At 42.5% G+C, this 72089-nt stretch overlaps 1 protein-coding gene and 1 long non-coding RNA gene across 3 annotated transcripts; one reads left to right on the top strand and one right to left on the bottom strand.

The window, feature by feature from the left end:
* Positions 1 to 30159: 30159 nt before the first annotated feature.
* LOC121402125 lies at positions 30160 to 33301 on the top strand. Its single transcript, XR_005966573.1, has 3 exons — positions 30160 to 30888; positions 32420 to 32572; positions 32902 to 33301. It is a non-coding gene; the product is annotated as an uncharacterized LOC121402125 (long non-coding RNA).
* A 3560-nt stretch (positions 33302 to 36861) lies between these two features.
* polb.S (polymerase (DNA directed), beta S homeolog) lies at positions 36862 to 55851 on the bottom strand. 2 transcript variants are annotated; one of them, NM_001088174.1, is made up of 14 exons: positions 55547 to 55851; positions 53371 to 53428; positions 52623 to 52689; positions 49332 to 49406; positions 47174 to 47232; positions 46933 to 46982; positions 45988 to 46039; positions 45497 to 45551; positions 42970 to 43042; positions 41871 to 41941; positions 40519 to 40605; positions 39881 to 39942; positions 39574 to 39713; positions 38603 to 38827 (listed from the first exon to the last, which is right to left on the bottom strand). In NM_001088174.1, the coding sequence occupies exons 1-14, from the start codon at positions 55605 to 55607 to the stop codon at positions 38733 to 38735; spliced, it is 1005 nt and encodes a 334-aa protein (NP_001081643.1). In that variant the 5' UTR covers positions 55608 to 55851; the 3' UTR covers positions 38603 to 38732. The 2 variants fall into 2 exon arrangements, with proteins under 2 accessions (XP_018109615.1, NP_001081643.1); XM_018254126.2 differs by lacking the exons at positions 53371 to 53428; positions 55547 to 55851 and adding an exon at positions 52769 to 53363 and having other exon boundaries at positions 36862 to 38827.
* Between the last annotated feature and the right edge of the window lie 16238 nt (positions 55852 to 72089).

Below are 72089 nucleotides of genomic sequence, written 5' to 3'. Positions count from 1 at the left end.
ATCCTAGAGCAAATAAAGGGCAATGGAGCAACCTGTGCACCAAGCAAATTCTGCAGGCAAGCGGGTTCCCACTGCTGATGCCACCCCTCTCCTACCCTGTATTTGCAATTAGACTCTAAACATGCCTGTTTGCACCTATGTCTATACTGCATCAAGTTCAGATGACCAATACAAGAACATAAAGAACTATAGAAACCAAAAAAAGACAGACTCTGCATCTAAATGCATTCTTAGTAAACATAAATATACTTAGGTTTTTAATTTAAATCAGTGTGGAAGGGCTGTTGGAGAGCGGTCTCCACAGCGTGGAAGGGCTGTCGGAGAGCGGTCTCCACAGCGTGGAAGGGCTGTCGGAGAGCGGCCTCCACAGCGTGGAAGGGCTGTCGGAGTGCGGCCTCCACAGCGTGGAAGGGCTGCCATAGAGCGGTCTCCACAGCGTGTCCCTATTCAAGTCCCTAAGTCCTAAGACAGTTTTTGCGGATGACTATCTTCACCACCCAGACTAGCTGTGGGATTAGGATTGTTTTCAGGATTGGGGTTGGGATGGGGGTGTGGGATTGACCTCCTAACACTAACATAACACTGTCCCTATTCTTAGTACAGGATGGCACGGTCACACATCCAGACTAACTGGCAGTCAATTCATGGTAGCCACAAGGACTACCAAATTCAACTCCCGATAAATGGCATCACATTGGCTACAGGAGCATACCAGCACACTCTCCATACTTTTTAAAATCAATAAATGGGACAAACAAAAAGAAAACCTGATATGCAATATCTTTTTTTGCAAAAACATACCCATAAGACAGTTATATCAAGATATAAATAAATGACAATAATTCAAATATTCAATTTATTTGGTCATGTGTAATAAAAGATGTGGATGTAGACAACGCGCAACACTATTTAAAGTCAGGAGTAAAAAACAATTACCAGCGGGTCCCTTCACTTTGCTCCAGGATGATCCTAGAGCAAATAAAGGGCAATGGAGCAACCTGTGCACCAAGCAAATTCTGCAGGCACACGGGTTGCCACCTGCCGATGCCACCCTCTCCTCCTCCGTATTTGCAATTAGACTCTAAACTTGCCTATTTGCACCTATGTCTATACCTGCATCAAGTTCAGATGACCAATACTAGAACATAAAGAACTATAGAAATAAAAAAAAACACACTCTGCATCTAAACGCATTCTTAGTGAACATACATATACTTACATTTTTCATTATTTTCTAAGACAAAGAATTTTAATTATTGGGGAGTGAAAAGTGTGCATGGCGCCCTTCAATTTGATGCCATGCCCCTAACACTGTCCCTATTCTAGTCCCTAACTCTAAGACAGTCTTTGCGGACGGCTGGCTTCACCACCCAGACTGGCTGTGGGATTGGGATTGTTTTCAGGATTGGGGTTGGGATGGGGGTGTGGGATTGACCTCCCTAACAGTAACCTAACACTGTCCCTATTCTTAGCCAGTACAGGATGGCACGGTCACACACCCAGACAGACTGGCAGTCAATCCACGGTAGCACAAGGACCCCCAGATTGACCTCCCGATTCATGGCATCACATTGGCTACAGGAGCATACCAGCACACTCTCCATACTTTTTAAAATCAATAAATGGGACAAACAATAAGAAAACCTGATATGCAATAACCATTTTTGCAAAAACATACCCATAAGGCAGTCATATCATGAGCTAAATAAAAGACAATAATTCAAATATTCAATATATTTGGTCATGTGAAAAATAGATGTGGATGTAGACAAGGCCGCAATACTATTTAAAGTCAGCAGTAAAAAAATTGCCAGCGGGCCCCTTCACTTTGCTCCAGGACGATCCTAGAGCAAATAAGGGCAATTGAGCAACCTGTGCACCAAGCAAATTCTGCAGGCAAACGGGTTCCACTGCTGATGCCACCCCTCTCCTACCCTGTATTTGCAATTAGACTCTAAACATGCCTATTTGCACCTATGTCTATACCGCATCAAGTTCAGATGACCAATACAAGAACATAAGAACTATAGAAACCAAAAAAAGACAGACTCTGCGTCTAAATGCATTCTTAGTGAACATAAATATACTTAGGTTTTTAATTGAAATCAGTGTGGAAGGGCTGTCGGAGAGGCGTCTCCACATCGTGGAAGGGTTGTCGGAGGGCGGCCTCCACAGCGTGGAAGGGCTGTCGGAGAGCGGCCTCCACATCGTGGAAGGGCTGTCGGAGAGCGGCCTCCACAGCGTGGAAGGGCTGTCGGAGGGCGGCCTCCACAGCGTGGAAGGGCTGTCGGAGGGCGGCCTCCACCAGCGTGGAATGGCTGTCGGAGAGCGGCCTCCACAAGCGTGGAAGGGCTTGTCGGAGAGCGGCCTCCACAAGCGTGGAAGGGCTTGGGAGAGCGGCCTCCACAGCGTGGAAGGGCTGTCGGAGAGCGGCCTCCACAGCTTGGAAGGGCTGTCGGAGAGCGGCCTCCACAGCGTGGGAAGGGCTGTGGGAGTGCGGCCTCCACACCGTGGAAGGGTTCCAGAGTGCGGCCTCCACAGCGTGGAAGGGCTGTCGGAGAGCGCCCTCCACAGCGTTGAAGGGCTGTCGGAGAGCGGCCTCCACAAAGTGGAAGGGCTGTCGGAGAGCGGCTCCACACCGTGGAAGGGTTCCGGAGTGCGGTCTCCCCACAGCGTGGAAAGGGCTGTCGGAGAGCGGCCTCCACAGCGTGGAATGGGTGTCGAGGGGGCGGGCCTCCACAAGCGTGGAAGGGCTGTCGGAGGAGCGGCCTCCCACAGCGTGGAAGGGCTGTCGGAGAGCGGCCTCCACAGCGTGGAAGGGCTGTCGGAGAGCGCCTCCACACTGTGGAAGGCTGTCGGAGAAGCGGTCTCCACAGCGTGGAAGGGGCTGTCGAGGGCAGCCTCCACAGGTGGAAGGGCTGTCGGAGAGCGGCCTCCACAGCGTGGAAGGGCTGTCGGAGAGCGGCCTCCACAGCGTGGAAGGGCTGTCGGAGTGCGGCCTCCACAGCGTGGAAGGGCTGTCGGAGTGCGGTCTCCACAGCGTGGAAGGGCAGCCATAGAGCGGTCTCCACAGGCATGTCCCTATCAAGTCCCTAAGTCTAAAACAGTCTTTGCGGATGGCTAGCTTCACCACCCAGACTGGCTGTGGGATTAGGATTTGTTTTCAGGATTGGGGTTGGGAATGGGGGTGTGGGATTGACTTCCTTAACACTAAATAACACTGTCCCTATTCTTAGTACAGGATGGCAACGGTCACACATCCAGACCTAACTGGCAGTCAATTCATGGTAGCACAAGGACTACCAAATTCAACTCCCGATAAATGGCATCCATTGGCTACAGGAGGCATACCAGCACACTCTCCATACTTTTTAAAAATCAATAAATGGGACAAACAAAAAGAAACCTGATATGCAATATCTTTTTTTGGCAAAAACATATCCATAAGACAGTTATATCAAGAGATAAATAAAAGACAAATAATTCAAATATTCAATTTATTTGGTCATGTGTAATAAAAGATGTGGATGTAGACAGGCGCAAACACTATTTAAAGTCAGGAGTAAAAAAAATTGCCAGCGGGTCCTTCACTTTGCTCCAGGATGATCCTAGAGCAAAGAAAGGGCAATGGAGCAACCTGTGCACCAAGCAAATTCTGCAGGCACACGGGTTGCCACCGCCGATGCCACCCTCTCCTCCTCCGTATTTGCAAATTAGACTCTAAACTTGCCTATTTGCACCTATGTCTATACCGCATCAAGTTCAGATGACCAATACTAGAACATAAAGAACTATAGAAATAAAAAAAAACACACTCTGCATCTAAACGCATTCTTAGTGAACATACATATACTTACATTTTTCATTATTTCTAAGACAAAGAATTTTTAATTATTGGGGAGTGAAAAGTGTGCATGGCGCCCTTCAATTTGATGCCATGGCCCCTAACACTGTCCCTTATTCTAGTCCCTAACTCTAAGACAGTCTTTGCTGACGGCTGGCCTTCACCACCCAGACTGGCTTGTGGGATTGGGATTGTTTTCAGGATTGGGGTTGGGATGGGGGTGTGGGATTGACCTCCCTAACAGTAACTCTAACACTGTCCCTATTCTTAGCCAGTACAGGATGGCACGGTCAACACACCCAGACAGACTGGCAGTCAATCCACGGTAGCACAGGACCCCCAGATTGACCTCCCGATTCATGGCATCACATTGGCTACAGGAGCATACCAGCACGCTCTCCATACTTTTTAAAATCAATAAATGGGACAAACAATAAGAAAACCTGATATGCAATAACCATTTTTTGCAAAAACATACCCATAAGGCAGTCATATTATGAGCTAAATAAAAGACAATAATTTCAAATATTCATAGTATTGGGTCATGTGTAAAAATAGATGTGGATGTAGAAAAGGCGCAATACTATTTAAAGTCAGCAGTAAAAAAATTGTCAGCGGGCCCCTTCACTTTACTCCAGGATGATCCTAGAGCAAATAAAGGGCAATGGAGCAACCTGTGCACCAAGCAAATTCTGCAGGCAAACGGGTTCCCACTGCTGATGCCACCCCTCTCCTACCCTGTATTTGCAATTAGACTCTAAACATGCCTATTTGCACCTATGTCTATACCGCATCAAGTTCAGATGACCAATACAAGAACATAAAGAACTATAGAAACCAAAAAAAGACAGACTCTGCATCTAAATGCATTCTTAGTGAACATAAATATACTTAGGTTTTAAATTTAAATCAATGTGGAAGGGCTGTCGGAGAGTGGTCTCCACAGCGTGGAAGGGCTGACGGAGAGCGGCCTCCACAGCGTGGAAGGGCTGTCGGAGAGCGGCCTCCACAGCGTGGAAGGGCTGTTGGAGAACGGCCTCCACAGCGTGGAAGGGCTGTCGGAGGGCGGCCGCCACAGCGTGGAAGGGCTGTCGGAGGGCGGCCTCCACAGCGTGGAAGGGCTGTCGGAGAGCGGCCTCCACAGCGTGGAAGGGCTGTCGGAGAGCGGTCTCCACAGCGTGAAAGGGCTGTCGGAGGGCGGTCTCCACAGCGTGAAAGGGCTGTCGGAGGGCGGTCTCCACAGCGTGGACGGGCTGACGGAGAGCGGTCTCCACAGCGTGGACGGGCTGTCGGAGAGCGGTCTCCACAGCGTGGAAGGGCTGTCGGAGAGCGGTCTCCACAGCGTGGAAGGGCTGTCGAGGAGCGGTCTCCACAGCGTGGAAGGGCTGTCGGAGAGCGGTTCTCCACAGCGTGAAAGGGCTGTCGGAGAGCGGTCTCCACAGCGTGGAAGGGCTGTCGGAGGGCGGTCTCCACAGCGTGGAAGGGCTGTCGGAGGGCGGCCTCCACAGCGTGGAAGGGCTGGTCGGAGAGGCGGCCTCCACAGCGTGGAAGGGCTGTCGGAGTGCGGCCTCCACAGCGTGGAAGGGCTGTCGGGAGTGCGGTTCACAGCGTGGAAGGGCAGCCATAGAGCGGTCTCCACAGCGTGTCCCTATTACTAGTCCCTAACTCTAAGCCAGTCTTTGCGGATGGCTAGCTTCAACCGCACCAGACTGGCTGTGGGATTGGGATTGTTTTCAAGGATTGGGGTTGGATGGGGGTGTGGGATTGACCTCCCTAACAGTAAACCTAACACTGTCCCTATTCTTAGCCAGTACAGGATGGCACGGTCACACACCCAGACAACTGGCAGTCAATCCACGGTAGCACAAGGACCCCCAGATTGACCCTCCCGATTCATGGCATCACATTGGCTACAGGAGCATACCAGCCACACTCTCCATACTTTTTAAAAATCAATAAATGGGACAAACAATAAGAAAACCTGATATGCAATAACCATTTTTTGCAAAACATACCATAAGGCAGTCATATCATGAGCTAAATAAAAGACAATAATTCAAATATTCAATATATTTGGTCCATGTGTAAAATAGATTGTGGATGTAGAAAAGGCGCAATAACTATTTAAAGTCAGCAGTAAAAAAATTGTCCAGCGGGGCCCCTTCACTTTACTCCAGGATGATCCTAGAGCAAATAAAGGGCAATGGAGCAACCTGTGCACCAAGCAAATTCTGCAGGCAAACGGGTTCCCACTGCTGATGCCACCCCTCTCCTACCCTGTATTTGCAATTAGACTCTAAACATGCCTATTTGCACCTATGTCTATACGCCATCCAAGTTCAAGATGACCAATAAAGGAACGATAAAGAAACTATAGAAACCCAAAAAAGGACAGACTCTGCAGTTTGGGTTCCTAAATTGCATTCTAGTAAACATAAATGATATCTTAGGTTTTTAATTAAATCCAGTGTGGACAGGGCTGGTTGGAGATGCGGGGCTCCACAGCGTGGAAGGGCTGTCGGAGAGCGGCTCTCCACAGCGTGGAAGGGCTGTTCGGAGAGGCGGCCTCCACAGGTGGAAAGGGGCTGTGGAGTGGGCGGCCTCCACAGCCGTGGGAAGGGCTGCCATAGAGCGGTCTCCCACAGCGTGTCCCTATTCAAGTCACCTCAAGTCCTAAGAACAGTTTTTGCGGCATGACTATCTCACCACCCAGAACTAGCCTGTGGGATAGGATTGTTTTCAGGGAATTGGGGTTGGGATGGGGGGGTGGGGATGACCTCCCTAAAACCACTGACATAACACTGTCCCTATTCTTAGTACAGGATGGCACGGTCACACATCCAGACTAACTGGCAGTCAATTTCATGGTAGCACAAGGACTACCAAATTCAACTCCCGATAAATGGCATCACATTGGCTACAGGAGCATACCAGCACACTCTCCATACTTTTTAAAATCAATAAATGGGACAAACAAAAAGAAAACCCTGATATGCAATATCTTTTTTTGCAAAAACATACCCATAAGACAGTTATATCAAGATATAAATAAATGACAATAATTCAAATATTCAATTTATTTGGTCATGTGTAATAAAAGATGTGGATGTAGACAACGCGCAACACTATTTAAAGTCAGGAGTAAAAAACAATTACCAGCGGGTCCCTTCACTTTTGCTCCAGGATGATCCTAGAGCAAATAAAGGGCAATGGAGCAACCTGTGCACCAAGCAAATTCTGCAGGCACACGGGTTGCCACCGCCGATGCCACCCCTCTCCTCCTCCGTATTTGCAATTAGACTCTAAACTTGCCTATTTGCACCTATGTCTATACCGCATCAAGTTCAGATGACCAATACTAGAACATAAAGAACTATAGAAATAAAAAAAAACACACTCTGCATCTAAACGCATTCTTAGTGAACATACATATACTTACATTTTTCATTATTTTCTAAGACAAAGAATTTTAATTATTGGGGAGTGAAAAGTGTGCATGGCGCCCTTCAATTTGATGCCATGCCCCTAACACTGTCCCTATTCTAGTCCCTAACTCTAAGACAGTCTTTGCGGACGGCTGGCTTCACCACCCAGACTGGCTGTGGGATTGGGATTGTTTTCAGGATTGGGGTTGGGATGGGGGTGTGGGATTGACCTCCCTAACAGTAACCTAACACTGTCCCTATTCTTAGCCAGTACAGGATGGCACCGGTCACACACCCAGACAGACTGGCAGTCAATCCACGGTAGCACAAGGACCCCCAGATTGACCTCCCGATTCATGGCATCACATTGGCTACAGGAGCATACCAGCACACTCTCCATACTTTTTAAAATCAATAAATGGGACAAACAATAAGAAAACCTGATATGCAATAACCATTTTTGCAAAAACATACCCATAAGGCAGTCATATCATGAGCTAAATAAAAGACAATAATTCAAATATTCAATATATTTGGTCATGTGAAAAATAGATGTGGATGTAGACAAGGCGCAATACTATTTAAAGTCAGCAGTAAAAAAATTGCCAGCGGGCCCCTTCACTTTGCTCCAGGACGATCCTAGAGCAAATAAAGGGCAATTGAGCAACCTGTGCACCAAGCAAATTCTGCAGGCAAACGGGTTCCCACTGCTGATGCCACCCCTCTCCTACCCTGTATTTGCAATTAGACTCTAAACATGCCTATTTGCACCTATGTCTATACCGCATCAAGTTCAGATGACCAATACAAGAACATAAAGAACTATAGAAACCAAAAAAAGACAGACTCTGCGTCTAAATGCATTCTTAGTGAACATAAATATACTTAGGTTTTTAATTGAAATCAGTGTGGAAGGGCTGTCGGAGAGCGGTCTCCACATCGTGGAAGGGTTGTCGGAGGGCGGCCTCCACAGCGTGGAAGGGCTGTCGGAGAGCGGCCTCCACATCGTGGAAGGGCTGTCGGAGAGCGGCCTCCACAGCGTGGAAGGGCTGTCGGAGGGCGGCCTCCACAGCGTGGAAGGGCTGTCGGAGGGCGGCCTCCACAGCGTGGAATGGCTGTCGGAGAGCGGCCTCCACAGCGTGGAAGGGCTGTCGGAGAGCGGCCTCCACAGCGTGGAAGGGCTGTGGGAGAGCGGCCTCCACAGCGTGGAAGGGCTGTCGGAGAGCGGCCTCCACAGCTTGGAAGGGCTGTCGGAGAGCGGCCTCCACAGCGTGGAAGGGCTGTGGGAGTGCGGCCTCCACACCGTGGAAGGGTTCCAGAGTGCGGCCTCCACAGCGTGGAAGGGCTGTCGGAGAGCGCCCTCCACAGCGTTGAAGGGCTGTCGGAGAGCGGCCTCCACAAAGTGGAAGGGCTGTCGGAGAGCGGCCTCCACACCGTGGAAGGGTTCCGGAGTGCGGTCTCCACAGCGTGGAAGGGCTGTCGGAGAGCGGCCTCCACAGCGTGGAAGGGCTGTCGGAGGGCGGCCTCCACAGCGTGGAAGGGCTGTCGGAGAGCGGCCTCCACAGCGTGGAAGGGCTGTCGGAGAGCGGCCTCCACAGCGTGGAAGGGCTGTCGGAGAGCGGCCTCCACACTGTGGAAGGGCTGTCGGAGAGCGGTCTCCACAGCGTGGAAGGGCTGTCGGAGGGCAGCCTCCACAGCGTGGAAGGGCTGTCGGAGAGCGGCCTCCACAGCGTGGAAGGGCTGTCGGAGAGCGGCCTCCACAGCGTGGAAGGGCTGTCGGAGTGCGGCCTCCACAGCGTGGAAGGGCTGTCGGAGTGCGGTCTCCACAGCGTGGAAGGGCAGCCATAGAGCGGTCTCCACAGCATGTCCCTATTCAAGTCCCTAAGTCTAAAACAGTCTTTGCGGATGGCTAGCTTCACCACCCAGACTGGCTGTGGGATTAGGATTGTTTTCAGGATTGGGGTTGGGATGGGGGTGTGGGATTGACTTCCTTAACACTAACATAACACTGTCCCTATTCTTAGTACAGGATGGCACGGTCACACATCCAGACTAACTGGCAGTCAATTCATGGTAGCACAAGGACTACCAAATTCAACTCCCGATAAATGGCATCACATTGGCTACAGGAGCATACCAGCACACTCTCCATACTTTTTAAAATCAATAAATGGGACAAACAAAAAGAAAACCTGATATGCAATATCTTTTTTTGCAAAAACATATCCATAAGACAGTTATATCAAGAGATAAATAAAAGACAATAATTCAAATATTCAATTTATTTGGTCATGTGTAATAAAAGATGTGGATGTAGACAAGGCGCAACACTATTTAAAGTCAGGAGTAAAAAAAATTGCCAGCGGGTCCCTTCACTTTGCTCCAGGATGATCCTAGAGCAAAGAAAGGGCAATGGAGCAACCTGTGCCACCAAGCAAATTCTGCAGGCACACGGGTTGCCACCGCCGAATGCCACCCCTCTCCTCCTCCGTATTTGCAATTAGACTCTAAACTTGCCCTATTTGCCCTATGTCTATACCGCATCAAGTTCAGATGACCAATACTAGAACATAAAAGAACTATAGAAATAAAAAAAAACACACTCTGCATCTAAACGCATTCTTAGTGAACATACATATACTTACATTTTTTCATTATTTTCTAAGACAAAGAATTTTAATTATTGGGGAGTGAAAAGTGTGCATGGCGCCCTTCAATTTGATGCCATGCCCCTAACACTGTCCCTATTCTAGTCCCTAACTCTAAGACAGTCTTTGCTGACGGCTGGCTTCACCACCCAGACTGGCTGTGGATTGGGATTGTTTTCAGGATTGGGGGTGGGATGGGGGTGTGGGATTGACCTCCCTAACAGTAACCTAACACTGTCCCTATTCTTAGCCAGTACAGGATGGCACCGGTCACCACACCCAGACAGACTGGCAGTCAATCCACGGTAGCACAAGGACCCCCAGATTGACCTCCCGATTCATTGGCATCACATTGGCTACAGGAGCATACCAGCACGCCTCTCCATACTTTTTAAAATCAATAAATGGGACAAACAATAAGAAAACCTGATATGCAATAACCATTTTTTGCAAAAACATACCCATAAGGCAGTCATATTATGAGCTAAATAAAAGACAATAATTCAAATATTCAATATATTTGGTCATGTGTAAAAATAGATGTGGATGTAGAAAAGGCGCAATACTATTTAAAGTCAGCAGTAAAAAAATTGTCAGCGGGCCCCTTCACTTTACTCCAGGATGATCCTAGAGCAAATAAAGGGCAATGGAGCAACCTGTGCACCAAGCAAATTCTGCAGGCAAACGGGTTCCCACTGCTGATGCCACCCCTCTCCTACCCTGTATTTGCAATTAGACTGTAAACATGCCTATTTGCACCTATGTCTATACCGCATCAAGTTCAGATGACCAATACAAGAACATAAAGAACTATAGAAACAAAAAAAGACAGACTCTGCATCTAAATGCATTCTTAGTGAACATAAATATACTTAGGTTTTAAATTTAAATCAATGTGGAAGGGCTGTCGGGAGAGTGGTCTCCACAGCGTGGAAGGGCTGACGGAGAGCGGCCTCCACAGCGTGGAAGGGGCTGTCGGAGAGCGGCCTCCACAGCGTGGAAGGGCTGTTGGAGAACGGGCCTCCACAGCGTGGAAGGGCTGTCGGAGGGCGGCCGCCACAGCGTGGAAGGGCTGTCGGAGGGCGGCCTCCACAGCGTGGAAGGGCTGTCGGAGAGCGGCCTCCACAGCGTGGAAGGGCTGTCGGAGAGCGGTCTCCACAGCGTGAAAGGGCTGTCGGAGGGCGGTCTCCCACAGCGTGAAAGGGCTGTCGGAGGGCGGTCTCCACAGCGTTGGACGGGCTGACGGAGAGCGGTCTCCACAGCGTGGACGGGCTGTCGGAGAGCGGTCTCCACAGCGTGGAAGGGCTGTCGGAGAGCGGTTTCCACAGCGTGGAAGGGCTGTCGGAGAGCGGTCTCCACAGCGTGGAAGGGCTGTCGGAGAGCGGTCTCCACAGCGTGAAAGGGCTGTCGGAGAGCGGTCTCCACAGCGTGGAAGGGCTTGTCGGAGGGCGGCCTCCACAGCGTGGGAAGGGGCTGTCGGAGGGCCGGCCTCCACAGCGTGGAAGGGCTGTCGGAGAGCGGCCTCCACAGCGTGGAAGGGCTGTCGGGAGTGCGGCCTCCACAGCGTGGAAGGGCTGTCGGGAGTGCGGTCTCCACAGCGTGGAAGGGCAGCCATTAGAGCGGTCTCCACAGCGTGTCCCTATTCTAGTCCCTAACTCTAAGCCCAGTCTTTGCGGATGGGCTAGCTTCACCACCCAGACTGGCTGTGGGATTGGGATTGTTTTCAGGATTGGGGTTGGGATGGGGGTGTGGGATTGACCTCCCTAACAGTAACCTAACACTGTCCCTATTCTTAGCCAGTACAGGATGCACGGTCACACACCCAGACAGACTGGCAGTTCAATCCACGGTAGCACAAGGACCCCCAGATTTGACCTCCCGATTCATGGCATCACATTGGCTACAGGAGCATACCAGCACACTCTCCATACTTTTTTAAAATCAATAAATGGGACAAACAATAAGAAAACCTGATATGCAATAACCATTTTTGCAAAAACATACCCATAAGGCAGTTCATATCATGAGCTAAATAAAAGACAATAATTCAAATATTCAATATATTGGTCATGTGTAAAAATAGATGTGGATGTAGAAAGGCGCAATACTATTTAAAGTCAGCAGTAAAAAATGTCAGCGGGCCCCTTCACTTTACTCCAGGATGATCCTAGAGCAAATAAAGCGGCAATGGAGCAACCTGGGCACCAAGCAAATTCTGCAGGCAACGGGTTCCCACTGCTGATGCCACCCCTCTCCTACCCTGTATTTGCAATTTAGACTCTAAACATGCCTATTTGCCACCTATGTCTATACGCATCAAGTTCAGATGACCAATACAAGAACCATAAAGAACTATAGAAACCAAAAAAAAGACAGACTCTGCATCTAAATGCATTCTTAGTGAACATAAATATACTTAGGTTTTAAATTTAAATCAATGTGGAAGGGCTGTCGGAGAGTGGTCTCCACAGCGTGGAAGGGCTGTCGGGAGAGCGGGGCCTCCACAGCGTGGAAGGGCTGTCGGAGAGCGGCCTCCACATCGTGAAGGGCTGTTAGAGAACGGCCTCCACAGCGTGGAAGGGCTGTCGGAGGACGGCCGCCACAGCGTGGAAGGCTGTCGGAGGGCGGCCTTCACAGCGTGGAAGGGCTGTCGGGGAGAGCGGCCTCCACAGCGTGGAAGGGCTGTCGGAGAGCGGTCTCCACAGCGTGAAAAGGGCTGTCGGAGGCGGTCTCCACAGGTGGAAGGGCTGACGGGGAGCGTCTCCACAGCGTGGACGGGCTGTCGGAGAGCGGTCTCCACAGCGTGGAAGGGCTGTCGGAGAGCGGTCTCCACAGCGTGAAAGGGCTGTCGGAGGGCGGTCTCCACAGCGTGGAAGGGCTGACGGAGAGCGGTCTCCACAGCGTGGACGGGCTGTCGGAGAGCGGTCTCCACAGCGTGGAAGGGCTGTCGGAGAGCGGTCTCCACAGCGTGGAAGGGCTGTCGGAGAGCGGTCTCCACAGCGTGGAAGGGCTGTCGGAGAGCGTCTCCACAGCGTGAAAGGGCTGTCGGAGAGCGGTCTCCACAGCGTGGAAGGGCTGTCGGAGAGCGGTCTCCACAGCGTGAAAGGGCTGTCGGAGAGCGGCCTCCACAGCGTGGAAGGGCTGTCGGAGGGCGGCCTCCACAGCGTGGAAGGGCTGTCGGAGGGCGCCTCCACAGCGTGGAAGGGCTGTCGGAGAGCGGCCTCCACAGCGTGGAAGGGCTGTCGGAGAGCGGCCTCCACAGCGTGGAAGGGCTGTCGGAGTGCGGCCTCCACAGCGTGGAAGGAGTGCGGCCTCCACAGCGGGGGGTGGAGTGCGGTCTCCAAGCGTGGAAGGGCAGCCAGTAGAGCGCGTCTCCACAGCGTGTCCCTATTCTAGTCCCTAACTCTAAGCCAGTCTTTTGCCGGATGGCTAGCTTCACCACCCAGACTGGCTGTGGGATTGGGATTGTTTTCAGGATTGGGGTTGGGATGGGGGTGTGGGATTGACCTCCCTAACAGTAACCTAACACTGTCCCTATTCTAGCCAGTACAGGATGGCACGGTCACACACCCAGACAGACTGGCAGTCAATCCACGGTAGCACAAGGACCCCCAGATTGACCTCCCGATTCATGGCATCACATTGGCTACAGGAGCATACCAGCACACTCTCCATACTTTTTAAAATCAATAAATGGGACAAAACAATAAGAAAACCTGATATGCAATAACCATTTTTTGCAAAAACATACCCATAAGGCAGTCATATCATGAGCTAAATAAAAGACAATAATTCAAATATTCAATATATTTTGGTCATGTGTAAAAATAGATGTGGATGTAGACAAGGCGCAATACTATTTAAAGTCAGCAGTAAAAAAATTCCAGCGGGCCCCTTCACTTTACTCCAGGATGATCCTAGAGCAAATAAAGGGCAATGGAGCAACCTGTGCACCAAGCAAATTCTGCAGGCAAGCGGGTTCCCACTGCTGATGCCACCCCTCTCCTACCCTGTATTTGCAATTAGACTCTAAACATGCCTATTTGCACCTATGTCTATACTGCATCAAGTTCAGATGACCAATACAAGAACATAAAGAACTATAGAAACCAAAAAAAGACAGACTCTGCATCTAAATGCATTCTTAGTAAACATAAATATACTTAGTTTTTAATTTAAATCAGTGTGGAAGGGCTGTTGGAGAGCGGTCTCCACAGCGTGGAAGGGCTGTCGGAGAGCGGTCTCCACAGCGTGGAAGGGCTGTCGGAGAGCGGCCTCCACAGCGTGGAAGGGCTGTCGGAGTGCGGCCTCCACAGCGTGGAAGGGCTGCCATAGAGCGGTCTCCACAGCGTGTCCCTATTCAAGTCCCTAAGTCTAAGACAGTTTTTGCGGATGACTATCTTCACCACCCAGACTAGCTGTGGGATTAGGATTGTTTTCAGGATTGGGGTTGGGATGGGGGTGTGGGATTGACCTCCCTAACACTAACATAACACTGTCCCTATTCTTAGTACAGGATGGCACGGTCACACATCCAGACTAACTGGCAGTCAATTCATGGTAGCACAAGGACTACCAAATTCAACTCCCGATAAATGGCATCACATTGGCTACAGGAGCATACCAGCACACTCTCCATACTTTTTAAAATCAATAAATGGGACAAACAAAAAGAAAACCTGATATGCAATATCTTTTTTTGCAAAAACATACCCATAAGACAGTTATATCAAGATATAAATAAATGACAATAATTCAAATATTCAATTTATTTGGTCATGTGTAATAAAAGATGTGGATGTAGACAACGCGCAACACTATTTAAAGTCAGGAGTAAAAAACAATTACCAGCGGGTCCCTTCACTTTGCTCCAGGATGATCCTAGAGCAAATAAAGGGCAATGGAGCAACCTGTGCACCAAGCAAATTCTGCAGGCACACGGGTTGCCACCACCGATGCCACCCCTCTCCTACCCTGTATTTGCAATTAGACTCTAAACTTGCCTATTTGCACCTATGTCTATACCGCATCAAGTTCAGATGACCAATACTAGAACATAAAGAACTATAGAAATAAAAAAAAACACACTCTGCATCTAAACGCATTCTTAGTGAACATACATATACTTACATTTTTCATTATTTTCTAAGACAAAGAATTTTAATTATTGGGGAGTGAAAAGTGTGCATGGCGCCCTTCAATTTGATGCCATGCCCCTAACACTGTCCCTATTCTAGTCCCTAACTCTAAGACAGTCTTTGCGGACGGCTGGCTTCACCACCCAGACTGGCTGTGGGATTGGGATTGTTTTCAGGATTTGGGATGGGGTGTGGGATTGACCTCCCTAACAGTAACCTAACACTGTCCCTATTCTTAGCCAGTACAGGATGGCACGGTCACACACCCAGACAGACTGGCAGTCAATCCACGGTAGCACAAGGACCCCCAGATTGACCTCCCGATTCATGGCATCACATTGGCTACAGGAGCATACCAGCACACTCTCCATACTTTTTTAAAATCAATAAATGGGACAAACAATAAGAAAAACCTGATATGCAATAACCATTTTTGCAAAAAACATACCCATAAGGCAGTCATATCATGAGCTAAATAAAAGACAATAATTCAAATATTCAATATATTTGGTCATGTGAAAAAATAGATGTGGATGTAGACAAGGCGCAATACTATTTAAAGTCAGCAGTAAAAAAATTGCCAGCGGGCCCTTCACTTTGCTCCAGGACGATCCTAGAGCAAATAAAGGGCAATTGAGCAACCTGTGCACCAAGCAAATTCTGCAGGCAAACGGGTTCCCACTGCTGATGCCACCCCTCTCCTACCCTGTATTTGCAATTAGACTCTAAACATGCCTATTTGCACCTATGTCTATACCGCATCAAGTTCAGATGACCAATACAAGAACATAAAGAACTATAGAAACCAAAAAAAGACAGACTCTGCGTCTAAATGCATTCTTAGTGAACATAAATATACTTAGGTTTTTAATTGAAATCAGTGTGGAAGGGCTGTCGGAGAGCGGTCTCCACATCGTGGAAGGGTTGTCGGAGGGCGGCCTCCACAGCGTGGAAGGGCTGTCGGAGAGCGGCCTCCACATCGTGGAAGGGCTGTCGGAGAGCGGCCTCCACAGCGTGGAAGGGCTGTCGGAGGGCGCCTCCACAGCGTGGAAGGGCTGTCGGAGGCGGCCTCCACAGCGTGGAATGGCTGTCGAGAGCGGCCTCCACAGCGTGGAAGGGCTGTCGGAGAGCGGCCTCCACAGCGTGGAAGGGCTGTGGGAGAGCGGCCTCCACAGCGTGGAAGGGCTGTCGGAGAGCGGCCTCCACAGCTTGGAAGGGCTGTCGGAGAGCGGCCTCCACAGCGTGGAAGGGCTGTGGGAGTGCGGCCTCCACACCGTGGAAGGGTTCCAGAGTGCGGCCTCCACAGCGTGGAAGGCTGTCGGAGAGCGCCCTCCACAGCGTTGAAGGGCTGTCGGAGAGCGGCCTCCACAAAGTGGAAGGGCTGTCGGAGAGCGGCCTCCACACCGTGGAAGGGTTCCGGAGTGCGGTCTCCACAGCGTGGAAGGCTGTCGGGAGCGGCCTCCACAGCGTGGAAGGGCTGTCGAGGGCGGCCTCCACAGCGTGGAAGGGCTGTCGGAGAGCGGCCTCCACAGCGTGGAAGGGCTGTCGGAGAGCGGCCTCCACAGCGTGGAAGGGCTGTCGGAGAGCGGCCTCCACACTGTGGAAGGCTGTCGGAGAGCGTCTCCACAGCGTGGAAGGGCTGTCGGAGGGCAGCCTCCACAGCGTGGAAGGCTGTCGGAGAGCGGCCTCCACAGCGTGGAAGGGCTGTCGGAGAGCGGCCTCCACAGCGTGGAAGGGCTGTCGGAGTGCGGCCTCCACAGCGTGGAAGGGCTGTCGGAGTGCGGTCTCCACAGCGTGGAAGGGCAGCCATAGAGCGGTCTCCACAGCATGTCCCTATTCAAGTCCCTAAGTCTAAAACAGTCTTTGCGGATGGCTAGCTTCACCACCCAGACTGGCTGTGGGATTAGGATTGTTTTCAGGATTGGGGTTGGATGGGGTGTGGGATTGACTTCCTTAACACTAACATAACACTGTCCCTATTCTTAGTACAGGATGGCACGGTCACACATCCAGACTAACTGGCAGTCAATTCATGGTAGCACAAGGACTACCAAATTCAACTCCCGATAAATGGCATCACATTGGCTACAGGAGCATACCAGCACACTCTCCATACTTTTTAAAATCAATAAATGGGACAAACAAAAAGAAAACCTGATATGCAATATCTTTTTTTGCAAAAACATATCCATAAGACAGTTATATCAAGAGATAAATAAAAGACAATAATTCAAATATTCAATTTATTTGGTCAGTGTAATAAAAGATGTGGATGTAGACAAGGCGCAACACTATTTAAAGTCAGGAGTAAAAAAATTGCCAGCGGGTCCCTTCACTTTGCTCCAGGATGATCCTAGAGCAAAGAAAGGGCAATGGAGCAACCTGTGCACCAAGCAAATTCTGCAGGCACACGGGTTGCCACCGCCGATGCCACCCCTCTCCTCCTCCGTATTTGCAATTAGACTCTAAACTTGCCTATTTGCACCTATGTCTATACCGCATCAAGTTCAGATGACCAATACTAGAACATAAAGAACTATAGAAATAAAAAAAAACACACTCTGCATCTAAACGCATTCTTAGTGAACATACATCTACTTACATTTTTTCATTATTTTCTAAGACAAAGAATTTTAATTATTGGGGAGTGAAAAGTGTGCATGGCGCCCTTCAATTTGATGCCATGCCCTAACACTGTCCCTATTCTAGTCCCTAACTCTAAGACAGTCTTTGCTGACGGCTGGCTTCACCACCCAGACTGGCTGTGGGATTGGGATTGTTTTCAGGATTGGGGTTGGGATGGGGTGTGGATTGACCTCCCTAAACAGTAACCTAACACTGTCCCTATTCTTAGCCAGTACAGGATGCACGGTCACACACCAGACAGACTGCAGTCAATCCACGGTAGCACAAGGACCCCCAGATTGACCTCCCGATTCATGGCATCACATTGGCTACAGGAGCATACCAGCACGACTCTCCATAACTTTTTAAAATCAATAAATGGACAAACAATAAGAAAACCTGATATGCAATAACCATTTTTGCAAAAACATACCCATAAGGCAGTCATATTATGAGCTAAATAAAAGACAATAATTCAAATATTCAATATATTTGGTCATGTGTAAAAATAGATGTGGATGTAAAAGGCGCAATACTATTTAAAGTCAGCAGTAAAAAAATTGTCAGCGGGCCCCTTCACTTTACTCCAGGATGATCCTAGAGCAAATAAAGGGCAATGGAGCAACCTGTGCACCAAGCAAATTCTGCAGGCAAACGGGTTTTCATGCTGATGCCACCCCTCTCCTACCCTGTATTTGCAATTAGACTCTAAACATGCCTATTTGCACCTATGTCTATACCGCATCAAGTTCAGATGACCAATACAGAACATAAAGAACTATAGAAACCAAAAAAAGACAGACTCTGCATCTAAATGCATTCTTAGTGAACATAAATATACTTAGGTTTTAAATTTAAATCAATGTGGAAGGGCTGTCGGACGGCCATACTATAAAAAAAGTGCCTGATTGCACCTTTGTCCACACAGCATCAAGTTCAAATGACCACCACAAGAACATAAAGATCTATAGGAATCTCAAAAAGGCACTCTCTGCATTTTAAACACATGAAGAGTGATTACAACTCTATATCATTTTTATTTGAAAGATAAAGAATATTATTCATTAGGGAACTAAAAGTGTGCATGGCTCCTGTCAATCTGATGCCATGCCCCTAACATTGTCCTTATTCTAGTCCCTAACTCTAAGTCAGCTTCACCACCCAGACCGGCTGTGGGATCGTTTTCAGGATTGGGGTTGGGATGGGGGTGTGGGATTGACATCCCTAACACTAACCTAACTCTGTCCCTATTCTTAGTCAGTACAGGATGGCACGGTCACACACCCAGACCAACTGGCAGTCAATCCACGAGGCCCGACAGATTGACCTCCCGATACATGGCATCACATTGGCTACAGGAGCATACCAGCACACACTACATAAATATTTTAATCAATAAACGGGACAAAAAATAAGAAAACATGACATGGGTATGGTTTATGCAAAAAGCTTATTGCATAATACAGCAACATCAAGAGATAAATCCAAGACACTAATGAAAATATTAAATATTTTTGGTCATGTGTAAAAAAAGATGTGGATGTAGACAAAGAACAACACTATTTCAAGTCAGAAGTAAAAAAACTTTGCCAGCAGGTCCCTTCACTTTGCTCCAGGATGATTCTAGAGGAAACAAGAGTGACCCGTGTGCTCACTCCTCTCCTGTGTTTTCCTTAATCCGACCTTACCACAAACACATGAGAAAGGACTAGGTACTCTATTTTAAAGTGATGTGTTTTCCACAGCATGGTTTGAAACGTATTAACAGGTTTTAATGTTAAGGTAGACACGCCCAAATATGCCTTATTTTTACCTACTGTATCACTTTTACAGCTACCAGAGTGATATATTTATTTCAAAGTGTGGTTCACCTTTAAGTTAACTTTTAGTATGTTATATGATCAATTCCAATCAACTTTTCAATTGGCCTTCATTATTTATTTTGTATAGTTTCTGAATTATTTGCCTTTTTCTTGTGACTCTTTACAGCTTTCAAATGGGGGTCACTGACCTGATATAAAATAGCCAATGCTCTGTAAGGCTACAAATGTATTGTTATTGCTAATTTCTATAACTCGTGTTTTTATTTAGGCCCTCTCCTATTCATATTTCAGCCTCTTTTTCAAATCAGTGCATGGTTGCTAGGGTATTTTGGACCCTAGCAACCAGACTGCTGAAACTGCAAATTGGAGAACTGTTGAATAAAAAGCTATAACACAAAAGCCACAAACAGTAAAAAATGAAAATCAACTGTAGATTGCAACAGAATATCACTCTCTACATCTTACTAAAAGTTACGTCAAAGGTGAACAATCACTTTAAGCTCTTTCATGAATTTTAAAGAGATGAACAATCCATAGACATTTGCTATAACACAAAAATTGATACAAAAAGTTCATCACCAACTAGACCAAAGACATAAACACAAATTCTAATTCATATTGCCATTTTTTTTAGCACAGATGCAGCCCTTTCTGAAAATGTTATTGCAGTGCTGTGTCTGTTTCCATACTGTTCAGCCCCAAACAGGACTGCCATCAGAAATCGCAGGGAACCATATGACAAAATTTCCTGGGCCCCATGGGCTGCGCCCACCGCAAGCCCCACCTACAGGTCCGCCCTCCCCACCACAAAAAAATATTGGTGGCTAGGGTTCCCACATGTTGATAAAAAATAAAAAACATTTGTGGCCAGGGACCCCCATTAAAAAATATTGGTGGCTAGGACCCCACATGAGAAAAAAAATTGGTGGCCAAAATTGGTGGCCAGCCCCCCCCCACATTATAAGAAAATTGGTGGCCAGGGCCCCTTAAACGTCCATGCCTTCCCGAAGTCAGCAGCTCTCAGAAAGATGGGGGGCCCAGCTAATCAAGTAAGTGTTGCGTGGGCCTCTCTTACCCTCGGGCCCCCTACAACTCTCCCCCCTGTCCCTCCCTGATGGCTCCCCTGGCCCCAAATGGGATGATATTTTAGAATTTTAAAGAGTTGCTACATTCTGTAGAATTTCAGCATAGTCCAGTTCTTGTACTTCTACATGTTACTAAACAGTGGGACATGACCTGTATGAGGTTCACTCTCCTTCAATGCCACCCCTCCCTGTGCATGTATGCTCTCGACTAATACAAGTTATACATATTATAGGCTGCAACAGGAAAATACTACAAACTATTAAAAATACTATAAACTATTTAAACTTATATATATATAAGAAAGATATTAACACCACATATAATCTGTATTACATCAACATAAATGCAGAACTGCAAGATTAAACAAGGTACAGAAGCCGCATCTACACAGTTCAGAACTATTGCCCCCTCCAAGGGTATAAAGTGACCATAAAAAAATCTGTAAACATTGACAATTCCATTCAGTTACTACACCTCTATGCTGTAATGCTCTATATAAAGAATAAACATACCTACAGTTTATGAATAAAAAACACTAACAACAACTACATCATTAACTTAACTACTATCATAAATCTGCTACCACCACTAATGTTAGTAAATAGGAATGATTTTGCAGGACAGATATTCCTGCAGTTGAACACATCATCCCGGGGGGTATGCATGGGTGTTCTAACACACATAAACATCTTTCCTTGCCAATACCATTCCTCACTGTTCTCAATTTTCTTTATATATGCTCCTCAACAAAATAAAATATCCAATATTTGAAAATATATATACAATGCAATGATATTGCCCCCCCACATCTAAACAGAAACAAAATCACATTACAATATATTTGACACTTAAATTATCCTATATAATAAAGTCCAAGTGTCTCTGCGTCCAGTCCCTGTGTCCGTGGAAATGCGCTACTGCGCATGTGCCCCACGGGTCCAAAGTCTCGCGCCGCCATCTTTATTTTACTGACGGGGGTCACGCTACTTGTGGCTCGAGGTGAGGCGAGATGTTGTCTTTGTGCTGGATGGAGGGGAGAAGATAGTAGGGAGTAGAAAGCAGGTAACAGGGGGATGTGAAGTGTTCAGGGCTATGCTGCTAACCCCCCTGGCCACCAATGTTAACCCCCCTGGCCACCAATGTTAACCCCCCCTGGCCACCAATGTTAACCCCCCTAGCCTACCAATGTTAACCCCCCCCTGGCCACCAATGTTAACACCCCTAGCCACCAATGTTAACCCCCCTGGCCACCAATGTTAACCCCCCCCTGGCCACCAATGTTAACCCCGGCCACGAATGTTAACACCCCTTGCACCAATGTTAACCCCCCGGGCCACCAATGTTAACCCCCCTGGCCACCAATGTTAACACCCCCTGGCCACCAATGTTAACCCCCCTGGCCACCAATGTTAACCCCCCTGGCCACCAATGTTAACCCCCTTAGCCACCAATGTTAACACCCCCCTGGCCACCAATGTTAACACCCCCTGGGCACCAGCATTAACCCCCTGGCCACCAGTGCTACAAAGGTGGCCCTGCCTACTAATGTTACCCATTCTGAAATGTTGGGAGGTATGTGACGGCATATGTTCTAGCGCCCGTTAATTTAATGGGCTTAATGTCTAGTATCTCAATAAAGAGCAGTATCAACATCAGGGGCACTAGAACAATTAGAGAAACTTGCCTCAGGCTGAAACTTACCGCTCTTGGTAACTTTAAGAGCCAAATTTCCAGTTTTCAAGCCAGAAATATGGCTCTTCTAGCACATAGAGCACAAATAAGTTTTTCTGCGCTAGTATCATGGACCACTCTGGGGCCCCCCTCCAGCGCTAGAAGAGAGAGACAGCGGCAGCAGAAAGCCACCTCTGAATTGCCCTTGATAACCATTTATGATAAGCAAGGTGCCCACTCACTTAACAGAGTTGAGTATAAATCTCACAAGTGAGGTTGTACACTGATTAAGTCAGTATAAAGAACTAGCAATTTAACTTGTTATTTAATTTTTAAATATTTAATTTATTAATATTTAATTTTCTAACTTGTAAGGGGCCCCTGCCACCAATGTTTGTTTTAAAAAAAATTTTGGGGCCCCAATTTTTTTAACTTGTAAGGGGGGGCCTGGCAACAATGATTTTTTTTTAAAAACTTTTATGGGGGCCCTGGTTCTAATGGTCTTTTTTTAAAAAATATTCTTTGGGCCCCAATTTTTTTTAAACTTGTAAGGGGAGCCCAAGCAACAATGATATTTTATCAAAACTTTATGGGGGGCAATGGCACCAATGTTTTTTGTTTTTTTTAACCTGACCATCAATAGCTTTTTATAACTTGTGTGGGGGGTTACTTTTTTAGCGCTGATGTCTGTTGGTATTTTAACTGTGATGTGGATGTGGGCAGGATATGGGGTGGGGCTTGGGCACCTCAAAACGTTGTTGTACGGGGCCCCGTGATTCTAATGGCGGCCCTGTAATATATATATATATATATATATATATATATATATATATATATATATATGCTTTTGTTTTGTTCTCTGTTATATGAACACATTTCTTAAAATTTAAATTAAAAAGCTGCCACAAGTTTAAGCAAGGCGTATATATCCTGGGGTTAGCACCCCTTCAAAAATGCACCATCCCAAAGCTTTTCAGATAAGTTTGCTGCCTATTCTCAACCCTCTCCTGCTCCTGTCCTTCTGCTACCTCTTTTAAGCCCACTTTTGCCTATTCCTCCCCATAATGTAAGTAATGTACTATCATGCCTTCTATTTGGATCTTTTAACCCTTCTAAGCCTTCTAAACCACCACACTACTCTGGTAATAATGTAGCTTTCCCCTAGCTAACAGAACAAATTCTACACTTTTGCCAACCACCTATAAAGTAGGTTGTTGGCAGCCAAAGTAAAGGACTTTGTTGTACACATCTTCCTGCTATTTTAAAAAGTTTGTCCACTCTCAGTCCACATGAAAATGTTTATTTCTCTTGAATGTAAGGTACTGCTTTGGTTATACACAGACTTGCAAGCTGGCTATTTTATCTGATGGACTGACTCGCCTTCCTAAATGTACATGCCATAGCAGTAATGTATATGCCACAGAGAGAAGACACCCTTGACCCTTACTAGGCTGGGGTTTCAAAATTTATATTATAGACTGTTATGAAAGCGTCAGTAACAGAATTACTACATGGTCCCAAATAATCACAAACATAGCAAACAGAAGCACAAACCTTGCCATGCTGGGGAAGGTTACTACCCCAAGAGGTTACCTTCCCAGACGGTTAAACAAGAGATGGTGATTTCTACTTTGTCAAACCATACTTTGATATCACCAGATAGGTAGTTGCTTTCTTTTTTTGTCGCCATTCGGACTCATTTGAAGTAATGCAGGATGTTTACAAACTTCACTTTTTGTGTGCTCAAAAGATTGTACATGTTTAACCACTTTTTTACAGTTTATACTATTTAGATATTAGCAGTTGGGGGGGAGTAATCTGATGCATTCAACAGTCTGTAATGGCTGTTTAACTGCCCTGCATTCAACTCATAACTAACCCATGTTTTGAATCAGTCCTATTGGAGAAACTGTGGTGTGGGGAACACTGGATCCTCTTTTAGCACAATACCTAAGTGGTGTGAACGGCCATGATGCCCTCATGTATTTAAAATCTCATAAAAATATGAAAATATTGAAGGTCTCTTACCTGCACATCTGCACTCTTCAGCTTCCTCTCTCACACTGACACAACTAACAGACGCAAGATACTGTTTATCTGGAGTAAGCATTATGACATCAATGGTCACATGACCATGCATTTAGTAAGCCAGTTGTTTATCTGGAGTGACCATTATGACATCAGTGGTCACATCAACAATTATAGAAAAAGCTGGTAGGAAAATAGTAGGATGTATATAATCAAAACCATTATAAACCATATACTTTTTTTGGGCATATCAAGGAATATTATCTATCAGTGCTTCTTCATAAAGGAAAGGGCCATCAGTCCTCTAGTATTAGAATTAGGGTTGGGTGAATTTGACCCGTTTTGTTTCGCCAAAAATGTCGCTGACGCCCATTAAAGTTTATGGGCGTCAAAAAAATGTTGTCGTGCGGCAAAAATTTTTTTTGAGGCAAGTCTTTTTTTTTTGATGCATGACGCCATACAAGTCTATGTGCGTAATTTTTGCAGCGATACAAGACGTCCATCCCTAATTAGAATCATTAAAATCGCGATTTTGACCTACATTTATTTTTGTGAAAGGTCCATTGTCAATTGTAAACTGAAATGCTGGCTATGTATAGTTGTCCATATAGAATGTAATAAGTTCCATGTAATACGAAAGGAATATCTTTATAAATGTTTTTTCTAAATATTTCGTAGCTAAGGAATATACATTGCAACCAAGAGGTGGAGGGGTGTGTCCGCATACGTGCAGACCCGTCCCTTATATGAAGACGCGTCATCACAGTGATCGGCTACGTGACTTCCGCCTCGCAAAGGGAAGCATTAAATGCAACAATGGAGTCCTAGACGCCACTGCACGCTGTAAACGCTTGAGAAAGGGAAGGAGGATTTCCCGAAACAGTCGCGTGGGTGCTCGAATATGTGGCGATATTGCTGGACTTAAAAATGCTGGACTCTGTACAGATAAGTTGAAATAATGCTTAAAACGGAAGTGCACAATTGAATGTTTTAAATGCAACAATAAATGCTACGTTTTATCAAGGTGTTGCGATCTGGTTGGATACTATATATTTATTGAAAGAGGAATTACTCACCGCTATATGGATCAGCACCCGATGTGCATTGTAAACGAATTTGACTGATTGGTGCATCATAATTGTTGGATATAATACATATATATATATGTTTAATTACAGAGCATGCAGACCCAGTGACTGCTGAGGAGCCCAGGTTTTGTAAGGGCCCCAAGAAGCCAAAACCTCTAAACTTCTTAAACTCTTAGCTGTCCATAATATAGATATTTAAACAAGTAATGTGTATATATAATTGAAATGTATGTTTAGACTACATTAAGTCTTTGGAAACCTACTTGTCTATGTTCTAAGTTTATTTTAAATTTGTTATAAATACCTAACAGTGTGCTCTTCTAGAAAACATGACAACTTGTGTCACAGTTGTAGTATTTTTTTTCCTTTTCAAATCTCAAACTCCCTTGGTTTTAGATAAAACATTTGTTACTGCATGTTTGATACTGTCAGATAGCAAAAACAGGAATACTACGACACAAACAATTTCTTTTCAGATTTATTTTGACTCTCACTTGCATTGTTCTTCATGCCAAAAATAACTTTTACTATTGAGATTACTAGCCAAGCCTGATAAGCAGTGAACAGTGAAACATTTTAAATTTTTTTTTATCAATTTATGTCTCCCTGGGACGATTTTTGTTACTGTAAATGTAGCCTTTATGGCTGGAGAAGGAATTCCCGTTTGGGTTGTTGTTAGGGTTGTCCCATTTTCTGGAAAAAAATACCTGCCTTCCATATATTTATCTATTTTCCCTATTAATAACATTGATATCAACCATAATTTTTACCAGCCAGGCCGGTTAAATACAGGCCAGGTGGCAACCCTAGCTGTGGTTAAATAGAAAGCTTTCTCATGACTACAGCCAAACATAAGAAAATCACAGAAAACTGTAGGCCATTTGCAAACATTTCATCAATGGCAAGCTTAGTCAGGGAAAGGCCAACATTAAAATGTTCATTGCTGGACATTGGCCAAGGCTAGGGTTGCAACCTGGCCGGTAAAAATGATGGCTGATCTCAATGTTATTAATAGGGAAAATAGATAAATATATCGGAAGGCAGGTATTTTTTTCCAGAATAGGTGGCAACCCTTGCCAGTAGAGATGGGCAAATTCGCAAAACGGCGTCCATTTTGGCGAAAAAATTTTTTTGACGCCGGCAAATTTTTTTGGGCGACTTTTTGCGGGCGTTTCGCAAATTTATTCGCGCCTGGCGAATAAATTCGCCCATCACTACTTGCCAGGGCTTGTAAAACAGTCATTTGTCAGCTACCACATTTTATTCCACCTTGAGCCATTTGGTTAATAAAAAGAATTTGCCCCATTAGTGTTTGGAGTCCCTGGGGTGGGCTTCGCTAACTTAAAGCATATCACACTCGCTCTCTGATGAAGGTAATTTCTAGGCCAAAATCAAGGAACACTAGCAGTCTCGCTCGTATTTGTTTCAGAAGAAAGCCTCGCCCAGCAGTAAAAAATGTCCCTTCTCTGGCCATGCGCATTGACCTCCTCCTCCAATTAACTATACGGCACACACCATAATTCAAACCAGAAGTCGCTGCCTGAGGAAGAGTTGAGCTGGCCCGGTTCTTGTCCCGTGGCGCTGGAAACCTCTCCTATCTTTCATCCCTCTTGATGGTACAAACGGCTATAGCTGGCACTGCCCACATTCTACAGCAGCAGGAAAACCAATAGGAAGAGAGAGCGAGTCTAGCAAGTCTGGTGTAGACGGGGGCTTGCGATCGCGAGCAAATGGCAGAAGCGTAGTGTTTTGCATCGTATGGCAGGGCAGGAGTGACATGTTGAGGGATTATCGCATGTGCGGAGAGGTGAGACGCAGAGACCTTCAACTGGGGACAGGTGACAAACTGGCAGACAAAGGGGTCGTGTGTGTTAGGTAAATGTGTGAAGGCTGGGTTAGAGTGCTGCAGATTTGTTGGTGGGAAGGTGGCCAGTAGAGCAGGGAGTGTGTGAGGCGCAGGCTCCAGGGTGGGAGGCACAGTAGTGAAACCGTGGGAGATGTGTTAAGTAAAGCTGGGGCTCGACATTCAGCACATGAGGCAGCTAGTTATACATGCTGAGCAGCCATACTGGGTATAGAGACAGCTGAGATGAGCAGGGATTGGATTGTACTTGTATTCTGTGGCCACTGCTAAGGGAAATGACTCTTGACAGGTTTATGGGGAATAGTTTATACAGCAAGGCAGCCTCAATGGCAACAGGACAAAGCTGCCAGCTCCCAGCATGCCTGGCCTTCAGCTGTCATTTGATTTCTGGCGGAATTGCAGTTCAACAACACCAGGAGAGCCTTCATGTGTCTGATTTATAGAGAACAGAGCAGTTTGATTGTGGCAGATATGTTGGCCAGTGGAATGGTGCAACTGCTGCACTTTGTTTTTCAGCAGAAACCCAGGCTGCACATGAGATCTGAGCAAGGGCAGAGTGACTTGTACTCAGGGCCACCATAGGGGCCCGTACAGCAACATTTTCTGGGGCCCCTGGTGCCCTCCCACCCCCAAGCCCCATCCCAGATCCTGCCCACACCACAGTAAAATGTCCACAAAGACACAACTGCTTAAAACGGTAAACCCCCTCACTCACAAGTTATAAAAAGCCATTGGTGGTCAGGGCCCACTTATAATTTAAAAAAAACCAAAAAAATTGGCAGCAGGGGTCCCACATAAGTTTTTTAAAAAAACTATTGGCACCAGGGGCCCCATAAATGTTTTTTTAAAAAAAGCATTGGTGGTCAGCCCCCCCTATAAGTTAAAAAAAAAACCTATTGGAACCAGGGGCCCCATAAATGTTTTTTGAAAAAACATAAGCGTTCAGGCCCCCCCCCCCATATAAGTTAAAAAAAGAACTATTGGCACCAGGGGTGGTCAGGGCCACCTATAAGTTTAAAAAAAATCATTGGTGGCCAGTGCCCCCCTATAAGTTAAAAAAAACTATTGGTGCCAGGGAACCCCCTACAAAAAAAATCATTGTATAAGTGGGCATTGCACACACTGTATATAACAGGATCCAGGTTTCTACTGATACCAGCACTAGGCAAACTCTGTACACAGGCTCTGTGGTAGCTAAATATATCACACTACAAAGAGTCATAGCTAGGCAAATATTAAGCACAACATACACAGCACTGCTTTGTCTCTCTCATGTTCTGTTTCTCTGCAAGCTCCAGGATACTGCCACTCAGCTCCAGGGTTGCCAGGTTTTCATTTCAAAACCAGCCAAAGACCATAAAAAAACTAGCCAAAAAGTAGCCAAAAGCAATTTTAAAAGTAGCCCAAAAGTAGCCCAATTCATAAATTGAAAAAAAGTTTATGTCATCAAAGGATACAGCTATGGGATCCGTTATCCAGAAACCTCTGAATTACAGAAAGGCTGTCTCCTATAGATTCCATTTTTTTTCCAAATAATCCATATTTTTAAATTTGATTTTCTTTTCTGTGAAATAATAAAACCGTACTCAATCTCCACTTAAGTATCATTAATCCTTATTAGAGGCAAAACAATCCTAATGGGTTTAAATAATAAATGCTTTTTTTAGTAGACTTAAGAAATGGAGATCCAAATTAGAGAAAGATCCCATATCTGGAAAACTCCCAAGCAGTCTGGATAACAGGTCCCATAACTGTACTGACAGTACTGCGAATACATTGAGCGCTTATAAATGTGTGTTCATTTGAGTCCTCTTGTGACACACCCAACCGAATATTGTTTTATTGGAGACCGGGCAATGACAGGATCCCATTACTGCCCAACAGCCCTACATACAAATAAGAAAGACACAAACACAACGCAGTACGCACAGTCGCAGACAGCTACTCACAAGTCCCGCAAAGCGGCACTGTCGTCGTGGTGGTGTCCAACTTGTCTCCAACCAATTCCCACCACGAAGTGAGAGCCCAGCCCGGGCGTGGTAATAAATGGTGGGTAAACATATGAATAAGCGCCCAGGCGGTAACACACTGTACGGCCAAAGGGTCCTCTGCAGTGACAGTGAAACAATTCGCTGTGAGGTTCAGATTTGTCTCAGGCCGGACTGCAAGCTTGCGCCAGAGCATATAAACGTGACGGAATACATGTGTCAGCCCCACTAATCAGTTCGAGCAGGTAACCCTGCGCAGGGAAACAAAAGTGACAGAATATTCACAGAGCTGAACTCTCCTACTGCCTCTCACACTGTCTCACCTGAAATCCAGCCTTCACTGCTTTATCTGCCCCTTAACTATTATAACACAAGAGGGAAGTGGGACTTTCGTAATATGATTATCACGTGACCCAATCTTTACCTTCCCCTCCCCAAAGATTGCCTTCCGGAAACCCCTAGTTCTGCCTTCAGAGCTTGGCCCTTCCTCTTTCCCCCAGCCTACACCGCCATTCTACTCACGCAAATCCACCTCCCCTCCCTTTCTACCCAACGGCTCCTCCTCTTCCCAAGGCCCAGTCTGCCCCTGCCCCTGCCCTGCGTGCCCGCCCCTCTCTGAGGCTCTCTCTGAGTCTGATTCCCTTTCCAAAGTCTCCGGCTCCGCCCCTCGCATCAATCGTGCAGCCAGCCAGCCACCAGCAGTGCGTGTGCTACTATTTGAGCATTGGGCGGTTTTTCCAAGTCCAAACCCGCGGCACCTATTAAAACTAGCCCAAAACTAGCCATTGGCGGGTTTGGACTTGGAAAACCGCCACCACGCTTAAAAAACCGCCCAATTTGGCGGAAAACCCGCCAACCTGGCAACCCTGCTCAGCTCTCTCTATGCCATTGAGAAAAGAGCCCAAACAGGAAGTATGCTTACAGGGGCGGGACGTAAAGAAGGGAGAAGCTGTCATTGGCTGAAAAGCACTGGGGCAGGGCGAGATTGCAGAGTTAGGGACCGTCTGCCAATTTTATACTGCTAATGAAAACTCCAGTTGTGCATTGTGTCACAGCTTGAAATTGAGTTTACTGATCATGGAACTTGCAGATAATCCCTAACTTTGCACAATTTTCAGCGTGACTTCGGGTCTGCAGCACAGCCAAGCCCCAGTTTAGCCCCGGCCAAGTACGGGTGTACCCCCTGTACCCCTCTGCTTGTACTGACAGGACCCAGTTTAGCCGGTGAAAGGGCCACAGCAGAGCAATGCAAGGAATGGGTTATTCTCCTTCCAGAGATCAATCACACAGTGACCATAGTTGTGTAGTTGTATAGTTGTGCTGTCATCAGGCACATTGTATATTGTTTAGAAAAGGGCATCCATTTGTATTGACCTTTCTCACGGGCTGCAGCACAGTGATTTGTGATAAATAATAAAAGCAGTTCAGGGGCACATGAGCGGGGGGTTATATTATGGATGAGAAATAATTATGGGGAGGTGCAATAGTAATGAAATAGGGGTTGTTAAAAGGAACATTATATGACATTAAATGGGGAGACTGAGGACAGTTCTGGATGGTTTATGATATCTGTAAATCTCCTCCACAGTAAACATGGCCGTGCTACCTACATATGCAGACCTGGGCAAATCCTCCCGAGATGTTTTTAATAAAGGATATGGTGAGTAGGGACTAACATATTTGGAACAGTTATTACATCCAAGTGACCCGCCTGTGGGCTTTAGAAGCAATGAGTTGGGAAAGGTTGTAAAATACATACAGTATATACCAGGGATATCTATAAACTGAGATACAGACCAGAGAAAAGCCCTATTGTATAAATGTGACATACACAGGGCATCCCTCCTATAAACTGAGATACAGACCAGAGAAAAGCGCTATTGTATAAATGGGATATACACCGGGGAGCCCTCATATAAACTGAGATACAGACCAGAGAAAAGTCCTATTGTATAAATGGGATATACACCAGGGATCCCTTCTATAAACTGAGATACAGACCAGAGAAAAGCTCTATTGTATAAATGGGATATACACCGGGGATCCCTCCTATAAACTGAGATACAGACCAGAGAAAAATGCTATTATGTAAGTGTTCTCTGCTGCAGGAACATAATGCAGTATAATTCTTGACCCTAGGATTTGGCCTGGTGAAGCTGGAGCTCAAGGCCAAATCCTCCAGTGGGGTGGTGAGTAAGATACGTATTGTTATTTTTGTGTTTCCTGTAGGTGCATTCATTGTAATGTGCTTGTTTCCTCCCTTTTAATGCGGCATTGGAAACCCTATAGATGGTAAGGAAATCAGATCTTCATGTAATTTAATCAGCAAGCCATGCCGTGATGTGGCTCAAAATGTTCAACTACTGGGCGACCTGGAGTATTGGCAATGATAGTCACTCCAGCTGGCCCTCTTACAACACTTATGTTACTTGTTAAAGGGGTTGTGCACCTTTAAATTAACTTTTAGTATGATGTATAATGATAATTTAAGACAATTTGCAATTGGTCTTCATTTAATATTATTATTTTTTTATTATTTATAGTTTTTGAGTTATTTAGCTTTTTATTCAGCAGCTCTCTAGTTTGCAATGTCAGCAATCTTGTGGCTATGGTCTAAATTACCCTAGCAACCATGCAATGATTTGAATAAGAATATGAATCGGAGAGGCCTGAATAGAAAGATGAGTAATAAAATGTAGCAATAATAATAAATGTGTAGCCTTAAAGAGCATTTGTTTTCTAGATGGGGCCAGTGACCCCCATTTGAAAGCTGGAAATAGTCAGAAAAAGAAGGCAAATAATTTAAAAACTAAAATGATGACAACCAATTGAAAAGTTTCTTAGAAATAGCCATTCTTTCACATCCTATATAATAAAGTTGAAGTGTCTCTGCGTCCAGTCCCGGTGTCCGTGGGATTGCGCTACTGTGCATGTGCCCCACGGACCGTCTCTTGCGAATGTTTGACTACATATGTTCTAGCGCCCGTTAATTTAACGGGCTTAATGTCTAGTACTAAATAATGTTCTTTTTTTATGCATACAATTTTACCAATCACAGCCCTGTATAATATACTGAGAAGAGGGCAATAAAAAGATAAATGATACTGATAAATAGCCCCGTTATAATTCCTGACACTATATTGTATGACATAGCAGTGAATCTGACGTGGGTTTATGGGGGGTACTTTCAGGAGTTCACAAGCAGCGGCTTATCCAACAATGACACCGGAAAAGCATCTTGAAACCTACAGACAAAATACATGATGAAAGAGGCTGGACTCACCTTCACCCAGAAATGGAACACAGACAACATTCTGGGGACTGAAGTGGCCCTGGAAAATAAGGTGGGACTCCTGCAGTCATTGGCTGTTTCCATTTGTCTAATGCCTTATACTGACTCCCTAATGTCTTATACTGGCAAAGGGGTTGAAGCTCTCACTGGACACTACATTTGTGCCCAATACTGGGTAGGTCACAAACATCTCTGGAAATGGGGAGGGTGAGGCGACAGGGCCTGTGCCTCGTATCCTTTACCTGATCTACATCCAGGTTTATTAGAATTCCTTCTTAGAAGCCATTTGTACTATTATGTCTCATTCCCACCCAATCCATTTCATTGTCCTTTGTGCCCTTTTTTTTGTCATCCACTCACTTTCCTTCCTCTTTCCCACAGTAAGAAGAGTGCTAAGCTAAAAACCTCCTACAAGAGAGACTATGCCAACTTGGGCATTGATATCACCCTGGACTTGGCTGGTCCCACTATATATGGCTGGAGGGTGCTTGGCTATCAGGGCTGGCTGGCCAGCTATCAGATGGCATTTGACACCGCTAAAGCCAGACTGGCACAAAACAACTTTGCACTAGGTTATACAGCAGGAGACTTGCAGCTTCATACAAATGTAAATATGATGTACACCGGGGATGAGTGACCAACTTGTAGACTGCTGTGTATAGCACTGATAATACACTGTACTGAACTATTGTACCAGGTATCTCTACACACTGATAATGACCAGGCTGCTCTGTATAATGATGCCGAGTATCTCTATACACTGATAATGACCAGGCTGCTTTGTATAATGATGCTGAGCATCTCTATACACTGATAATTACCAGGCTGCTCTGTATAATCATGCTGAGTATCTCTATACACTGATAATGACCAGGCTGCTCTGTATAATGATGATGAGTATCTCTATACACTGATAATGACCAGGCTGCTCTGTATAATGATGCTGAGTATCTCTATACACTGATAATGACCAGGCTGCTCTGTATAATGATGATGAGTATCTCTATACACTGATAATGACCAGGATAATGACCAGGCTGCTCTGTATAATCATGCTGAGTATCTCTATACACTGATAATGACCTGGCTGCTCTGTATAATGATACTGAGTATCTCTATACAAGGATAATGACCAGGCTGCTCTGTATAATGATGCTGAGTATCTATATAAACTGATAGCGTCATTATACAGAGTAGCCTGGTCATTATCAGTTTATATAGATACTCAGCATCATTATACAGAGTAGCCTGGTCATTGAGTGTCTCTATACACTGATAATGATTAGGCTGCTCTATATAATGATGTTGAGTATCTTTATACATTAGGGATGCACCGAATCCAGGATCCGTTTCAGGATTCGGCCTTTTTCACCAGGATTCGGATTCAGCCGAATCCTTCTGCCCGGCCAAACCGAATCCAAATCCTAATTTGCATATGCTAATTAGGGGCGGGGAGGGAAATTGAGTGACTTTTTGTCACAAAACAAGGAAGTAAAATATATTTTCCCCTTCCCACAGCTAATTTGCATATGCAGATTCAGTTTGGTATTCGGCTGAATCTTTCAGTATGGATTCGGGGGTTCGGCCAAATCCAAAATAGTGGATTCGGTGCATCCCTACTATACATTGATAATGACCAGGCTGCTCTGTATAATTATGCTGAGTATCTCTATACACTGATAATGACCTGGCTGCTCTGTATAATGATGCTGAGTATCTCTATACACGGATAATGACAAGGCTGCTCTTTATAATGATGCTGAGTATATCTATACATGTATAATGACCAGGCTACTGCGTATAAGATTAACAATAAAGTGATAGCAGGAGGCAGCATGTTGTGGGCAAGGTTACATAGTTACATAGTTAAATTGGGTTGAAAAAAGACAAAGTCCATCAAGTTCAACCCCTCCAAATGAAAACCCAGCATCCATACACACACCCCTTCCTACTTTTAATTAAAATTCTATATTCCCATACCTATATTAACTATAGAGTTTAGTATCACAATAGCCTTTAATATTATGTCTGTACAAAAAATCATCCAAGCCATTCTTAAAGGCATTAACTGAATCAGCCATCACAACATCACCCGGCAGTGCATTCCACAACCTCACTGTCCTCACTGTGAAGAACCCTCTACGTTGCTTCAAATGAAAGTTCTTTTCTTCTAGTCTAAAGGGGTGGCCTCTGGTACGGTGATCCACTTTATGGGTAAAAAGGTCCCCTGCCATTTGTCAGGTGATATCAGACTGTTTCTTTCTCAGCAATGATGGCACAGAATTTGGAGGGTCAGTGTATCAGAAGGTCAGTAAAGATGTGGGGACATCAGTGAGTCTGTCATGGAGTGCCGGCAGCAGCAACACTCGTTTTGGCATTGCGGCCAAGTACCAGCTGGACTCAAACACTATGATCTCTGTGAGTTGTTCCTACTGACTCTGGCCTCTTTTTAATAAGCCTCCCCTCTGAACCCTAGGAGCCAACACTACCCATAATGGCCTCCCAGGACCGCCATCAGAAATCGCAGGGCCCCGTACAGCAAAATTTCCTGGGCCCCCTGGGCTGCGCCCACCGTAAGCCCCACCTACAGGTCCGCCCTCCCCACCATACAGTAAAAAAACAAAAAAAATATTGGTGGCTAGAGTTCCCACATGTTAATAAAAAATAAAAAGATATTGGTGGTCAGGGTCCCCCATAAAAAAACATTTGGGGCCAGGGCCCCCCCCATTAAAAAATATTGGTGGCTAGGACCCCACATGAGAAAAAAAAAGTGCTGGTGGCCACAAGGTGGGCCTCGGCTTCGAGTTGGAGGCATAATATAAAGCAGCCATGTAGAAAGATCTCCCCAGGCCTCTATCCCACTTCCAACCAGAGATGACCACAGACGACAGGAGACTTCAGTTGTGGAGCATAATAAGTAGTGCCAACATGAGAGAAAGCAGCACTGGAAGTTTCTAGAATAACATGGATAACATGGCTCCTGCACTCACACAGCACTACTCTGCTTTCCAGACCTGATTCCATTCAGTTATACAGAGGTCTTCAGAATTTTCAAAGAACTCTATGTTTATGCTCTAATTCCCTTATCGACATTTCCACTGGTTTTCTTAACCCTTTTCAGCCTTGTTCCTGAGGCCTCTCCATGCAGTTCCACATAGCACCTCCTTAAGTCTTTATCTCTGGCTCTTATTATGGTTTCTGCTGTAGGTTTCCTGACTCTGTCTCAGCCTTGTGCTTACACCAGTCTAGCAATTGATACCTCACTACCACTTATTGTCTTGTCTCTTACTCGTCTCATTTTGGATAATTTATGAATAGCTTAATATGTGCTATAATACAATACCCTCTCTGTGGGTTTGGTTATTCCTTAGCGATTCTGTTATTTTGTTATAACTGCTGTCCCAGAGATGCTGATGTATCAGAATAAGAGAAAACCCTAATGCAACCCCCCCCCCCATTGTTAAAGTGTTTTCATTAAATACAGTTCTTTAAAGGTCAACTCTTGTGCTTTGTGGTGTTACATGTTTGTGGTATTTCAGTTGCACCAGTGCAGGTAGCCATAGCAGCTAGTTAGCAACTTGCTTGGATTGGTTTACTACAAGGTAGAAAATGAAAGCAGACTGATGGGTAGCTCTGGGCACTTGCACTAGTGCAGCTCAGCCCCTTCTTCCTAATCATGCACAAACCTTACTGAAAATGTGTTCAATAACTTGCTTGAAGTCATAAGGGATTACACTTCCCAGATTAAAGCATTCTGGGAATTGTAGTCCAGCATCATCTGGGGGTTCAAGTTTAAGAAACAAAGCCACAAAGGCCATGAGCAAAAACCCTCCCTGCTGCAAAAACCCAGGATCACCCTTAGGTTTGTCGCTCAGCCAGTTTAGCCCTTGTCCGCCTCTTAAGCTCCCCACCTGTCCAGAATCTAGTGGGAATTTACTGTTTCACGTTTTCTTCTTCCCTGATCCTACTCCAGCCAGCCATAATGTCATAGCTCTGCCCCCTTTCATAATCAACCTGCCCCCACTGGCTGGTAAATCGTAATAACCCTACAGCTGCCAATGGATGCAATTCAGGTTCATAAATATCATGCACCTGCATGCCAATGGGCATATTGATTAACATTGGAGATAAACATCACTGTTCATATTGCTCATAGCAACCAAACACATTTAGTTTTCTAACTTGTAGGTGACTGCTGACATTTTTTAATTTGCTTATTGGTTTAATATGGGCAACATCAATAGTGACGTTTGTCTCCAATGTTAACGTTTGTGTGTAAAATAGCTGCTCTCTGTGAATGTTCCCAGTCATGTATCACTGAATGAAATAAGAGTATGAATATCACATCTAATATTTATTGCAAGGGCAAGAACAACAACAACAGGAGTCCAGCATGACGTACATGATTCAATTCTTTCCATAGCCCCACAGTAGTGTAACAACACCTTACTTGTAAACAATCATTGGGTGGGGGTCTAGTAAAGCATTAACCACCAAATCAGAAAAACCTGTCCTTCTATAAGCCCAGATTCTTAACCTTGGGTCCCTGTTGTTGTTGAACTATAATAACCACAATGCTTTAGTCTTCATGATATGCTGAAGAATGCTGAGATGGGGATCCAAAGTGAAGAGACAGGACTATAAACAGTCTTAAGGTGGACATACATGGATAGATCCGCTCGTTTGGCGATGTCGTCAAACGAGCGGATCTCCCTCCGATATGCCCACCTTGAGGTGGGCAATATCGGGCAGATTCGATCGTGGGCCCAACGATCGGATCCTAGCATTCGGCAAACGGGCGGTCGGATCGTGGGGCCGCATCAACGAACAGATGCGGCCGCGATCCGACGGGATTTTTAAACCCATCCGATCGAGATCTGGCCGACTTTCGGCCAGATCTCGATCGGGGAAGCCCGTCGGGGGCCCCCATACACGGGCCAATAAGCTGCCGACACAGTCTGTCGGCAGCTTTTATCGGCCCGTGTATGGCCACCTTTATTCTCTCATGCAAGAGATCTGTAGGCCCTACAACTTACTCCTGATTCTCTAATGCAGGGGTCCCCAACCGCCGGTCCGCAGCCCAGTACCGGGCTGCAGACATACCTGAACTGGGCCACCGAGCGCGCATTTCAAGTGGCATGCACCTTTGACACGGCCTTGGTGAATTTGATGCTGCGTGGATAGATTTGCCGTGGAGCACATGAAATTTATGCACCACGTACAGTTGACCCCACCCCGTTGGTTCTTGCAAAAAATTTGGCCTTTACACTGGTCCATGGGGTGAAAAAAGTTGGCGATTGCTGCTAGAATGTGCATATGGCTGCTTCACTTGTTTCAAATTCACCAGGATGTCATTGGTCTTAGGCCCATTTGGAAGGGCCCAATCAGAGTGCTTCACTCTAAGCGTATATGCCCAACATAATGGGGCCTGCAGAGATCACTCCATGCACCACTGCTCTAAAAAGTAACTGTCTAATGATTTCCCCTTTGCTTTCTGCTACAAAGTTATTACTAGTTCAGCTCACAGTGTCAAACTCAAATTAGGGTGGCCATATATATGGGCTGATGAAAGCTGCCAACTTGGGCCCCTCTAGATCAGTTAATGAGAACATGGACATTCATTTAAATAAATGTAACAGCAATTAAAATATAAAAACATATTTAAAAAAAAAAAAAAAAAACAGCTATTAATTTTAGGGGAAAAAGGCAAAACATAAAAATTCCTTTAAAATATTCTAGCTAAAATAAAGATGACAGCACCTTCGATATAATATCTAATGACAAGGACAGCAGGGGCTGCCTACATTATGGCAGAACAAAATGTGACTCGACCTTCTTCTTCACTTTTAAACATCCCATAATATGGTATCTACCAAAACCCAAACTAAAAATGGTGCAGATAAAATTAAACATTAACCCTTTAAGTAGCAGGGATAGAAGAAAAACACTAATAGGAACTACTGCAAGAGGAGCAATGGTTAAAGTATTCTGCACCTATTCACACAAAAAGCACAAACACACATGCACCCACAACAGCACCTTTTAGTTGTCATCAAGCTACACACACACACATAGTATCACATGATCTGCTCCTCCAATGGAGAGTTTATATGTCACTATTTAGCGGATGGCTTATTTAAAACATCTGTAGACTTGCTTGCGAACAGGTATATTATGGGTTAAAAAGCAAATAACCGCTCCAAATGTTAAACTCATTCGCTGCGATCCTTTGGCTCCCGGTATTTCCACTGTATATAGTCAAATATATCCTTCTCACTGTCTATCGGCAAAGGCTCACCGGCTATTCCTGAAGAAGAGGATATGAGAGAGAGAGTTTGGTCATGGAAGCATTCACGTTGCTGTCAGTATACACTGGTTATGATTTCATTAGTTGGAGTAGCTATGCTTACTATAATAAAGATCTGTCATGCACAAACTATGATAAAACATGCCCTCTGCTGGGTCAGGCAAGCAGGGAAAATAGTGATGCACTTCCCTCCTTACTAATCAATAGCCTTTAAAGGAACAGTTCAAATGGGATAAATAGATAGGCTGTGCAAAATAAAAAATGTTTCTAATAGAGTTAGACAAAAATATAATCTATAAAGCTGGAGTGACTTGATGTGTAACATAATAGCCAGAACATTACTTCCTGCTTTGCAGCTCTCTTTGTTTCCACTGAAACTCACTCAACAGTTATGTCCCATGTGGCACCCTTCCAGTCGCTGACTAACTCAGAGTTAGAGAGCTGAAAAGCAAGAAGTAGTGTTCTGTTCTGTTACATAACCAGTCACTCCAGTCTTTATACATTACATTTTTAACTAACTATATTGAAAACATTTTTTATTTTGCACAGCCTATCTTTTTACCTTGTTTTTATTTTTACACTGAACTGGTCCTTTGAATGTAGCTTCTGTTGGGCATAGAAATATTACGGTTTTCCTAGCACAAAATTACTTTCGAAAGTGTTATTTTAGCCAAAACTCCCAGTAACCTATTTGTGACGGGTGGTGAGCTACCAACTGCCAACCTACTGAATAATCAGATGCCTACCTGTGACTCCCAGCGGGCGCAGGGTGTACTCATTCAGAGTGAAGCCTTTCTCCAGGGCATGGGTTCGCATGTTCTTGTTGAAAATATCACTGCCGGTGAAATAGAGGACTCCACAGTAATACTGGTCCTTTGGTATCAGCCTGAATGGACAAAACAAAGGGTTATGTGAAATGATTTGCCAGTGAATGTCCAGTTTTAGGGCAGTACCCGGAGAATCCCAGCACTGGACAATATTATAAAAGATGGAAGGAATCGAATGCTCTATCCTGATTGAATGAGAAGACAGACAGCAGCAAGGGATGCTCACCTGATATCTATCCTCCGGTACGGATAGTCCTGGTCACTCTCACAAGGCAGCTGGCACACCCCCTGGAAAGCAAAAGAGGAACATGTTTATATCATAGTAAAATAGTAAGTTAGGTTGAACAAAGACACACGTCCATCAAATTCAGTCTTTATTCCCTCACTTGCTAAAAAGCCATCCAATTCCTTCTTAAAGCTATCTAATGTAACAGCCTGTACGACTGATTCAGGGAGAGAATTCCACATCTTCACAGCCCTCACTTTAAAAACACCTTCTGAATATTTAGCCAGAACCTCTTTTCTTCTAATCAGAATTGGTGACCTTGTGTCAGCTGGAAAGACCTACTGATAAATAAATTATTAGAGAGATTATTATATGATCAGTAGAGATTAGGTCCTTGTCGCCTTCTGTGATGTCAACTTCCTAACCAAATTAACCAACTCTGCTAAACCTGCTCTGGTTTGTTTATGAGTCCTTATGATTGCTATGCACATAATCAAAAGACTGTGTGACAGGATCACTTGGAGGTCCATAACCTACAATACAGACTAAAACCCATCTGAGTAAATCCCCCACCGAGCATTTCAGCCATACAGGTTGTGTAAATATTGTGTAAATAGAAAAATAGCTAATGACAGTACCATAAATTTTGTGTCTCCCTTTACAAGTGTGTCTGTGATGAAGTTGCAATCTTCCAGGCACTGCACAACCTGATGCAAGAGGCGCGGCTGGGAAGAGAAAGACAGCAAATAAAGGTCATTAAATTCTATTACTAAGTGCCCCTGAGGCATGAAACGCGTAAGGCCACCCTCTGAGATGTTCCCTTTTGCGTAATAAAACGTTTTATTTGCATCTATTTTGGAGTAAGTCCAGTTTCTGTGCCAGCTTACCATGGAATTCTACATGTCATTAAATCCTCGCCTGTCTCTTTACTGGTTTATGCTACGATGCAAATATGGCAGCTTCACTGGAGTGCAACAAAATGGACACGACGTCCCATAGTAGATGCTCTTTTATCATTTTAGTTTAAAGGATAAGTAAAGCTTAAAAAATAAGTGAAAGCAAAATTGATGGGGGTGCTATTGTAAGCACATTTGCAATGTACATTCGTTATTTATTTTTTAATTTCAAGACATTAAGGCAGCGATCCCCAACCAGTAGCTCGTGAGCAACATGTTGCTCACCAACCCCTTAGATGTTGCTCCCAGTGGCCTCAAAGCAGTTGCTTATTTTTGAATTCCAGGCTTGGAAGCAAGTTTTGGCTGCATAAAAACCAGGTGCACTGCTAAACAGAGCCTCAATGTAGGTTGACAATGCACATAGGGGCTAATAAATGGCCAATCACAGCACTTATTTGGCACCTTAGGAACATTTTCATGCTAGTGTTGCTCCCCAACTCCTTTTACTTCTGAATGTTGCTGACGGGTTCACAAGGTTGGGGATCCCTGCATTAAGGGATACATGTACTGTTAATATGAATGAATTTTTTTACCTGCTGGTCAGTTTCCCATCATTCAGACCACCAAGAAGTTGTCAGGAGATAGAAAGAGGCTGCTCTGATGTTCTTCTGCTTAGGAAAGATTTGAGAAAGGTTTATATTTTTTTTTGCTAACCAGAAGAACATCAGAGCAGCCTCTTTCTTTTTCCTGACAACTTCCTTGACTTGGTTACTTGTTGGTCAGAAAATGACCAGCAGGTGGCGGGGTTATAACAAAATTCATTTATATTAACAGCACATGTATCACTTTGAATTAAAAAAAAATAAAATAAAGAATGTACAATGCAAAAGTGCTTAGAATAGCACCCCCATCAATTTTACATTCACTTATTTTTTAAGGTTTACTTATCCTTTAATACTGTGCAAAGAGCCAAACAAGGCTAAACAGCTTCTGCCGACTATAGACTTGCAAATGGCACGGTCTCCTATCAGGTAAAGCCAAAGCAGAGCCGCACCTCTTATATTTAGCTAATGGGATGATCACTGGTTTCTGACCTGTTTGGCAGACTCTGAAGTGAAGTCTGGGTGAGTTAGTAGAATATCCATATCCCCACTGGACTCTGCACCTGGAGACAAATATGAAGGAAAAAAAAGAGGTTAAAAAGGGATGTTAATGCGGATGTTTTTACTGCCTTTCTTATGTGACAGGTTTTTAAAGGTGAATGACACCAAGCAACCATAACGATTAATTCTGAGGCATTTTTAAACATATTTGCTTTCTCTCCAGCCCTTCACATAATCATCTTCCAGTCTGCCAGTAAAGCCACTACTTAGTGGGTAGGGGTAGAGTTAGGGGGAGCCCCATAACCAGACCAATAGCAAACGGCCTTAGTCAATGCTTGAAGGTGTTGTACACCTTTAATTTAACTTTTAGTATAATGTAGAGAGTGATATTGAGACAATTTGAAATTTGCTTTCATTTCTTTATTATTCGTGTTTTTTAAGTTATTTCAGTTTTTATTCAGCAGCTCTCCAATTTTGAGCCACAGGGTCCAAATTACCCTAGCAACCATGCATTGAATAAGAGACTGGAATATGAATAGGAGAGGCCTGGATAGAAAGATGAGTAATACAAAGTAGCAATAACAATACAATTGTAGCCTTACAGAGCATTTGTTTTTTAGATGGGGTCAGTGACGCCCATTTGAAAGCTGGAAAGAGTCAGAAGAAGATGGCAAATAATTAAAAAACTATAAAAAATAAATAATGAAGACCAGCTGAAAAGTTACTAAAATTACATGAAATAAACTTTAAAAGGGTAGTTCACCTTTTAGCATGTTACAGAACATCCTATACTTAGCAACTTTTCGATTAGTCTTCATTATTCTTAGTTTTTAATTTTATGTCTAAGATTCCCTTTGAAACGGAAGGGCGGCCATAATTTAAGCTTGGGGAGAGAAGGACAGAGTAGAAAAAGGGTTAAGAATTTGTACATGGGTACAGCAAAAACAACCCCTTTAATATAGGGCCTGAATAATTGTTGGCCTTTCTAGTTGCAGGTGGGGGTTTAACAGTTTGCACAAAGCAGGTTTCTTTGTGGAATTTGAATTGCCAGGGTCATGGTCTATCTACACTTCTAGGGATGGACACACACCTCGTCTGAAGCTTCCACATACTGTAGCGATGTACTCGGGGTCCAGGTTATTCACTTTATCTAGAATTATTTCCTGCAAGAAAAAAAAAAACAAACATGACAATTTAGACCATGTGAGATTTATTCCTATGCTCTTTAAAGGGATACTGTCATGAGAAAACATGTTTTTTCCAAAACACATTAATAACAGCCTGCCAGAAAGTAGTTCCATCCTTAAGTGCAGGCACAAGTCACATGACTGGGGCAGCTGGGAAATTGACAATATGTCTAGCCCCATGTCAGATTTCAAAACTGAATAAAACAATATCCGTTTGCTCTTTTGCAAAATGGATTTCAGGATTCTGCTGGATCAGCACTAATAACTGATGCATTTTGGAAAAAAAAAAAACATGTTTTCCCATGCCAGTACCCCTTTAATTTCTTTAGGGCTGACACATTTACCCAGAGCTTTACAGAGATTATTCAGCACTTGCATCAGCCCCTGCCCCAATTTGAAGCATACAGTACATTCTAATTATGCCACTGATCTGAGAGTATGGCAGCTCCCATAATGTAAATTCACAGACCATAAGACCAGGGTTTCTGCCAGGAATTGTGGGGCCTTTAACTTGACTATGCCCTTGAGTTGCCAAATCCTGCCCCCAATACTGCCCCATATCCAACCAAACTCTGCTCCTTTCTTGTAAAACTTCATCCATTTTACCACAGTCAAGGCCTCTGATGGAATGTTAGCCTATTTTGCTCTAATGGTGGCCCTGAGTATGACAGTCAGACAACTTGCATGATTTTAAAGAGGAACTATCGCAAAAATCAAAATATAATATAAGCGTCATCATACTGACATAAGAAATTCTCTTAATACACTCAATCAGTTTCTGAAATAATCAAGTTTATCTTTTCCTCTCTCAGCATCTGTTTCTCATCATTCTGTCTTTATGCAGGAGTTGAGTGTTAGATATTCACTGACAGTTAGGGATGTCCGAATGTGACCCATTTTGTTTCGCCAAGTCGCTGACTCCCATTAAAGTCTATGGGCGTCAAAAAAATTTTGACCCGCGTTTTGTTACGCGCAACGCCATACAAGTCTATGGGCGTCAGTTCCACGACGAAACAAAGCAATTCACCAATCCCTATTGACCGATCCAATATATCTTATAGGGGGGCTCCATTTGCCTAGAAGATGTATTAGAGCTCACTCTATTAAAATCACCAATCATGTCTCTCTGCATTTTGCACAAATTCTGCATGTAGTTATTTTGTTAGATTGTGTTTGTACTGGAATCAGTTATTTGAGTGGGCTCTAATACATCTGCTAGGAAAGGGAGCCCCCCCCCCTTACAAGATATATTGGATCTAACTGTCAATCTGACACACAACTCCTGCATGAAGACAGAATGAGGAGAAACAGATGCCGAGAGAGGGATAGTGAAGATAAAATTGATTATTTCAGAAACAGTATAGAATTTTTAATTGATTGTATTTGGAAACTTTCTTATTTCAGTATGACGAAGCTTATATTAAAGGGGAACGCCACTCAAACATAACTTAAGCTTTTTGAAAAGCAGCTTTGCAATATACATCAATTAAAAAATATGCAGACTTTTCATGATTTTTAATTTTTTGGAACAGTTCCCTAAGCCTAGCCCATGCTCTTCTGCTGATCTGTCTGGCTACTTTGCGGTGCTGGCTGACTACTTTGTATCAGCAGCCATCTGTCCTCAGCCTGCATCCTCCAAACCCCACAATTCCCTGCACACGTGATTCAATAAGGAAAGGAACATCACAGTGCAATGCATTGTGGGTTATGTAGTTCCTGCATGCTGTCTGTAAGCTGTGGAGAAGTTGTTACAATCTATAACTTCAGTGTTTAGTCCCTCCTTCCCTGCCAAGATTTCAAATGATGCAGAAAGAGAAGTTAAACTGTTAAACAGCTGGATTTCAGCATAGAAAATGGCATTTATTACATACCTGTTTAAAGAAACAGGTGATGTATATGTTAGGGATTTCTGTGTTATGTGGGCCTCTTTATCAAATTTTGGTTTGGAAGCCGGAGTTCCCCATTAAATTTTCATTTTCGATAGCTCCCCTTTAACCTATAGCAGATGATCTCCACTGGCCTTACAGCATGGCAAGGGCCAGACCTACAGTATTTTCATCCTACAATGCGAATAATCAGTCCATAAGGGAACTGACTGAATGACACTGCCAATCAAAGTCCAGCATTCAATCTGATGGGTCATATCACATGCAGATGTCCCCCATGCATGAAGTGGGTTATCAATCTGCATCTTTCTTTGTTTTTGCCAATTGGGTGATTACAATTTGATGGTCGCAGCATCATGGGGGCCCTCATACACCAACAATCATACAATATGCAAAATGACTTTTACTAGTATAGAAAATAAATAAAACATGGATTGGCTATCCTGTCAGAATAGGTTAAACATCAGAACCAATTCTATTGGATTAGCAGTGCTGAGTGGGATGTGCTCAGTACAATAAGGATATAAATACAATTCCATAGTACCTGCATTTGCAACATCTCCTTACGTGGGATCCGCTTCTCAAAATCATCAAAGTGTCTGAAAATATAAAAAAACAGGCTTTGAAGGGGTGGTTCACCTTTAAGTTAACTTGTAGTATGTTATAGAATGGCAAATTGTAAGCAAATTGTCAATTGGTCTTCATTATTTATTTTTTATAGTTTTATAATTATTTGCCTTTTTCTTCTGACTCTTTCCAGCTTTCACTGACCGCATCTAAAAAGCAAATGCTCTTTAAGGATACAAAAGGTATTGTTATCGCTACTTTTATTTCTCATATTTCTAGTTAGGTCCTCTTCTATTTATAGTTCATTCTCTTATTCAAATCAATGAATGGTTGCTAGGGTAATTTGGACTCTAGTTACCAGTTTGCTTAAAATGCAAATAATAAAAAATGAAAACCAACTGCAAATTGTCTCAGAATATCACCCTCTACATCATACTTAAAAATACATTTTTTTTCCATTATACGCACTTCAATCCAATCTTTTGATGGTGATTCAATTTATGTTCATTATTTCTGAGATCTGGAGACAAGGGAACAGGATTATTTATAGAATTTAAATGGTTTCAGTTAGTAAGTTCATATATCATTCTTCTCTCTATACAATTCAAACATTACCCATACATTTCCCATTAAGGAATTCCATAAGGACATTTGGCCTATGAGGAAATGGACAATAGTAAGGTATTAAAGACATTTTGTGTAAAAAATAAGAATGTACCAGTGCGATATAATATTTATTGAATATTTATTGAATATTTCTGCAAATTACTAATAATCCTTCTCTTCCACTTCCTGCTCCCTGAATTCTCTGGCTGCGCAGGGTGAGCAGGTGGCACTCAGCTCATGCACTGTAGGATTGGAACCAATCAGCAGCTAACAGGACCTGATAGGGAACTGAAGCCTATCTTTGCTTGTGTGACTGCAGGACTGTGATTGGCTGTCCCCCCTCCTACTGTGCTTCTGGCAGGGACCGTTAGGGCACACCCACCCTTTATTTGAAACAGGAACCATCTATAGGGTGCTCCAATAAAGAGGCCATTTTCAAAGATAATATTTATTTTTAGCACAATGTGACACCAACACCATATATTATTCATAATTGCCTACAAAATTAGGCTTTTTTAATTTCTGTTATTTGTCTCCTTTAAGACATACTCATTTGATTACAAACATTAGGCTCTGGCCAGAAAATAAACACTTACACAAAGCAAAAACCTCTAAAACTGACCTGCACCGCTCTCATATGGCAGACAATGGACTTATGGTCTCAGTGGAAATCCTGCAAAGGCATAATTTTCCAACTGACCTCCGTATAGTCTATGGCTATTATTACATCTGGCCTTGGTTTGAAGAATACAAAGTCATGTCCATTAACACAATGAAAAATGAAAATCATCAGCATTTGTCACGTACCGTCCAATGTCTTAATTCCTTCGTCAAAAAACTTCCTAGCAGCTGCAGGTCTGTTACACAAGACAAACAGAATTAAAAGAATTATATACACCCCAGCCTATTCACTTTGAACAGCAGATCTGTCATCTACATCTCTCCTCTCCTTACATCGAACTGAACAGGCCACCCCAACCTTTATATCCCTCTCTTCTGCTGTACCCACCTCCTACACGGTCATTGATCAGTACAAAACAGCACTCACCCTATTCCAGTGACCCTTGTTAGAAAATTAATGGAGGAACTGGTGTCATCTTGCCGGATCTAAGGAAGAAATAATACAACACATATATAAAGTGAAACCTAGATTTTAAGTATCCTGATTTTTAAGTTTTCCCACATTTTACATTTTTTATTTGTGGTCCCACCAATTTATAATTACAATGGGCGCATTTCCCTGATTTTAAGTAATGGTTTCCCGGATTTTACATCAAAATTGCAGCTGATGTACCCAAAAACTGTTTTTTTTCCTCTATGAATGTTATTTGTGAAACCAGATGTTTGTTTTCCATGGTTCTGCCTGTAAATCTTGCACCAATGACTGTTTGCTTTAGGTTGTGTATGTGACTGAAAGAGAGTCTTGCACATGCACGTGCCCCCAATAGTGTAACATCAATGCTGCAAAGCTTAATATTGCAGGTGCCTGTATTTGAAATTCAATAAAAAAAATGACATGGAGAATATCTAAACTGAGTAATGAAATCTGGCTGCTGCCTTCGGTATGCATAGATACAACTATACAGACACGTGCAGTTCGATGCATAGGGTGAGCCATATCACATAATGGGGCTTATTTACTAATGCAGCTATTAAACTGCAACAAAGCAGTTACATATACTATAGCAACCATATTGAAGGATTTTAGCAACAGTGTGGTTGCTATTAAATATGTCGCCAATTAAATACGCCCATAAGCTAAACTAAAGACAAACATTAGGGTGAGGGCATATGGCGGCTCCTATACTCTTCTGTGTGTGGCTGCACTGACAGGCACAGCATTGATCCGAGTGTAGCTACGTGTGGAGATTGGCCCAAAAATGCATGGTTTCACATTTTTCAGACCTATCTCTGCACCATGTAGCTGCACTAGAGATGATGCTGTGTCTGTCAGTGCAGCTAATCACAGAGGAGTTTAGGAGCGGATCCGCTGCTCTCCAACTACCTATAAAACATGGGCTGAGAGAAGCGGACTATACACACAGCATGACCTCACCCTAACTCCTAATCACGTTACATTTCCTACTATGCTACTTAACAGCAACACAAGCACCTAATCAGTGGAAGAGTGGTCCTAGATCTGATCTATCATAGGCTCTGCAACCATATCTCTTTCTCTATAGATATAGGTATATAAAGATATATATAAATATATTCGGTTTTCCGAATAACGGATCTTTCCATAATTTGGATCTTCACACCTTACTAGAAAATCATGTAAACATTAAATAAACCCAATAAGCCGATTTTGTTTCCAATAAGGATTAATTATTAGTTGGAATCAAGTACAAAGTACTGTTTTATTATCACAGAGAAAAATGAAATCATTTTTACAAATTTGTATTATTTGATTATAATGGAGTTTATGGGAGATGGCCTTTCTGTAATTTGGAACTTTCTGGATAATGGGTTTCCGGATAACGGAATAAAGATAAATATTTTCTAGTAGACTTAAAGGAGAAGCAAACCCAAAAGTTAAACCCCCCCCAGCCTAAGTGTTACCCTGGGCAAAAGCCCCTAACTTTTTACTTACCCCTCAGTGCAAATTCAGGCATCGGAATTCACCGGCGCCATCTTCAGCCGCTTCGGTAATCTTCAGAATGAGACCGGCGGAGCGGCGAATGCACAGTTGGAGCAATTTAATGTTTCACAAAAAACTGTGCATGTGCCTAAACTCACAAAACTTTCCGAAGCACCGGTCTTGTTCTGAAGATTACCGAATTCGCTGAAGATGGCACCCATGAACTCCGATGCCTGAATCTGAACCATGGGGTAAGTAAAAAGTTAGGCCTGGCTAACACTTAGGCTGGGGTCTATATAGGGTAAGGGGAGTAGGGTTTTTTTAAATTTTGGGTTTGCTTCTCCTTTAAGGTATGAAGATCCAAACTACAGAAAGATCCAGTATACAGAAAACCCCAGGTCCCAAACATTCTGGATAACAGGTCCCATACCCTCCCTTTAGAGATATATATATATATATATATATATATATATATATATATATATATATATATATATATATATATATATACATATACATATACATATACATATACATATACATATACATATACATATATATATATGGAAATATATTCTATATATCTGAAACCATCCCATAACATATAAAGTAACAAACATCCTACCTTTTCTAGCTTGCGCAGTTTTCCAGTGGCCAGAAACTCATCTATTTTCTCAGCAATTTTGGCTCCAACCCCATCCTGGGAAAGAACAGAAAGCAAACCATGAGTGCAATCAATAAACAAGTCTGTAAAAGTACCATTAGTACATTATCTCCCTGTGGAAGAAAACTTGCCAGAAGCATGATCAGTCACTGCAGCCAGTAGGCACTTCACTTGAAGAGTGCATAGAAATGGAGCGTGACAGCTTAAAAAGACTTTTAACATCTATCTGATCTGGAGGGGTGTTGGAACTGCTAAATAGAATGCCAAATTAACTGCACTAAAGAGACACACAGGAGCAGCTTGCACTCACAGCAGGGAGAAGCAAATAGAAAAAATGAATTGCTCCTCAGTTATTGTTAGATTACTCTCCGTCCCTTAAGTTTTTTAGCAGGAAAGAGTTCACTTTTCAACCAGATCTTTAGTGCCTATGTGTATGCAAAGGAGCAATACGATTAATTTATTTGTACATATTCATTCATATCAGTGTAAATCCTCAACCACATAAAGCAGAAAGAGCTGGAGCATGGAGTTATAGCTTATCAATACATGAAAGGCAATTGCCACTGTACCTGTAATGGATTTGTAAATACCCCCAACCTATGTTTCCACCTAGCAGCTCTGTTAATCTTATTCAATAAATTACTACAATCCGATACTCTAGTTGCTGGCATTTTTCAGTAGCAGCTTCAGCCACTATTGAGTATGCTTCCCAGTCGGGCCTAGTTAATACAGCCCCCCAAGGCAAGTGTAGGGGGCAGAGTGCTAGAATGTGCACTCAGCCTTCTTCTGCCCCACGCACTTTTTTTTTTTTTATATATACTCACATAGGCCTCGCCTCCTTTTGTGACGCCACAGCAGGTCAGGCGCAGATAGAAAAAGAAGGGAGCATGCTGGGTTAGGGTCGGTTGCGGACCCACACATCACTAGTGCCTGGGTAAAGAACCTCAGTTTCACCCAGGACCCTAGGCAGACAGAACAGGTATGTGCCTAGCCGCCTGCCTACCTCTAGTTCCAGCCATGATGCTCCGACATGAAGCTTTACTAATGTTACAGATCAAAGTTTTTTAGTAGCACCTTGGAAATGCCAGAAATCAATGTATCAATTGAAGAACACAGGGACATCATTTGAGATAAGAAGAAAGGAAGTATCACGTGTCATTGATCTTAAAATTTCAATTTAGTAGGATGCAGATGCCTATTAATTTAAAAACTGGGTGCCATAAGGGTTTTTTTTTTTTTTTTTTTTTATAGTGAGAGCTGTGAAGTTGAGGATCTTGTTCCCTGAAACAGTTGTTCTGGTAGATACATTAGACCACAGCTGTCCAGCTGGAGGCCCACGGGAATGCATGTGACCATTTAAAGAGATGTTCATGGCCCCAAGCTTTTTCAAAGGCTTCATCAACTCTGCATTACCGCATCACTTGTACATGTTTCAAATATCTGAAAAGAACATATGACAGCCCTACTGGAGTTTCAAGAAAGGTTGAATGGGGGTTTTCCCCTTCCCCTCTGGATCAATTTAAATTAAAGTATAGTTTGACTTGGTGTATTTTTTTCGTTGTGTACTAACGAATTTTTGTAAAAAATTTTTTAATGTTACTGGTCCTTTAATACACTTTTTTTGCAGTTCAGTTGGTTTCAGATAGTTCACCAGAAATAAATACTTTTTCCAATTACTTTCTATTTTCTATTTGTGATTGTTTTTCTAATACAGGTATGGGACCTGTTATACAGAATGCTCGGGACCTGGGGTTTTTCAGATAACCGATCTTTCCGTAATTTGGGTCTTCATGCCTTAAGTCTACTAGAAATTCATTTAAACATTAAATAAACCCAATGGGCTGGTTTTGCTTCCAATAATGATTAATTATATCTTAGCTGGGATCAAGTATAAGCTACTGTTTTATTATTACAAAGAAAAAGGAAATCATTTTTAAAAAATTTGATTATTTGGATAAAATGGAGTCTATGGGAGACAGCCATTCCGTAATTCGGAGCTTTCTGGATATCGGGTTTCCGGATAAGGGATCCTATACCTGTACTGAAGTGTAAAGTTTTTAAGCTCTGGAAAGGGGGTTGCCGACTCTTTTAACTGTTCTAAATGGATACATTTAGTTGATACATTTTTTATCTTTGTCCCTGCTGAGCAAAATCCCTAAGTTTCATTAAAGGCAGCTGTTAGAATTGATACAATAGTTGCTAATATTCCACAGATGCTGCTGAGAAATATATCAACTAAATGTAGCAACTAAATGAAGCAGATTGTAACAGTTCAGATGCTCCTGGAGCATCTGCATTAAACTTTAATTTTCAAAAACCAAAAAAAAACAAACATAAAAGATGGAAAGCAATTGAAAAAAGACTTGATTTGTTGATCTGGTGAACAATCTGAAAACATCTCAACTGAAAAAGTGCTTTGAAGGAAAACAACTTTAAAGGGATACTGTCAAGGGGAAAAAAAATGCATCAGTTAATAGTGCTGCTCCATTAAAATTCTGCACTGAAATCCATTTCTCAAGAGCAAACTGATTTTTTTATTTTTAATTTTGAAATCGGACATGGGGCTAGACATATTGTCAGTTTCCCAGCTGCCCCTAGTCATGTGACTTGTGATCTGATAAACTTCATTCACTCTTTACTGCTGTACTGGAAGTTGGTGCTGGTTAACTATCTGAAACCAACTGAACTGAAAAACACGTTTAAAGGGGTTGTTCACCTTCAATCAGTCTCATTTCATTCTTTTTACCTAAATGAAACCTGCCGAATGGGAAGGCAAGTAGATAGCAGCTCCCTGGTTTATCTAAGAACAGCACGCAGTAGTAAAATCCAGGTCCCACTGCAACACATTCAGTTACATTGAGTAGGAGAAACAATAGCTATCAGAAATAGGGTTGCCACCTTTTCTGGAAAAAAATACCAGCCTTCCTATATATGTAACTTTTTTCCCTATTAATAACATTGGGATCAGCCATCATTATTACTGGCCAGGCCAGTAAAATACCGGCCAGGTGGCAAACCTAGTCAGAAAGCAGTTCCATCCTAAATTGCTGGCTCTTTCTGAAAGCAAGACAAAATGACCTGAGATGGTGCCTACACACCAATATTACAACTAAAAAAATACACTTGCTGGTTCAGGAATAACATTTTATATTGCAGAGTGAACTATTTGCAGTGTAAACAGTGTAATTTAGAAATGAAAACTATACCATAAAAATCATGACAGAATCCCTTTAAGAAAACACCTCTGCTCACCAGTTTTTTGGCCTCTGTCCCGCTCTTGATCTTAGTGGGATATTTAGCAATAACTGATGCAGCTTTCCTGCAAAGACAAAGATAGTCATTATCACTATTATCAGAACATGCAGCAGGTATATATTCTATCAAAGGTTGCATCTCACCAGCATGTGCCTACTGTCATTACTTGGTTTTAGAGGGGGTCCTGGTGTTTGACAGTATCTCAAGGAACAGGATCTCATCAGAACATTTTTTTATAACGTTCTGCAAATGTTACACTGAGAGATATGAACACCAAATAGGAATGACTTATCCGGAATAGAGCAGACTATTGTCAGCCATACACATGTACACAGCTTCCATTGTGTAAAGGAAAATATTGTGTTATTCTGTAGGCGTTGGAGGAAGCACTTGCAACTGTCTCTCGGTCTGGGCTGAGAATCGAATCTGCTGATCCATCATTCAAGGATGTACGAGTCCCACGTAGAGCTGGAAGCCAGAGAGGTTGCGACTGTCTCTTGGTGGCCTTGGCCCATCAGATATACAAGTAGATCAATTCTTATAGCTGGCCATGCCATCATAATGAGAACTGCATATTCGGGAGAGAATCCATGAAACCCACGCCATTGCCAGTACTGATTCAGATAAGTGAGTGGGTTAAATATTGATGTGCAGCTAAAATTTGCACATAAAACTTAAATTTAAAACAACCTATAAGGAAATCACAAAAAATAACCGCAGAATAGCCTCAAAACAGGCACCTTACCTGTAAGCATTGTATTTGTGAATAGCTCTGTTGACATTCCTCTCGTAATTAGCCAACTCTGCAAGTGTAAGAGAGATGTTATTGTACGATACTTCCCAGTAAGGTTTAAATGCCAGGAATGGTCTACCAATTTAATTGAACTGAAGAAGCCACTCAGATGAGTGGTGAAATGTTTTCAAGAATAAATCTAAATGTCCAGTTGCCTTTGACTTAATTCTACCAAATACTGCATATCATGACCTGGATAAATGAAAATCTTCATCATGATGTTGCTCATAGCAACCAATCAGACCTTAGCTTTTGTTTTCTAGCTGTTGAAATCTAATTGCCGATTGGTTGCTCCGGGCAACATCACCAGTAATGTTTCACTCCACTTTTTACACTGCATGATAAATAGGCCCCTAAGTCTGGGCTACAACGGAATTAACTGTTGCTACACTGATTCAATACTCAGAACCAACAGTGTAGCAGAGATAATTAGTGGTTTCAGTTACATATCCAAATAACTTTAAACCATGAAAAATGTTAAAGTATAATGAAACATTGTTTAGAATTATCCATTAGGCAGCATTTTAATTTTCAGTTTACATCCTCATTTATAATTAGCACCAGTTAAAGGCTACTCACGGCATGCATCCCAGTGAAATTAGTCTCCACAGCCAACCGAATTAAAGGGGGTACACTGTTACCCCCTTTACACTGGTACATGTATTTCTTAATGGCCAAGTAAATTCATTTATATAAAACGGGAACCCTGCACAGGACAACAGCATACCTGTGCCCAAAATGCAGTGTTACACAGCAGAATTGGCAGCCACCATGTTTGTCATGTCATATTCTGTCAAAGCCTCTGCAGCAAGTTCACCGACACTAATCTGGTCGTGGAACTCATTGTCTTCTGGTTGGCGATCACCACCCTGGAGCCTCTGACAGGACTTGACAAAGCAAAACCAGGCAACTGGGAGATGTGGGTTTTTAAGTCTCCTTTAAAGGAACAGTAACACCAATGAAAGTGTTTTAAAGAAAAGACAATATAATGTAGCGTTGCCCTGCACTGCCAAATCAGTGTGTTTACTTCAGAGCAACTATAGTTTATATAAACATGCTTCTGTGTAGTCATGGGGGTATCCACTTAAGCACAGGATACACAGTAGATAACAGATACGTTCTGAAGAATCCCATTGTATACTACAGAGCTTATCTGTTATCTGCCACATATCCTGTGCCTTTTCTCCTTTTTCAGCTTTGAATGGCTGTCCCCCATGGCTACACAGCAGCTTGTTTATATAAACTATAGCTGTGTTTTTGAAGCAAACACCCCCGTTTTACCAGAGCAGAACAACAGTACATTATATAGTGGATAATGTACAACCCTACTGTAATTTATAAAGATATTATGCCACCGAGGAGTTATGTGACCATATAAAAGCCTGAGGCCGAAGGCCGAGTGCTTTTATACAGGTCAAATAACTCTGAGGTGACTTCTAATATCTTTATAAATTTCCGTAGGCGGTACATTATGCATTATAATCTAGATTTTGTGTGAAACGCCGGGGGGTGTGGGGGTCGGCGTCCAAATCAGGCGCGACGGCGTCCAATTCAGGCGCACCGGTGTTCAATTCAAAGCGGCGTCAAATTCAGACACGCGGCATCAATACAGCAGTCGGGGACCCCTGTTATAAACGGCGCGTTCCAACGTCAGGACACGCCATTTAGAAGGATATAATTTACAGTCTGGTCCCATAGAGAAATGACCAGACTGTAGATTATATTATTATTACTTTAGGCCACATTAATTTTCTTTGTGTTACTGCTCCTTTACGAAGACCAAATGGTCTAAAATTTTAGGAGGCCGCAGAGAATAAAATTAAATATGCTGGGCTGCAGGCAATGCAGAAGTATGACAGTTACATGGAATACAATCAGCCCTAATTGTTGTATTTAGTACAACTAGCTCTCGTTTTGCACATAGTCTGCGCTCTGTATCCTGTGCGGCTGTTGCACTGGGGGCAAACATAATGCAGACGTTATTTGCTGTGCAAAAAGCACGTATTCAATCGTCTCCTCCGGGAAACAACAATGGAAAACCCGCACACGTTAAAGGGCAGCTCCCATTTCAGATACTCCGGTGTATTTGTTTCTCTCGGTGAGCTCCATTAGTTAAATCCGCGCCTACCTACGAGGAAGTCTGTGATTCCTTCATTGGGGCTCTCCTGTGGTGCTTTCCTTTTGCTCATGTCGGCCTTTTCACCCTCACCGGCTTATACGGCTAATCGAGACCGCAGGATTGTGTTGAGAAGCAGGCCCCGACGTACTGCGAGACACGTCAGCACGGACCGATGACGCAAAGGTCTGGCAAGTCGATGCCGGCCCTATTTGATCAGGGAATTTGTTACGTGAATGTCTGTTTCTGGCAAATCCTGTCACACATCCTTTGTCATTTCGACGACTACTGATTCATATATGTAATATCGTTTCTTTATGATGTCGTTTTAGTGAGGTTGGCAGCCAATCAAAATATTGTTTTAACTGTTCTCTGCAAATCTGGTTGGTTGATAAGAATTATTGCCCTATACAGTAAAACTGCTCCAGCCTTATTTGGGTAATGGGTTGCTAACTGGTTGGTGTTTAAATGTTATTTTTTTAGGTAAAATGATACTTGCCTTAGTAAGTGTATATTTGTATTTATCTAGCACTAATTATTTAAGATGCACTGTACAGCAGAACAATAGTTTAATAGAACAGATGGGGTAATTATATTGTAATAATAATAAATAAATGCTAAATACAATACTAAATAGAAATAAACACAAAGATACACAACACAGAGACAATGGGATCAATATCCCTGCCCCATGGTCGAGCTTACAGTCTAAGTGGGCGGGTAAAGACAAATAAAGGAGAATATTGAGAGAGAATACAATTCTGTTTATGCAGATTACCCCGTGAACCCCCCTTGATTTGGTTGGATTCTGTTCTCAAGCTAACCTTGGTCTCTAGTATCCTGGACTTGAGGGCAGAGCCTAGGGTTGCCACCGGCTAAGCCGGTAAAATACCTACCAAGACCGGGGCCGGTATTACAAATTTACCGGCAATGTAGCTGCTGGTAAATTTGTAATACGATTAGAAGGAGCCCTCGTCCTGCCCCCAATCCCCTGGAACTTACCTTTTCTTTTACTTCTTCTAGCATCCGTGACGTGGCCCGCCCCTTTTGACATCACAGCCCGCCCCTTTGTGTCCCCGCCCCCCAGCAGCCGGTAAAAGATTTTTAAAAAGGTGGCAACCCTAGCAGAGCCACCTGCTTGGGTGTAAGAGCAGTTCTTTGCTTTTCTGTTCTGTGGACAGGGTCGGACTGGGCCAGCGGTACGCCGGGAAAAACCCCTGTGGGCCCCCCCGCTCTTGTGGTCCCCGCCGGCCCAGATCCGCACCCTGTGGTTCCTTTTCATGCCAACCAGCCCAAAGAAGGGCCCGAAGAACCCAGTGAACTAGGGTTGCCACCTGTCCAGTTTTGACATGGACAGCCTGGTATTTTGTGTTACAATAATTTTTATTGGAAATTTTTTCAATTATTAACAGCATTTGTCAAATTAATGACATATCAACATACATAACTGTTTGCATAACATATTTAGTATTACATTTTTAATAGGACCTTTATACATTCCATGGAATAATCTTTTGCAGCTTGTTATATTTTTCCTTCGCATTCTGTTATTAACATGTAACATGTAATCCTTAAAATGTAAGTGTAGCTCGTTTTTATTGTTTAAATACGTCTTAATTATTTTCTTGAAGACGCATCATTTGTTGTTTAATGCATATTCCATTGTGAGCTTTACCGCGTGTTTTTACGCATATTTTTACGCGTTTATTTCAAACCCATGTGTAGTGACAAGTTTTACATCCGCATTCTATATGCGTATTTGAATGTTTATGGTTTAAGGATCATGCATAAATAATGCAAATTGTAGGCATGCGTATTTGAATGCAGAATTAAACTGTTGCAAAAACCCATAGGATAGTATAGTAACTTGATTTGAACTATGCTTATGAAACTATTCTTCTGGTTTAACTGTGTTCATAACTTTGAGAATTCAACCAAAATTAATCACCAATGAAGAAAAAAAAAAAAAAATTTTATTTTGTTTCATGAGTTATCCGAGGGGTGGCTCTCCAGGAAATGGAGGATTAAGATCACCTTACTGAAATCCTGGAGGCCACACCACAAGCACCCATGCAAATTTAGTAAATATGCTGAGTGAAATATCATATTTCTAACTGTTGATATATCTAGCTTAAATTTCCAATCTATAACTGTTTTCAGTATATAGGCGTCCTGACTAACTACTAGACTAAACTACTACAACATTAAGTCCAACGAACCAGCTGTTCATGACATGGTTAAGAGGTCGGTGTTATTTTGGAGATTATCTCACCTCGGCAGAGCTGTAATTGGGTTTGAGTTTTAGTGTGAGAGGGTAATTTATCATCTAGAGTTTGACTAGTTTAGAATCTGGGTATACCAGAGGCCAAAGGCTTGCTCTCTTCAGAAAGGCTTGTAAGTTACCACATCTGATGGCCCAGGATTTTTCAGCTATGAGATTGAATTCTACTTTTTTTTAGGATTTCATCTATGGTTGGAAGTATGTTAGATTTCCAGTTTTCTACTATCAGCGTTCTAGTGACGGCAAACAAGTGGTTAAAAATCAGCCTTTCTTTTGGAGGCAAGTCCATGGTTCCAAGATGTAACAGGGCCATACCAGGTGGAATTGAGGTGAGTGATACAGGCAATTTTTTAGGAAGTTTCCTACCTCTTTCCAAAGTTTTTGGATTTTGGGGCAGTGCCAAAAAATATGAATTATAGAACCTGTTTGATTACAATTTCTCCAGCAGAGTTGAGATGTTTTGCTATCAAATTTGGCAATCTTCTCTGGTGTAAAGTACCATTGCCAGGTCATCTTCAGTAAGTTCTCATGGTGGGATACGCAATGTGATGTTTTCTTTAATGACTTGAATGCAAGCTCCAAGTCCTCTAATTCAAGGTCAATTTTTAAAAACTCCTGCCATTTTCTGAGTTGCCACCTAGGAAAATCATTTGTCAGAGCTAATAATGTTCTATAGAACATTGAGATACCTTATATTTTATTTTGGGGATCTAATAATTTATTGATTTGTGGAAGGATAGATATTGGGGTGGAAGGATATTTTGATAGGAATTTGTGTATTTTTAGGTATTTGGGCTTATCTGATTCAGGGATGTTGTATGATAGTACTAGTTCTTCAAATGTTTTAATTTCAGTACCCACCAATAAGTCATCAATACTTTTAATACCCTGGTCAATCCAGTTTTCTAATGGTAAATTCTTCAAGGCAGTTGATAAATTAATTAATGGAATGGGAGTAGATCTCGCAAGTGGATCATTGCTGCAAAGTTTGGTAAATTCTCTCCAGATCAGTATTGTATTTGCTGTAATAGGATTAGATATATTAGGTGATATCTTCCAGTTTAATCTGGATTCTAAAACTGATCTGAAGGATTTAACTGGAAGTTGATCTTGCTCTATCTCTACCCATTGTTTCGAGAGGTCTTGGGTCCAGATTTCTCTGGATTGTTCTAAAATTGTGGCTTTGTAATAGTTCTCTATTTCTGGGACTCCCAAACCTAAATTGGATGTATATGTTGTTAAGATTTTGTGTGAAAACCTGGAGAATTTATTCATAAGTACAAATTTATTTATCATTTTTTGTATAGTTACAAACATTTTTTTGGGAATTTTTATTGGTAGGTTCCTGAATAAATATAATAGTTGGGGTAAAAGGATCATCTTGAAGGCAGCTGATCTGCCCATCCAAGAGAATTCAAGTTTTGATAAGTTTTCTAATTGAGATTTTAATTTGATTATCCAAGGTTCGAAGTTTTCCTTATATAGTTGTGGGATCGTAGGGGTTAAAGATATACCTAGGTATTTTACAGACTTGGATGTCCAGGTATATGGGCAGCTCTTCTTTAATTTCTCTATCATCTGGGAGCTCACATTGCAAGGCATTACCACCGTTTTGTTTTCGTTCAGTTTATAATATGATATTTTTGAGAATTCAGAGAGTTCTGATTTCAGACTGGGCAATGATACTATGGGTTTTTGCAGATATAATAGGATGTCATCCGCATAGAGACCAAGTTTGGTTACTTGGCTAGACAATTGTATCCCATGTATGTTTTTGTTGTCTCTAATTTTCTGGGCCAGGGGTTCTAGTGACAATATGAAGATTAATGGGGATAGTGGACACCCCTGCCTAGTACCATTGTGAATATCAAAGGAAGTAGACAAAGTACCTGAGGATAAGACCTTTGCTGTAGGTTGAGAGTATAGCACCATTATAGCTCTTTGTATATGTCCCACATATCCAAACTTAGTCAAAACACTTGACATGTAGTTCCAGCTGACTCTGTTGAACGCCTTCTCCGCGTCCAGGGAAACAAGGAGAGTAGGCGTCCGACCGAGCCTAACTTTGTGCAGTAAAGCCAATACCTTCCTAGTTCCATCAGATGTTGCTCTCCCCTTAACAAAACCTTCTTGGTCTGATTTCACCAGCTGGGGGATCAAAGGGGCCAACCTGTTAGCTAAAACACGAGCATACAGTTTAATATCAGCATTGAGATATTAATTAATGGTGGTAATGATGGCTTCTAAAGATTCCTTGGAAAAAACACAGAGAGCTGCAATTTCGTTAAACATCTCTACCAATACTGTAGTCCTGCTGGAAGAAATCTTGATTCGTATAGCTGAAATGGGGCCTCATCCAACTTTCTGGTTAGGAGATTTTAACGCAGTGCCAGACCCGTCTCTAGACAGACTTAGACCTCTGCCTCATGACACCTCAACATTTCTTAATTGGCTCACAGGAGTCGGGCTTATAGAGGTATGGAGATCTAAACACCCCACTGCTCGGCAATATTCTTGTTACACGATTGCTAGTTCGGCCCTCTCTCGTATAGATTTGGCTTTGGCAAACAAGGAGGCTCTTCGACTCATTCAATCAGCTGAATACCTTCCACGGGTCTGCTCAGATCACGCACCCCTCCAATTAACACTTTCATTCCCGGCGCCAGAGCAACCCCGCCCTTGGCGCCTGTCCCCTAAATGGGTTCATAATCAGAATATCCAAGAGAGTTTTCAGCCCCTACTTACTGAATTCTTTGACATGAACCTCGAAACAGCAAAAGACACCATAGTATGGGATGCGTGTAAAGCATGGACTCGGGGTACGTATATTTCTCTCATTAAGAGAGAACGCCAGAAAATTGATGCATCTCTAGATAATGCGAAAGCCCATCTCCAAACAGCAGAGAGCAATTTAGCTCAAGATGATAGTCCCCTTAACAGACAAGATATGATGCTAGCACAAAGAAATCTTGACCTTTTACTCATAGATAAATTCTCCCAATTTGAAATTAATAGACGAGCAGCATGGTATGATAGGGGTGATAAGAGTGGCAAACTATTGGCACTATTAGTGAGGGAGCCTCACGAGGTGACAGCTGTATCCAGACTGGTTAAGCCCTCAGGGGAGGAACTCCATGACCCACTAGAGATAGCAAATGCCTTTGGGAAATTTTATGAAGAGTTATATCGCTCTCGAAAAGATAGTGGGTTGAACCTCACGGAATACCTGGCCTCTATCCTACTCCCCAAATTAACTGCAGATCAAGCCTCACTCCTCGATGCCCCTTTAAAGGAGGCAGAAGTAGCCACCGCTATAGCAAGCTTCCCTAACAACAAATCCCCAGGTCCGGATGGAATTCCGATTGAGTGGTACAAAGCCAACACTAAAACACTTACCCCAATACTCACTTCACTTTGGAACACTGTTATAGATACAGGTGAAATCCCACATTCTTCTACGCAGGCGAGGATATCGGTTATATTAAAACAGGGTAGACCTAGTCATTTATGTGATTCCTATCGCCCTATCTCACTGCTAAATGTTGATATAAAGATTTTCACCAAACTACTTGCCTCCCGACTTAAGCTAGTAATAGAAGATCTCATACATCCGGATCAAACGGGGTTTATGCCGAAGAGAGCTACTGATATAAACATCAGGCGCCTTTACACTAACTTGCAAACACACCATGACAATAAAGGATCCAGAGTGGTAGTCTCCCTCGATACAGCGAAGGCATTCGACACAGTCGAGTGGGATTACCTCTGGGAAGTGTTGGCCCGATTTGGGTTTGGTGACAGATTTATTAAAGGACTTAAGGCAGTCTACAAAGCGCCAGAGAGTCAGATAAAGGTTAACTCTTACACTTCACAGCTCTTTAGACTGCAAAGGGGCACAAGACAGGGGTGCCCTCTCTCACCCTTCCTGTTTGCACTAGCCATAGAACCCCTGGCTATTCAAATCCGAAACAACAGTGATATTATCGGCATGAAAAAGGGGCAAATAGAGGAAAAAACCTCTCTGTACGCGGACGATATGTTAGTGTACCTTGCAGACCCGAACAGCTCTCTAAATACCCTCCTCCAACTAGTAAACAGATACGGAACATATTCGGGCCTAAAAGTCAACTGGGAGAAATCAACCATTTTCCCTGTTGATCCGATTCCCGCCCCTGATCCAAATATATCCCAATTGAAATGGACCACCTCCTTCAAATATCTAGAGGTGATTATATCTAGAGACCCCGCTAATTACGTTCAAGACAATTTAGATCCAGTCCTCCAAGAATATCGCAGGAAAACCACCCTATGGGCCAACCTGCCTCTATCACTGGTTGGGAGAGCTAATATAGTGAAGATGATTTTCCTTCCGAAATTTCTTTACAAGCTACATAATGCCCCGGTATATCTTCCTCAAAAATGGTTCAAACAAATAGACAAAATAACCAACTCCTTTATTTGGGCCAATAAGACACCTCGCATCAGTCTAGCTGCCTTACAATCCCCGACCTCCAAAGGCGGCTTAGCTCTGCCAAATTTCTTACTCTACTATCATGCCTCTCAATTGGTATATGCGCGATGGTGGCTAGTGCCAGACCTAAATAACCAAGCCTTCTTAATTGAGGCGGCTAACGCCACATCTATGGAAGCTCTAGCTAACCACCTATATAGAGGCCCCCATTGTGCCTTTCCGCACATAGCCTCCATGACCCCAGTTATGAAGATCTATGACATGTATATGAAAAAATTATACCTAGGTCTGGCCAATTGGTCTCCAGGCACTCCTCTTTGGGATAACCCGAATCTCCCTCACTTTTAGCAGTTACATGATGCAAGCACATGGGCTTCTCTAGGTATTAAATACCTTGAGCAAATAGTGGAACAAGGACAGCTAAAGCCATACCCGATCCTTCAACATGAGCACCAACTCCCAACTAGAATGATTTTTCGATATATACAACTCTGTCATGCCTTTCAGACACAGTTCCAGGTCAGACCCATAAATATAAAACAGACTACACTTGAACGATACCTCAGACAACCTGAACTTCAGAAAGTGGTTTCTTCGATATATGCCATACTACAAAAACCTTTGGATACCCGCTTAGAAAAGGTGCGTACAAAGTGGCAAGCAGATATTCCGGATCTAACTGAAGAAGCATGGCTCGCGGCTCTCGAGCAGATCCCATCACTGAATATATCCAATAGAGACAGACTTATCCAAATCAAATTTTTCCATAGGGCCTATTTGACCCCCTATAGACTTGCACGAATATACCCAGGTACACCGGACACATGCTATAAATGTGGAATAGACATAGGAACCATGTATCATGTATTTTGGGAATGTCCTTATATGCAAAGGTACTGGGGGGAAATTTTGAGCTTTATTCGGGATAACTTTGCTCTCCCCTACATATTCTCCCCGGAGCTGTGTCTGATGGGTCTTATAGAACCTCTTACGCTTCCCTCGTATCAAAGGCAGTTCTATTTGCAACTTCTCTTTTTTGCCAAAAAGACTATTCTTCTTACCTGGAAAGACACCAGACCCCCCACGCTAGCCAGATGGAAAGCTCTCATAGATAATGTCTTGCCGCTCCAGAAGGCGGTATACTTGGCCAGGGGTTGCCCCGAAAAATTTCAGGCGATATGGGGGAGCTGGATTGAAGTACTAGAATAGTAATGCTTGAAGCTGTTCCCCCTCTCTTCCAACGGTCAATGACTGATGACTTTAAGATGCATGTATTTCGATGTTCTTGTATAAGGAAACACAACTGTTCTGGAATATATTCATTGTTTTGAGACATTGCAATTGTTTGTCTTTTGAATTGCAAAATGTTAAATAAAAACTTTAAAAAAAAAAAAACATCTCTACCAATGGCTTAGACAAGATGGAAACAAATTTCTTATAGTAGTTATTCAAAAACCCGTCAGCTCCCTGTGCCTTGTCTTTCTTAAGAGACTTAATAGCTAGTTCAATTTCCTGTTGGTGAAAGGGAATATTGATTTGTTTGTGCTCGAACTCAGACAATTTGGGGAGATCTATGTTTTCTAAGTATCTGTCAATTTCTTCTTGGGAGGGGTTATGTGTTAAGGGGTCTTTTTCTAAGTTATATAGTTTCTCGTAATAAGATGCTAAGGCATTGACTATGTCATCTGGATGTTGAACCATTGAATTTGAGTGGGGATGTTTAATCTGTATAATTCTTTGGTTTACTCTCCTACCTTTAATCTTTAAAGCCATGTTTTTACCTGCTTTATTCCGGTCAGAATATCTACTTTCCTTTATCATGATCTGCCACTTATCATATTGGTGGTAAAGGCAATCAGCTAATTCTTGACGTATGTTTTCAAGTTTAGGGATAAGATCAATTTTATTGTTAGAAAATATGGCCTGCTCTAAGGATTTGATTTCTTTAGTTAATTTATCAATATTTTCTCTGAATTTTTTCTTCAAAATTGCACTGTACTTCATACAGATTCCATGCATATACTGTATGCCTTATGGGCGTTCCAGATTGTGGTTTTGGAAATATCATTTGTGTTATTAAATTTAAAGTATTCCTCTAGATTTTGTTTGATTAGTGGGGAGAATTGTTCTGATTGTAAAATTAAGTTATTCATTCTCCATAACCTGTTTGTAGGAGGTGGGCCTTGTAACTGGATAATAGCTGTTAAAGGAGAGTGATCTGACCAGATTCTAACACCAATCTCTATTTTTTTCAAATTTGGGAGGGAGTTATCAGTTAATATATGATCAATCTTAGTATAAGAATGATGAATGGATGAATAAAAGGTGTATTGTCTGTCCCTCGGGTGTAAACACCTCGATGTGTCATAAAGTTCAAAACTAGCCAAGGCAGACTGGATGCTGGCCGGGGTTCTTTTTCTTTGGGTGGTACAATCTATAAGTGGGTCTGTGACTGCATTTAAGTCACCTGTTATAATTAAAGAGCCTTTTGTTATGGAAGATATTTTTTTTAATTTTTTGTTTAAGAAATTGCTTTGATGCTCATTAGGTGAGTATATATTTGCTATAGTGAATTCTTGGGTATTTATCTTACCTGAGACAACCACCAGTCTGCCCTCTTTACTACTGAAGGTGTTAGTCACCTCAAAACCAAGTGAATCTTTGAGTGCAATACACACACCTCTTTGTTTTTTTCCAGGAAATGTGGAATGTAGAATATTAGAGAATTGGGGAATTTTAAATTTAGAAGCTCCATCAGTGTTTAGATGCGTCTCCTGGAGACATATCACATCTGCTTTCTCTTCTTTCACTAGTTTGCATAAAAGATACCTTTTTCTATGTGAGTTTAAGCCTCTCACGTTCAAGGATAAGATCTTAAACTCCTGAGACATCAATCATAACATATTTGCTATATAACTTGAGCATAAACATTTTATACAAACCAATTCTGCTCCAGTGAGAAAAATAATTTTCTGTCTGTACAGCTATCAGACCACACAGTCTATGTCCCTTTTTCTTGTTGTAAAAAAAGATGTTAGAGATAACCACATAAACAAAAACAAAACTACAACTAGAACCATCAAAGGGATTCAATGTGTGCATAACTTCAGGTTTGAAGCAACATTGAGAAAGAAAAGATGAGTCATTGTTCCCAATGACCATAAGCATGTATGGTCAGGTCCACTACAGTGGACAATCCGGACAGTTCTCCTCAGGGGAAGGCACTGAGTACCCTAAGGAGAAAGGGTCGCTTTAATAACATCTTTTACATACATCATCAGGCCATCGTTAGTCACTGTTTTAGATTTGACTGGGCTGCGTGATGTAGGAGTGTTAGGAGAGTCTGCTTCACTATCTTCTCCATATGTTGTCTGAGGTGTACAGGGATGAAAATCTTTTCCTCTGAGGTAATGGAGTCTGTGGGAAGCCATATCAGTGCTCCCTGTCTCCTGGGCGGATGCCATCTTGTTTGTCTGTAAAAATCAGACAGCTTCCTAGGCTTGGGGCTGTGTTTGTAATCCATGGTGTTCAGGGAGTGTGCCCCTGTGAAATCGCCGCTTTTTGAGGTTTTTTTTTTGTGCTGTGAGCCGCTTTTTCAGTGTTCCCAGGCAGAGCTAAAGGCTCAAGCTGCCATCCAGCTCTGCATCCAGGCCACGCCCCCGACAGCCTGGTATTTTGAAGGGCTGCCCGGGTCAAAACTTCCTTCCCAATTTTCAAAATAAGGAATACCAGGAAGGATTCCCCATGATTGACACGGCGATTGACCAATTGCTGATCGCGCATCATAGCCACGCCCCTCAATGTCACAATCTGCCCCTATACACTATGGCCCCCGCCCCCTGCCCAGTCTTTACTGGGGGAAAAGGTGGCTACCCTACAGTGCGTGCTTGCTCAAATTACGAGCTATTTTTCATGTACTCCTAGAACCTATTTGGAGTCAATTGGTGGACTTGGGAAAAACTTTGATTTGAATTTGATCGAATGCGCTATTACTTCGATTCGCACGATTCGAATTCGGCCTATTCAATCAAAAATGGACCTATTCGGCCAAAAAAAGCTTCAACTTTATTTCGGTTGGTCTTTTTGAATTCGAATTTCAAAGTTTTTCAAATTCGAAGTTCAACCTTGATAAATATGCCCCTAGAACAACTCAAAAGGATTGTTTTGTAACCAATATATCTATGCAGCTTAGTTACCGTCAAGTACAAGCCACAGTTATTATCACACGGGAAATAGCAATCATTTAAAAAAGATTAGAATTATTTGTTTATTGTGGAGTCTATGGAAGATGGCCTTACCATATTTTGGAGCATTCTAGATAATGGATTTACAAATTACGGAGGATCCCTTATCTTTACATAACAATGTCTGTCGACAGCAAGACGCTGATGGCATTTTATATAATAGTGAATAACTTACATCATTCATACAAATATAACAAGTTAAATGAGAATACAGGTATAGGATCTATTATCCAGAATGCTCGGGACCAAGGGTTTTCCAGATAGGGGATCTTTCTGTAATATGGATCACCATGACTGAAGTCTGCTAGAAATTGGGTAATTAAAAAACCCAAAAGGATTGATTTGCTTCCGATATGGATTCATGCGGCTTTACCATCAAGTGCAAGCAACTGTAAGAGACTATTTTTTAACTTAAAATTATTTGCTTAAAGTGGAATCTATGGGAGATGGCCTTCCTGTAATGTGTAACCTTTTGGATAACAGGTTTCCGTTAAAGGGATTTCATACTTGTACCTTTTGATAGTCTTATTAGAACTGGTATTATATGTCTGTTATGTAGGCAATTTCACCTTTTGCTTACTTTCTGTAATGGGTTTTGTCCTATTTTTTTTTATTTTTTTGACTTTGGACATTCCAAGTCAGTTTACACAACAAAGTAATGTCAGTAACGATGCCCTCTAGCTTAGTACAGTATTTGTCAAACATTTGCCTCTCAGTAATATGACATTATTACAGCTCTCTCTTGTAGTTACAACTAGAACAATTATATAAATTAAAACAAGCAGTAGTTGGTGGGTCCTTGATATCATTCTGCTAAGAGTCTTTACTACCTGGACCTAAACAGGAGGAGCAGCATTTAAAGGTGTAGTAAGTGCAGTATAAAAAAATATGGCATTTCTGGCCATGTTCATTTGAAGAGTTTAGTTCTCCTTTAAAATACGACCACAAAATTAAAAAAAAAATAGTTAACAGCTTTCTGAATGACTCTTTATAAGATCTATCTTTATCTTTAAGGACTAAACTACAGGGGGAAATGTTATCAGATTTTATGTCACATTTTATATGACCACAAAATCTTGTCATGCAACAATAAGAAATTTGTAGGATGCTACAAACTTTGTTTCCCCCTGCTGTAATACAAGTAAGATCAGATAAAGTAGGGTGGTGTGTTTTATTCCTGCATCTACTTCTGACATTCAGTGTATTTCAATGAAAGAAAAAAGTCTTTCAGATGCCATCAGATTTTATCTTGGATGCAGCATTCCCTTCTGACAGGCGTATTGCAACAGATGATAAAGCTTTCATGTAGTTTACACAGATTTTTATATTTGCCCCATTATATTTTAAACCATGCTGCTACATCTGACTTGTAGAATGTGATCTGTCATTCAGAAACCGTCATACTAAAAATAAAGTCATGGATTGATTAATGATCTGGTTGCATAATGACCCCCTGAGTCAGTTCCTTCTAACTAAGACAATAGTTATGACAAGCAAGAGAAGTTATTACATTTATATGCTTTGGAGATAAACTTTAAGATTAATGGTGCTCACAAAAAAGAAGAAAAGGGAGAGATATTTTTTTGTGTATGCAGAAACAGAGTCCAAAGCTTCACATCATTATTCAGTGTTCTGAGTAATATGCAACAGTCTACTACCGGTATTTCCATATAAGGGATCTTTCTGTTATTTGGATCACCTTGTCTGCTAAAAAAAACCACTTCAACATTAAGGGGCAGATTTATCAAAGGTCGAAGTGAATTTTCTAACTAAAAAACGTTGAATTTCGAAGTAATTTTTGGGTACTTCAACCATCGAATAGGCCATATTTGACTTCGATTCGAATTGAAAAACCTTCGAAAATTCGACCACTCGAAAATCGAAGTACTGTCTCTTTAAAAAACTTCGACTTCGACACTTCGCCACCTTTGAACCTGCCGAATTGCTGTTTAGCCTATGGGGACCTCCTAGAACCTATCTGAGGCTTTTGGGCAAGTTTTGAGAAGTCAAAGGTTTTTTTTGAATAATCCTTCAATTCGTTCAATTTGAAGGGTTAAATCGTTCGATCGTACGATTTTACTTGGATCGTACTTCGATAGAATACAGCCGTTTTCGCTGGAAAAAATACTTTGACTATGGAATTACTCAAATTCGATGGTCGAATTTCTAATTTAAATTTGATAATTATGCCCCTAAATGAATCCAAAATGATTGTTTTGCGACCAATATGAATTCATGCAGCTTAGTTACCATCACGTACCAGCTATTTTATTATCTCATGGAAAAAGGCAATCATTTAAAAAAGATTAGAATTATTTGTTTAATGTGGAATCTATGGAAGATGGCCTTACAATATTTTGGATTATTCTATATAATGGGTTTACAAATATGGAGGATCCCTTACTTTTATATGACAATGTCTGACCACAGCAAGAAATGAATGGCATTTCATAGAACAGCAATTAACTTACATCATTCATACTAATGATTATAAGAAAATAGAAAAGAAACCCCACCAATAGTTGCTGTTCTATAATTATCGAAAAATTCTGATAGGTGTTACACTGTACTTGTATAGAGAATTAATTAAATAAATAATGTGCTAAAAATTGAATTAAAGTGCTAGTGCAGATATAATGACAATAAGTTATCCTAAACAGTTTCAAGTGAAAAAAATTGATAAGAATGATCAATTCATCTGTGAATTGATAATACTTCCTGGATTCATCCACAGATTAACAAATAATTCATTATCTAGTTAAAGTGTTCAACCTAGAAAATTCCTCTTTGATTCAAATCAATTCTCTTGCAATCTTAATATAAAATTAACAGTCTGGTTCTTATTTCAACGGAAGTGGGGCTAAGGGTCATTGGGTCAAATCCTTACGTTTTCTATACAACCTCTCCAATCTTCTTTCCATTCTAAGGGGCCGACGGTTTGTGGCTTTTTTAGGGTTACTTAGCCTCTCCAAACATCTAGGGCAAGTTAAATACCAAGGCCACAGCCCCGGTTACCCTGTCCTGCCTTACGTTTGTGGTGTCCCAGGTTCTAGAAAAAAATCAGGCAGCTAGTTTACGGGACAACTCCACCATCTATATTTTCCTATTTCTATTAACTATTTTATGGATTGTGACTACAGATTTTTTTTAACCCACTATCAAGTTTGGTCATTTTTATACTACTTTTTAATTAGCTAACTAATTTTCTAGGTTGAAAACTTTAAATTATTGCACCGCACTTTAACTAGATAATGAATTATTTGTTAATCTGTGGATGAATTTAGGAAGTATTATCAATTCACAGATGAATTGAATTGATCATTCTTATCAATTTTTTTCACTTGAAACTGTTTAGGATAACTTATTGTCATTATAACTGCACTAGCACTTTAATTACATTTTTAGCACATTATTTATTTAATTCATTCTCTATACAAGTACGGTGTAAAACCTATCAGAATTTTTTGATAATTATAGAACAGCAACTATTGGTGGGGTTTCTTTTTCTATTTTCTTATAATCAATTGTATTTTCTGACCTCAACCAATAGCTGATAAATAATAAGTCGTTTTTGTTTGAATAAGGGCACCTAGTTTTGGTTTTATTCTAATTATTCATACAAATATAACAGGTTAAATGAGGATACAGGAATAGGATATTTTATCCAGAATGCTCAGGACCAAGGGATTTTCATAAATGAGATTTTTCTGTAATTTGGGTCACCATAACTGAAGTCTGCTAGAAATCATATACATACCTCCCAATCGTCCCGGGACAGTTCCGATTTTGACAGTTCAACCCGCATGCCCTCTACCTTAGAATTTGTCAACCATTTGCCTCTCAGCAATATGACATTTTTCCAGCTCTCCCCTGTAGTTACATCTATATACATATTATAAATACATTAAAACAAGCAGTGGTTGGTGGGTCCTTGATATTATTCTTCTAAAAGACTTTATTAACTGGACCTAAAACAAAAGGAGCAGCATTTAAAGGAGAACTAAGTCTGTGTAGTAAGTTTCATATTTAAAATATATGGCATTTCTGTCTATATTAATTTTAACAGTTTAGTTTAATTAAAAAAAATAGTTAACAGCTTCTGAATATCTCCTTATAATATCAATCTTTATCTTTAAGGACTAAACTACAGGAGAAAACGTGATCAGATTTTTTAGGTCACATTTTATGGATTTATACATTTAATAGGATGCCTCAAAATCTGTTTCCCCCTGCTGTAATGCAATTCGGATCAGATAAAGTAGGATGGTTTGTTTTATTCCTGCGTCTACTTCCGACATTCATGGCCTTATTTATCAAAGTCCAAATTTATCTGACTTAATGAAAAAAGTCAGACCAATCTAGAATCGATGATTGGACATTATTTTTTATTAAAAAAATCACGATTTTATCGAATCGGGGACAAACATGAAAGAAATAGAGTGAAAATTTGAATTGCCCGATTAATAGTTGGATTTTCGTGCTCATTCCAGCGCAGACAACAGAAACTTCCAAGTAGGATAGGGGCCTCTCCTATTGACTTATATACAACAGGTCTGAGATTCCTGATTTACGGATTCTGACTTTTTCCATTCTCTGGGTTTAAGTTTTTTTTTTATATAGTTACAGAAAGAAAAAAGTATTTAAGATGCCATCAGATTTTATCTTGCTGGATGCATCGTTCCCTTCCGACAGGCATATCACAACGGATGATAAAGCTTTCATGCAATTTATTCAGATTTTTATATTTGCCCCATTATATTTTAAACCATGCCGCTACATCTAACTTGCAGAATGTAATCTGTCATTCAGACACAGTCATACTAAATCTCTGTGTAGTTTAGCTTTAAGAGTATATACTCTGAGTCCTCCCTCTTCCTCCTGAATAACAGCAAAAATAAACTATTTCTAATTCTAACATATTGAAATCGGCCTATTCTTGACAACTGCTTAGAACCTCAGCAGGCACTAAAACTGCAGCAGTGTGGGAGCACAAACACCCAGCCACTGTGTCATATTGACCATACAGGCCTGTGCCTAGGGCCAGGGGCACTGTGATAATGAGTCAGAACCCCATTGGTTACCAGGGGCGGCAAAAATGCAGTTTCTGATCATTTTAAAGAGATACTAACACCAGAAATCAAACCTATATTAAAATCTACTATAACATTGTCCTCGCATGCTGTTTATTATTTTGCCCTAAAAGTATTTGCCTGATGCTTTTACAATAACTATCTGTTCCCCCATGTTCCTTTAGGAGGGATCTGCCATAATTGTGCAGCAGTAGACAGGGTTGGACTGGGGTGACCGGGGCCCACCAGGGCTGTCACCTCAGGGGCCGCTCACACTCCCTCATGGGCCTAGGGTTGCCACCTTTTCTGGAAAAAAATACCAGCCTTCCTATATATTTATCTTTCTTCCCTATTAATAACATTGGGATCAACCATAATTTTTACCGGCCAGGTGGCAACCCTACATGGGCCCTTGTCTCAGCTGTAAGCTCCACCAGAGGATATAGCCACTGCAACTCTCTCCACTCCCCCTCCCCCCCACGTGTACCTT

Source organism: Xenopus laevis, chromosome 3S, assembly GCF_017654675.1.
Source record: "Xenopus laevis strain J_2021 chromosome 3S, Xenopus_laevis_v10.1, whole genome shotgun sequence".
Lineage (NCBI taxonomy): Eukaryota > Metazoa > Chordata > Amphibia > Anura > Pipidae > Xenopus > Xenopus laevis.
The sequence above is the reverse complement of the archived record's forward strand: the minus strand, read 5'-3'. Positions and strand labels throughout refer to the sequence as shown.

What these genes read in the sequence shown, in the direction of transcription:
- polb.S (NM_001088174.1), bottom strand. Translation starts at nt 55,607, where the DNA reads ATGAGCAAAAGGAAAGCACCACAGGAGAGCCCCAATGAAGGAATCACA. An exon ending in GGACAGAGGCCAAAAAACTG is followed by an intron (nt 49,407 to 52,622) that starts GTGAGCAGAGGT and finishes GTTCTTTCCCAG; the next exon opens with GATGGGGTTGGAGCCAAAAT. An exon ending in AACTGCGCAAGCTAGAAAAG is followed by an intron (nt 47,233 to 49,331) that starts GTAGGATGTTTG and finishes TTTCTTCCTTAG; the next exon opens with ATCCGGCAAGATGACACCAG.